Genomic DNA, 60,948 nt, shown 5'->3' on the forward strand with positions numbered 1-60,948 from the left:
ATCCCTGAATATGTAAGAAGAGTATTTACATCCCTGGATTGGTTCATTTTAAGTGCTTTCCGAGAAGCTATAATTTTACAGGGGAAAAAAAGGAAACTTTTTTTTTTTTTTAAGTTAACCACAGCAAGGACCTATTCATAGACAGGCATCCATTACGTTTAACCAGATTGGTCTCTACAAGAAGAAGAAAAAGCTACTTCTGCTACAAAGAATTATTAAGGTTTTAAAATAATACAAAAGAAGGACTTCTAGTCCCTTCAGTCTTTTGCCATAGGTATCGTGTCCCTCAGATTTATGGTAAGGAGGAAAAAAACCTTCTTGAAGAAGTCTCCAGTCTACAGGGGTAATCAGTGTCTGGGAAACTGGCTGAATACGTTACATGTTGTTTTATTATACCAGAGATTTGCCGGGTACACTTTCAGAGGATCACAGATCATGTCAGATGGACTAAACCCACCTGTGATTCTTAGAGTACATGTGACTTTTCAAAATCCATTTGTGTGATCAATGTCTATAGAAGCTGGACCAAAACGAGAAAAGATAATAAACCTTAAAGGATAAAGTAAGGCTAATCTAAAATCCCTTTTCAGCAAGCTTGAGGCTAGATTATAATGGCAGGTCAACTATTTCAATGCCAGCATTTGTTTGCTTTTTTTTTTTTTTTTTTTAACCAGACTGCACTCCTGTGGTCTTAGCATATAGAGTTAAAGGACAGACTTATTCAGTCTTTTACACCTCCACATTATGTGTCCATACGCCTGTTTTCTCACGGACTCGCATGGATAGCTCGTGATTCATCTGCTGTAGTAGCAGACCTTGCATTTCACTATGGTGCCATTTTCCTTTTTGCACCTACTCTGTGCTGTCGCCATCGCTAGAGTTCACTAGCTGAGAACAACCTGATGTGCCTTGCTTTAGTCCAATCTGTTATGTTACTTATTCCACTGATCTTATGCTGAGTTTGCCCTGCTCGAAACTAACGTGGAAGCCACACAGCCGCTCCTGCTCTGTACACTATATATGCATCTATTGTTGTCTGAAAAAACTGAATGTTTCCTTAATGTAAATTAATAATTGTACTTCGAGTTTACCAGTTTAATTTCTTGTAGATTTAAATGACAAAAACAGTTACGTTTCTCTTCGTTAAGCCCACTCAGTTAGCTCTACAAGAAACCACTCGAAATACACAAGGCCCTCACATCCCTCTACCAGTGCGTAATTTAAAAGCAGATTTGTGCATTTCCACTACAAAACATTGGTAGTACCAAAAAACTGACCCTGGGAAAGTGCCATATCATTGCTAGGACCTAAGTTGAAAGCACTGATGGTGGCTGTAGAAAAGGCTAGTGTACCAGATTCACAAATTTGCAACCCACACATTCGGTCCTATTAAACCCACGTGCAGTGGACTGGTTCTCAAAAAGTAGCCTGGCAGCTATAGTTCTTTGAATGGGTAGCATAAACACACAGTACAGTGTATAAACTGCCTTACAGTAATAGTATGCAGGTTGTAGAGAATATCACTGCGAAGGTGAAGTCTTAGTACTCACATGTCACACTGTTACTAATTCAGTTGCGCTGGCTCCCCATTAACTTCAGATTTCACTTTAAGATTCTGATTTTGACTTTCAGAGCTCTGCATGGAGAAGCACCAGCATACACGAGTGAACTCTTACATGCATACATCTCCAGATCATCCCAGAGGCCATGTAATCAGGGGCTGCTGGCTATGCATCATATAAGCCTGAGAACTAAAGCAAAGAGTTTTGCAACAGTGGCCCAGACTCTGCAACTCTCTCCCCCACAGAGCCCCGAGCTCTGTGGACTGATCTCTTAGATATCAGCTAAAACCTCATCTTTTTAAACGTGCTTTTGCAGAACTTTCTAGCATTTTTGTCATGAAGCGCTTTGTGCTGCTGATCTTAAAGACCCTAAATGAAATTTGACTTACTCAAATATGCTTATTTACATTTAAATTAATCAATGGGTTTTATATTTTTAGTGGTGACTGAGTTTTCAAACTGAGTTTAAGGGTTTTAGATCAATACTCAGCAATGGCAATATAACAATTTAAAAGCAAAAAGCTGAACAGTATGATTACTTTCTAGAAAGGACACTGTTTATTCTGGATGAGCCGCTGATCACACTCTCAAACCTGCCTTATAAAGTTAGTATAAATGAATCGAAGGAGGACATCACGTCTGGATAGAAACATCAGTTAATCCATAAGGGCAGTGACAGGCTACAATGTAATCAGCCTTACATTTACACTGAAAATCATTACTCTCTCCTCTCATTTACTGGCCCATTACAAATCCAACGTGCAGAAACAGAGTGCAAACAGATCATGTGTAACTGTCCAAATACTTAGACTGCACTGTAAATGTACTTATTTAAGCCACACGGCTAAGTTGAAAAACTGCAAATACAACCCATTTCATCATCCCTGTTCTCTCTCCCTCTCGCTTTTCAACTTAAACCAGGCAATTTGAGCAGCTGCATCATACTCAAAATGAGAACGAGGATGAGGATTAACCTGAATCTGTTATACTCAGGCAGGAGTGCTGAAGAAGTCTGGATCTGAGGAGGAGATGTCGGGAAAGCCACCATATTAGCCTGTTAGTCACAGTACGACTCCACCCTGATGCACTGCACAGTTGGGTAAACACTGCTTAGGTCAGGAAACCACATGGGACTCAGACTACCTCTCGCAATCCCAAGCCAAAAACCTCTGATACACCTCTTAATGCACCGTAAACAAGCAGCGTAAAAAAAATCATCCAGTCCACTTCGAAACTGAAAACTAACTGGAAAACAGCCGCAGCCTCACCTTGGTTTCATTTTGCATAATTAGTAAATCAATGCTGTGTAGATTAGTCTTCCATTTCAAGGTCAGTGGAGCAGGTACAATGAATAAGAATGAAACAAAAAGGGAAACATCTCTAATACGCACATAGAAGAGGCTCAAAGTCGCTACAAGAACACAGGATGTGTAGATGAAATCAAAAGAGGCAGATTTTTGGAACTAACGAGCAACTTATCAATTATCGGTGATACAAAGCATCGGCACACTTACAACAAATTAATTCAAGACTATTCTCTGTTTGTATTTATAAACAGATCTGAAACAGTTTTGAGTAAACAACATGTACATCGTTTCACCAGTATTTCGGTGTTTAGAAGGTGACTCAAAAGGAAAATGAGGGTAGAAGTGCAAGGTGAGTCAGTCATAATGCAAGTCCTGGGAGACAGTCTGTAAAGTTTCATGTGAAGTTTCCATCATAGGCTGCAGGCATCCTCGGGCAATTCTCCCAGCAGTTCATCCAGGTCATCATCTGTGCAACAAACACACAGGTCAGCACATGAGACAGTATTTTAATGCCTCAGACATTTGATTAAACAAAAACAAAACAGCAATGATTGCAATTTTTCAACTACAATCATCAGGGGTTAGTTATTAAGTAAAAAACACACATGGTACTGGTTTCATCTTGTAATGCTCTAATACTCAGTTGGATGAAAAACAAAGCAATGCATTTTTTATTAGGTGCTGCTGCAAATGCAAAATGCAAAGAGTGATTTGATGGTGATGCCAGATCAAAGGCCATGACGGCATCATAACGGATTTGTAGAATAAACAGTTTGAATATAGCATTTTAATCCAGTTTTCCTGCTCGCATGCATCGAGGCAGTGAGCTGCTGTGACCACTGGAAGCAATTCAGTTTGTTCTTTCAACACGTGGGCGGGAGGAGCTGGAGCTCAAACAGCACCCCCTGTGACCACTGGATGTCATTGCTATTATTGGTTTTTAGACTGCGCTCCAGAATTTTAGACCATAGCTAGATGTTGATCAGCCTAAGATGCTAACATTTCACATTTCTGCATGGAAATTCTCAGCTGTGGATTTCTTAGGATTTGTCCTCCAAAGACAGTCACTGTGTTTGTCATTTAGGCAAATTGAGGTAAAATTCTGGGACTAAGAATCCTAAACATGGCTTGCCTTTTTGCATCATATCATTTTTAGATATGAGATAAATATTTGCTCATCAGACAAAAAAACAAACAAAAACAGTTTAAAAACAAATCAGGCTATGACTGATAGGGTTTCAGAATTGCAGTCAAATGCCAATGACCAAACATCATTAATGTTTTATTCGGAAAATAACTCCTTATATTTCAGAGCGACAGCAGGCGAGCTCACGATGTGAGAAGAATTAATCTCTCTTCTGCTTCTCTACAAGTGTTGTTTGTACTAAGCTCTTTTCTCCCTGTCTGCAAGTGTTACTGCATGTGCCCCACCTGCACCCCAGCTTGGCTCCTGTGGTGCTGTGCTCCCACCACGCTCCAGGGAGCCTCTGCCACTGTCTACAGGGGCTCGAGGGTCTCCCTCTCGCTCTGTGTGTCTTTCCCAATCTTTTCCCTCGTCATCCTCTTCATCAAACATCAGCTGCATGCAGGAAACTGGCTCCTGAAGGACACCGGGAGACTGAGTGGGTGACAGCAACATCGGCTCCTAGAAAAGAATGAATATGTTTCAAAGGGACTGATGACAGGTTGACAGGACATATATCTAAAAAGAAAAAAAGTAAATATGTTTTTGTATTTCTTGGAATGTAGACGTGCTAATCTTATTTTCAGCAGCAGCCATCCTGCTCACCAGGACCAGAGGGGGAAGCTGAGTGGAGGTCAGACTGACTCCATCAGCAGCGTAGATCCTCAGCAGGTTATTGGAAGTTACATTCAGGTAATGGTTACGATGGGAGGGGGAAAACACACCCACCTGTTCACAGAAGTAAGAAACTGATTTGTAACCACTGTATAACTCAGATACAACACTATAGTTATACGATTGTGGGCGGTATGCCTTACTTGTTTGAGCAGCAGCACAGCCCCGACCTTAAGCTCCTCTGCTCTGTCCTCTAAAAGACGCCGATGAATAGTTCCCTGAATCTCCCCTTCAGTCCAAAGCATTATAAAGAAGTACAAAAAACATTTAAACACACACAGCTACTCATAACTTCTCACAAAAGATACATTTTAGCTGCATAAACACATCCTCACTTTTTCACTTTCCTTCTTGAATACAAATGTTTTTATCCATAATCTGCATTTTATGATCAAAATGTATGAAACGCTTCATTATTTACCTTCTTTTTTTATTAATCTAGCAATAATTTTTTTTATTTTCTGGACAGGCAACCACCAAAAAGTCTGATAATTCAATGAAATGGCATGAAAGCTCTCACTTTAATGTGCATGTGAGTGTGCACATTTGCACAAGATAAGAAGAAAACATGGAGAATTCACAAAAAGATACCAGTCAGAATTTCTTTTCCTTCTATTCACATTTGAGTAGAAGACAAACTGACCCCCAAACAGCATAAAGGTAAAGATGAAAGATTCCTTTTACTCTGCTGCTACCAGATTATATAATACCCAAAGGAGTATTACTCCAAGGGAAGTTCAACACAGCCAGGCTTTCTTTGCTGTAGCTGGCTCAACAAAACCTAAAACCTTTCACTGTTACGCCAGGCTTTCTGCTTCCCGCCCTGTGTGACGCTCTCATAAAACCGGGCATTACATACATCACGACTCTTATCCACAAAACGATCCCTATGAGCGTCCCTACTACAATCAGAGAGCTTATCAGGTGATGATAAATAGATAAAGAACATTAAAAAAAAATAACAGTAAAATGCAACACTGTTGCAGTTAAGATGATACTGAAGACCAGAGATTTAGCACCAGGTAAAAATAAATATAATTCTAATAGTGGCCGTTCCAGCAGTGTTAAAGAAACTCGACAGCAGATTAACGAATACAGTCTTGTGAGAATTTAATGCACAATTAGCGTTTCATTCAATGGTTTTACTAAGGTGCAACTTAACAATGTGCACATATAAAACATCTTTGGAAAGCAGAGAATCTATAATGCGCTTAAAACAGGCTGTAAATAAAACAATCAGTGAAAACACTGCACTTGTACTCAATTTTAAAGTGAAACTTGGAACATAACCGCCTCCTGAGCAGTTTGTGTGTTCAGCAGTAATTCAGACAGGTAAAAAGTATCTTGAGCCACAGGAAACTCCGTAAACCCCTCAAGTGATCCAAATTTGCAGGATTTATGAATACTCTGCTTGCCAACTCGACCAGCTCTGCCAACTCTGAAACCTTGACCCAGCAATCATTAGCTACGAGCTCCAGCTGCCTAGCACTGAAAGTTAAAATAATTCATGCCGACAAAGCAGGAGAAGGCTCCAAAATGACAGCAAAGTGTATTCATTTAGCCGTTTCTTCAGTTCATAAAGAGCCAGCAGTTAATAGATCAAGGTCAAGTTGATGTTAATTACAAGAAATTCATATCAAAATCACCATGTGACACCAAAAGACCTTGGGGAAGACACAGCAGACTCCTTTGTCTGAAAAATAGTTGAAATAAAAGCATTTTAGATGTTCATTTGGTTCATTTAGGAACCAAAAATTTGACTAATGAAGTTGAAACGAGGCGTAGAAAGGGTGGGTGCAGCAGCGAGTAGCACTTGGAAAAGTTTCCTTAGCAAAAGCAAGACTGGATTATACTCATTACCAGCAAAATCTGAAGACAAAAAATATCATAATCTCTGTAAAAAACAAACAAAACTCAGGACAAAAACAGACAATCATAAGCACAGATGCCTTCTGCAGTAGCAACAGAGAGAAAGGTCTCTACCAAAAGTCTCTCCATGCCGTGATGCACACCAAAGGACATTATTAAGAGTCGACCATCTAGGATGCCCCATAATTTGCTTTGGGCCTTTTTTTGGCCATTTTGAAACTAAAACAGGAAACTGAGTGTGAAATTTAAAAAAATAAATGTAAATAAATAAATGGAAGAATCAGGTCACATTTTACATGCCTAGCTATTCACAGTAACCCAAAGTTTTGCAAGCCAATCCACATTTCTAACAATGTAGGAAAGCTTTTTCCACACTTTGTGATGTGATTATTCCGGGTAAATATTCAAACCCAAGAGGATTCAAATATTCACGTTTGACGGAAATTTCCAAAAGAAACCAGAGACAGCAGCATTTTGCACACATTTCCATAAACTTTCTGACATATTTAGTGTAACGGTTTGGGCAAAAAAACAAAATCAAAAACACAACAGGAAAGCCAAAAAAAAAGAAAGAAAAAAAGAATATGAACAGTGTGTCACTCTGAATAAATCCGAGATTGTATTGAGAGCTTCAGAACAAGCCTGGAATAAAAACCTTTTAACACCACAGCTTCCTTCTTCAAACTCATAAGAATAAAACTGCATGTTTATTAGACAGCTAAGCTGCATCTAAAGATCCTCATCAGCATCTCCCAGATATGGTTCTTCTGTTTTCATACAAATATAAAAATATCAGAAAATAGTGAAAAACTTTCCTGAAGCTCAGAATGACACCTAAATCCACAGCAGACTCTGCTGTCAAGAACGTGATCTAAAGATCCGTGTTTCCGTTTTTTTCCACCACCAGACTGCTGTCATACGCACCGAGTCGTGTTTATGTACACATTAGGAATATTTTACCCATTTTAAACTGCAAAAAGTCCACAAATGGAGGCTCGAGGGATCGGCAGCGACATGAAAGAGTTCATCACTCACCAGAAGCAAGTGTTTGAATCCCCATTTTTCATACTTATACATACACACACATTATGATGAAAGCCCAATATTTTTTGTTAATGATAAATGATTAAGATACTAATATGTTGATTAATTTCTCCTCAGCTTGTTTTTTTTCCCCCAGCACTAGTGGATGTTAAGCGTGCGCTGTTAGCAGCTTCTCAGATAACACTGTCTGCTGGGTAAAAAGCAAAGAACCTTCCAGCAGGTCAGGGTCACATGACTAAGCAAACAGTTTCTTGTGGTGTCAGAAGCACTTAATACCTGCCCACTACTGATGCCAATCTGTGGCAATTGAATCACTAATAAGCACTTAAGTCCGGTGTTGAGAGCAACATCCACTCCTGAGTGATGATAATCAGTTCACCTCATGTGGCTGCTCTCTGGGGGCCATGGCAACCGACTCAGCTTAGAGGTGCAGCAGACAAAAGTGGGGGGAAAGGTTTAAGAAAGAGCGGGAGAGGAAACGAGCGGTGGGAAGAAAGAGGCGTCCTGCTGTTTGGGCAAGACGGGGTGTGTGTACATGTGTGTATGTGTGCACGCAATCAAGCGTGTTACAATAGCTGAACTCTGCTCTCGTACCTCGTGGAGCTCAATCAGGCGAGCTCCCAGTGAGCAAATGTCAAATGTGCAGGAAAAAGCTCGCAGCTCCTCTGCTCCCATGGTTCAGCACTAGTTAACACGCTTTCCTGTTTCTTTTCCCTACCGAAGTTTGCTTTGAGGCTCAAGTGCTCTACTAGAGTCGAGCATTGTAATTGATTCACAATGAATCATCATACAGGGAGTGCAGGATTATTAGGCAAGTTGTATTTTTGAGGAATAATTTTATTATTGAACAACAACCATGTTCTCAATGAACCCAAAAAACTCATTAATATCAAAGCTGAATGTTTTTGGAAGTAGTTTTTAGTTTTAGCCATTTTAGGGGGATATCTGTGTGTGCAGGTGACTATTACTGTGCATAATTATTAGGCAACTTAACAAAAAACAAATATATACCCATTTCAATTATTATTATTATTTTTTTTTTTACCAGTGACACCAATATAACATCTCCACATTCACAAATATACATTTCTGACATTCAAAAACAAAACAAAAACAAATCAGCGACCAATATAGCCACCTTTCTTTGCAAGGACACTCAAAAGCCTGCCATCCATGGATTCTGTCAGTGTTTTGATCTGTTCACCATCAACATTGCGTGCAGCAGCAACCACAGCCTCCCAGACACTGTTCAGAGAGGTGTACTGTTTTCCCTCCTTGTAAATCTCACATTTGATGATGGACCACAGGTTCTCAATGGGGTTCAGATCAGGTGAACAAGGTGGCCATGTCATTAGTTTTTCCTTCTTTTATACCCTTTCTTGCCAGCCACGCTGTGGAGTACTTGGATGCGTGTGATGGAGCATTGTCCTGCATGAAAATCATGTTTTTCTTGAAGGATGCAGACTTCTTCCTGTACCACTGCTTGAAGAAGGTGTCTTCCAGAAACTGGCAGTAGGACTGGGAGTTGAGCTTGACTCCATCCTCAACCCGAAAAGGCCCCACAAGCTCATCTTTGATGATACCAGCCCAAACCAGTACTCCACCTCCACCTTGCTGGCGTCTGAGTCGGACTGGAGCTCTCTGCCCTTTACCAATCCAGCCACGGGCCCATCCATCTGGCCCATCAAGACTCACTCTCATTTCATCAGTCCATAAAACCTTAGAAAAACCAGTCTTGAGATATTTCTTGGCCCAGTCTTGACGTTTCAGCTTGTGTCTTGTTCAGTGGTGGTCGTCTTTCAGCCTTTCTTACCTTGGCCATGTCTCTGAGTATTGCACACCTTGTGCTTTTGGGCACTCCAGTGATGTTGCAGCTCTGAAATATGGCCAAACTGGTGGCAAGTGGCATCTTGGCAGCTGCACGCTTGACTTTTCTCAGTTCATGGGCAGTTATTTTGCAACTTGGTTTTTCCACACGCTTCTTGCGACCCTGTTGACTATTTTGAATGAAACGCTTGATTGTTCGATGATCACGCTTCAGAAGCTTTGCAATTTTGAGACTGCTGCATCCCTCTGCAAGATATCTCACTATTTTTGACTTTTCTGAGCCTGTCAAGTCCTTCTTTTGACCCATTTTGCCAAAGGAAAGGACATTGCCTAATAATTATGCACACCTGATATAGGGTGTTGATGTCATTAGACCACACCCCTTCTCATTACAGAGATGCACATCACCTAATATGCTTAATTGGTAGTAGGCTTTCGGGCCTATACAGCTTGGAGTAAGACAACATGCATGAAGAGGATGATGTGGACAAAATACTCATTTGCCTAATAATTCTGCACTCCCTGTATTTATTTTAAGACTGAGTGTGTCTGGGTTTGTCTGTTACCTGTCGGGTCCTTAAACACTGCCTTGGCATCAGTATGCGTGTGGACGATGCTCTTCAGAAGCACAGCCATGTTTGGAACTTTATTTCTGACCAGCTGTTTCAGTGCAGCCTAACAAGAAGAGGGAAAATACACACACAGACACACACACACGATAACTTTTGCTAACAATATTGCTAAATAATTAATGGATTAACAGATTAAATATAAAAAGTTGATCATTCATCTTTTTAGTAATGGTTCAAGCAAAAATATCTAATTCTTTCTTATAAAATGGGTCTGAAGCATTTCTATGTTGAATACAGTAGAAAACAGAACACAATTAAGTGTTAAGAAAAACATGGAAGCTAAATAATTCAGCTGAGGATTGTGTGATGACAGTCTGATTTCATGGCACACATTTTACTCACATATATATTTAATGTTAGTATTATAAGAAAATAACCGAATCAACTGTTTGCTTGTTTTTAATTGTGTAAACACATGTTCTGTGCTCCAATTGGATACTGAATTTTAAGAACTCTTGTGTGCAATTTCAGATTCTTTTTCTAAATCTTCAAATTTAAGCTCTAAATCTATCAGCACATCAGGGATAATGGGCTTTTCACATAAGAGCCTACCACCTGCACTATTTATTACATTTTCGATGGGAAGAGTCGGAGGACCGGAGGTCTAGCTGGGCTGATTGGCTGGTAGTACAGTGGGCAAGTGCAAGCCCAGACAACTGCTGGCTGTGCACACAAATCAAGAACACGCTCGTCTCCCACAAAGATAAAAAAAACCCATAAATGAATAAAAAAAAAAAATCATCTTTTGAGGTTCTGGGGCAGAATTACGCTTGTTTATCCAACAAAATGCTTCTGCAATATAACAGCATGGAGGAAATTTTATTTTGGCAGTGGACTACCTGCAGCTGTAGGATGTGCAATTTAAAATTTACAGGGACATAAACATGAAGGTTGGTTTCTGGGAGGCGGCTGGGGACTTGGCACCGTAAACGGCCAGCCAGGATGCCTCGCAAATGGACAGAATTATTGCTTTTTACCTTGTTTGAGTGTGGCCTCTGATGTTTTGGTGGCTGTGAGCACAAAGCAAGAGAAAGCCCGAGTATATTTGCAGCCTTCCTTCTCTCAGTGACGGCCAGTTTAAAAACTTCAGTGTTGCTGATGCAGCGTGGTGTTGAATTTAAACCACATTCGCTTTAATTCACAGCACTGCCGTAAAGAGAGTGCAAAGTGCACTGTGACTGGGTGAAAATATGGCATCATATTGTCCAGGAGGGGTTTGACTTCTGTGCAAAGCCACATGTTGTCTTTTACGCAAGTGCTGAAGGTACAGGGTTTGGAGTTGCTTAAAAGTGCCTCATGTGGGTGTAATACTTTTGACATCAACTAGAATGCGAGGGTCTGTTTGAATCTCTTCATGTGGACATCCATGTGCCCTCCAATGTGCCAAAACTGCAAGGTCGCCAGCTGTGCAAGCGTCCCTCAAGTGGAATAGGAACAATCTGTGATGTCCACAGCTGTCTGCAAGTGTTTGCACGGGATTAAAAACCCAGCCTTATTTACTTTAGATAAACTGTAAGTGTTCAGTCATTCCGATAATCTATGATAACCTGATGCTTTGAAAGAAACTTTACAAATGATATCAAATCTTCTCCAGTGTACCAACCTACTGATTAACCTCAGTTTTTAAATTAACCCTCGACACAAATCTGGTGTTACGAAGATATACTGATGGAAGTAAATACACAGCAGTGAGCAGGATTTCCTCTTGAGATCAACCTTTCTTTACACTGCATTTGTTAGAACACATTGAGGCAGTGTGGTCATTTGTTTATTCACGAAAAACAAGGATTTGGGGAAGCTGACATTCACGTCAACGGCTTAACCTGAGCGAGCTTATCCAGCGTCCTGCCACCGACTCTGCTCCTGTTAAATGGAGCCAGTGACAAGCAAACACAGCAGAAACCACCGTGTAAGGTTTCAAAATGACTGCCACTCAAAGCTACTTCACACTGGCGGCCCTTCACACACAGCTACAGGAGAGCGACAGCAGAGTCCCCATTAGTGTGACTGATAAGCGATCGTACTGTTTATAATTACACAACACCTCCAGGACAGCGCCGTCATTTGTCCTGATTATGCCAATAGACCTCCAACGGCGGCAAACGGGCCGTTGTGGTGTGAAGACACATAACTTGTAAAGAGGCTTGACCTAAATATTAGACAGCGCTTGAATAAACAGTACGAGTGGGACTTCTTCTCCATTTGTGTAACGACGTTGTCAGCTCACCTTGCGAAGCACCATGACCACACTGTAGGAGTGCAGGAAACATGATGGATGCCTCTCATCCAATCCCATCTCCATCTTCATCGCTGCCCAGGCACCGCCACTGAACTCTTCTTCCTCAGTCTGGGAGCTGGAAGCCTTTAACATAAAGTTTTTACACCCACAAACATACAGCGACACTATAAATGGAATTCTTAACCTTTGCTGGTTCTTCCAAGTGGCTCTAATTAATATTTCACACAAATAACTGTAAATAGTGTTATGTAGAGTACTGCATCCTGTACAAACAATGCACAAATTGGCAGGCAGCTACTCGTCCTACGTAGACTAGCTGTTGAACAGAGTGGAGCATTAAGCAGCTGATGTGCCAGATGTTTCCTTCAGGAGAGCAAAAGTAAGAGAATACTGCACTTGACATCAGGGGACTATTAACAAGCTGGATGTGTAAATAGGCAGCTCTTTTCCATGTCAGCTCATAAGGTGGTGTCAGTGCTGTTTTAGTCATTCATTTCCGCTGCCTCCATGTGGCCAATACAAAATCTGTTCATGATTTACTGGCCTCACACCGTGTGGACACCTGGCATTTTCAAGCCTTTTCTGTAATCTCGTCTGCTTTTGAAGGTGCAACAGTGATAGAAAAGATGGGAAAAAAAAAACCTGCTTTATTTACCTGACTTGGTAGTCGAGCCACAGCCCCATGGGCAGGAGTCTGAGGAACAGAAACCACAATCTCATCCAGGTTCTGACCCTGAGGCTGAGAGAGGAAATTTAAATCACTATATGCCAGCAAGGTGGGAAATAAAAACAAAAAAACCCCAAAACAGAACACATAACTAATTCATTTTCTTTCTGAGTTCTACTCAGGCATCTTTGCCTTGGCTTGACCGTGCTTGTGCTTTCATTTGCAGAAAGCCAGATTAGGAGAGAGTGCATCAGCATCACATGAGACCAACCTGCTGTGGCAGAAGCCCAGCTGGACCAGGGAAGCGCCGGGTCCTGGGCTGGCGTGGCTCTGAGCGAGGCCTCTTCTTGGGAAGCTTATTGGAGGCAGAGACTAGCTGGACCAGGCGATTGGTGAGTACTGGCGTGTGAAGAGGATGAGAGTTCACAGAGGGAGAGGGGGAGGAAGGAGGTGCCGGGGAGACTGTATCAAAGAGGTTGCGGGGCTGAGAGGAGGGTCTTGGAGTTGTACATGTTTTCTGTGGCTGCTGAGGTTTGTTAACCGTCCTGGAAAAAGAGCTCAGGGCTGGAGAAGTTGCAGTGAAGCCACGGAAAACGTCAGACTTCTGTGGAGGGGCTAATGGGAAAGCAGGACATGGATTTGGATGTTGGACAGGTGGAAAAGGAGCCAAATTGTGACCAGTGGAGCTAGAAGTCTTGGATGCGGCGCTAAGCTCCCTCACTGTCCGAACAGGTAGTGTCTGAGTCTGTCCACAGGTCGAGGGTCGCAGCATTTTGGCTGGAGGCTCTACTGTGGGTGCACGTGGAGCAGGAGGTTCAGGCATCCGTCCCATTTGGCCATCACATTCCTCCAGGTCTGCTAGGTCAACATCCCAGTCATCAAAGTCATCCTGAGCCACACAGGGCTTCGGCAGCCCCTTAGCGTGAGCGTGACTCTGTTGTGTTGCCCGATTTGGCTCAGAGTTATTCAACGTGGGAGAAGGAGTAGGGAGAGGAGAGCGGGAATGAGAGGAAGATGAGAGCCGTCTCAACCCCAAAGCAACAGTTTGTCCCGTAGCAGTAGTGTGCGTGCTGCTCTCTGATGCTGTGCCATTGCACGGGGCAGCTGATTTCTCTCCAGTTTGCTGGAGGCAAATTTTCTCCGGCTCTCTGTGAGTAACAGAGGAGGCACGCAGAGCACAGGATGACACAGCAGCTGCCACATTGGCTGGTCCAGACACGGAGCAGGAAGCCCAGTCTGTCTCGAGCAGGTCCTGGGAAACACACGCGCGCGCGCGCGCACACACACACACACACACACACACACACACACACAGTGGGATTACGAGGGAACAGGAGGACCATTATGTGACAGAAAGCAGCCTGAAACGACAGTTAAATAAAATCAGGTGTTATTATATTTACTGATTATTACCTCATCTTCAAAGTCCTCGCCAATGCTGAAAAGGCCACTTAATTTACAGGTCTGTAACACAAAAACAACAATAAAACACAGCACGAGTACCAATAAATGTCAATAATAATAATAATAGTAATAATATGTCCTGGTAAACTCGAAAACATGCCACACATTTGAGCTACTTAACGTGTATTAGCTTAGTTAGCCTCAGCTGCGTTCAGTTTGCTGGACTTACCATTGCAGTCATGGGCTATCGCGATAAAAAACCGTTGTTGATCACTTTGAACAAATATACCAGACTTTGTAAGACATTAATTGCCATTTAATGCCGGCTTACAAATATGATCTCTGCTATTTCTTTTCCTTTTTAACTACAGTTAAGTGAGACTAGCTTGCTAGCTACAGGTAAAGTTTATCTGGGCTGTACTGCTTCGTATCGCGCCGCCACGTTCAAACACGACGTGATGACGTAAGGAATGTTTTTACAAAGGAGGTTGAAGTGAAGCGAGATGATTCAATCCCCATTCCCATTAGATGTAGCTCCGTTTTTGTTCCAAGTTTAGCGACGCCACGGCGTGGTTAATAACAAACCTATCTTACTAATAAAAATAACCGATTCACGCAAATACTCTTTTTTCTTAAAAGACAAAATTCTTTAGCAATTTTGTAATGTCTCCCAGACGAGCTAGTATCATCTCTGAGAGAGCAAAACATTTTCTTTTTTTTTACTCGTGAGCAGTAGATGTTCAGGTAGACAGCTGTCGTAGTTGTGAAAGCTATCAAGTTTATTCGTAATAAACTCCAAATTGGCTTTTCTTCTTACCACCTTTCCCTTACGTGAATTTCGGGACGCTATGAATTTACTCACTTTTTAAAGTTGTGATCACGTGGCCTTCCTCGTTGATTTCTATAGATTATCTTGATACTTCTATGCTCTTTGGCGTTCATGACCGCAATAGAGCTAAATGCTGGGTCGATACTGTCATCTAGTGGTCGCTGTGGAAACACTTAGTATCAGCTTACGTTCTGATCTATTAATATTCAGTGCTGAACTTGTGCAACAATCTTGTGACTGTAGCCACCACGGAAGGGCATTTAATTTGGAAATCGCTTCATAATAGTTAATTTCAAAGGGAAATGAACCTGATTCTAGCTGTGAAAGTATTTAGTTGACCTCTGCTTGGACTCCTGTCACTCACAGCTGTTCCATTAAAGGGTGAGTAAACGCTGCATGTTGCTATTTTCAGTAAACAGTACTTCCCAGTGCTTCAGAGGCTGGCTTTAGCGGGGTGAATGTGTTAATGTTCTGCTGTGATAAAACTGGAAAATGGCATGAAATCAGTACTTTTAAACCTGTGTTTTGACTTTAAGGCCCCATGTCAAAGGACACATTCCCATTTACCTCTACTTCACTGCGCTCTCTGAGACTGGAGCAGGCGTTTCAGGAATGGGAGGATGCACGGCGGGCACTGGCTCACAGGAGAGCCATGACTAGAGCGCCTTTGCCTCGGGCCCCAAGGCCTCCTCCCCGTCAGCAGCGGCTCCAGGAAGTCAGGGCCCCTCCGCCCCAGGTGAAGTGCAGAGACACTGCCGTCCACAACACCTTCATGTGCGGGGACATGAAAGGAGTGTATGCAGTGCTGAAGGACCCTGCTATGGTCAATGCCTTGATGGAGACGGTGCATGAGGAGATGGTGTGGGCTCCAGAGATGGGTATGACTTTACAGATCTCTATCTTTTAATCTTCTATAAACGCTTTAATTGAATGAACTCCCTTTTCCTTCTTCCGCCAGGCATGTGGACCATGAGCTCCACAGTGAAACAGACCTCAGCCTTACGTCTGGCTGCCAGCAGAGGACACACAGCATGTGTGGAGGAGCTGCTGTTTCGTGAGGCGGAGGTGAACGCTGACCCTGGAGGCAACACAGCCCTCCACGATGCCTGCATAGGTGGCCATTCTATTTGTGTCCAGCTGCTGCTCTCTCATGGAGCAGAGCCTGATCTGTTGGTTGCAGATGGCAGTGCCCCTCTTCACCTCTGTACCTCTGCCCAGTCATTCCAGTAAGTGCTAAAAAAGCTGACGACTTTATTCTTATTGTGCTTAAGCAGAAATATTCAGCAGAGGGTATTGTTGCCAAGGAGTAGCTGAAGCAAAGCTTTATATTAATCTTGTCTTATATGAAAAATGTCCTTTAAAGGCTATTTTCTCAACTGCGGTAAAAAAACAACAACAAAAAAAACCAACGTAGTTTAATAGAATGTAATGTAATAATACAAATCTAGTGAGCCAGGAAAAAAAACATTTCTGAGATATTATGAAAAATATCTGAGGGAGATGGATTTCTTATGGACTGAATGTAGATATTGTGCATGTCGTGACCAGTAAATGTACTATTCTTTAAAGCTGCGCTGAGCTGCTTTTAGAAGGAGGTGCAGAGGTCAATGTGAGGACCAGGGAGTCGAGACTCACACCTCTGCATGTGGCTGCTCGGCGAGGCCTCGAAGAGCACGTCCAGCTCTTTCTTAGCCACGGAGCTGATGTGTTAGCCACAAATCGAGAGGGCGAGACCCCTCTGAACGCTGCATGCTCCGGAGCCGAGAGACCATCTGAGGCCGGACGCTATCTTCGTGTGGTTCAGAAGCTTCTGGACGCAGGAGCCGATGCTCGAACTGCAGGCAGGAAGCAGCACACTCCACTGCACAACGCCTGTGCAAACTGCTGCCCCAGGATTGTAGACCTCCTCCTGCAGCATGGGGCCAAGGCTGATGTCACCAACTGTGCAGGATACACAGCCATGGACTGTTTGCTGCAGGTAGCAGATGCTATGTATAAGAGCAACAAAGTACTATTTAGCATTGCAAACACAGAAACACATTTTTAAGTTTGAGCATTCGGATAAGAACTTTTCTGTTTGGTTTTTAAGGTGGTAGAAGATTTCCCGGACCAGCAACCTGAAGCAATTGCACGATCACTTCTGAACCACGGAGCTAAGCCTGTTTCACCAAAGGTTTGATCAAACAGCCACGCTGTGAGGGAATGTGAGAACTGCTGCATGTAAATTGTAGTGTTATCTAATGCGCGCACACTGACAACACTGACTCCATGCCAGTGCTGTCAGTGTGGTGATGAAACTTCATGAGGCAACAATTTCAAAATACGTAAGGCTTAGATAAATACTACATCAGGGATTGTAAAAAACAAAACAATCTTTAAATGAAATATTAATACATGTCAAAGTCTGAAGAGTAGAAACAAACAAGAAAAAAACATTATGAAATATTAGATGGGGGGGGGGTGTCTATCTACATTTTTGTAAATCTGCAACAAAATATGTAAATAAAAAAATGTAAACACTTTAAAATTAGACAAAACCAACAAAGTTAGTGAGAACGTAAAAAGCAAAAAGTGAACATGGAAAAAAGGAATAATGTCAATATGTCCTTTTTATTCAAATTAAGTCTTTCTCTCCATTTCAAGAAATCCTGACTTTTATAAAGCTGCAAGTTGGGTTTATAATACTTGTTTTAAACAGCATATAAGTAAGCTAGTGTGCTGGCTGAAAGAAGACGGCTGAGACGCTGTAGTCTGCAGTTTGCTTCCTGTTTCGGCCTTTCTTTAGTTTCGTTTTTACTACCTCTTTCATTTAGGGAAAGATCATGGTTTATGTTCAAATATGAGAAGTCAGGAGTGAAACCAGGCTCTCTATTGCTGCTAAAGAAAGTTATGCACATCTCTGACTTTCATTATGTTTGACATGCCTGAGCTGAGAATAGACTCAGTGATTAGTGATGAAACCTTCACAAGATCAAATATTTGATATAGTGTGAACAATTATATAAATACACCTGCCACTTTATTAGGTATACCTGTTTAAGAATGCAAATGTCTAATCATCAGCAACTTAGTGCATTTACGCATGAAGACATGGTAAAAATGCTAGAGTTCAAACAGAATGGGGAAGAGAGGTGATTTAAATTACTTTGAAGGTGGCGTGATTGTTGGTGCCAGTGTGGTCTGATGCTTCCAAAACCGTTCATCTCACACAACCATTTCTAGTGTTTACAGAAAATGATCTGAAAAAGAGAAAATATCCAGTGAGCATCAGTTTTGTGGGAGAAAATATCTCATTTATGTCATAGCTCAGAAGAGCTGATGGAAACCAGGTAATCGAGAAACTCAAATAACCACCTGTTACAACCAAGGTGTGCAGACGAGTATCTGTAAATGCATAACAGATCAAACCATGAAGCAGATGGGCTCGAGTAGGGGTGTCCAGCTCCAGGCTCAAGGTCCTGGTTTTAAATATTACCCTAAGTCAACACACCTGAATCAAATGATTAGTTCATTACCAGCCCTCTGGACAACTTCAAGACATGTTGAGGAGGCAATTTAGCCATTTAAATCAGCTGTGTTGGATCAAGGACACATCTAAAACCTGCAGGAGACTGGCCCTTGAGGCCTGGAGTTGGACACCCATGGGCTCCAGCAGCAGAAACCACGCCGGTTGCCACTCATCAACTCCTTAAACGTGACAGTGATGTTACTGTACTCAAATGGCCTTTAAAGTCACCAGATCTCAATCCAATAGAGAACTTCTGGGACGTGGTGGATGTGAAGGTGACATATCTGCAGCAACTGCATCGTGTCATCATTTCTACATGGACCAAATTCTCCACTGAATGTATTCAGTGCTTTGTTGAATCTGTGAGATGAAGAATTAAGGCACTTCTGAAGGCAAAACGGAGTTCAACACATGAGAAGCAAAGTGTACCTAATAAAGTGGGTGGGGCCCTTATGTGTCAGTTGTAGATGGGACCTAAATGTGCTCAGCAGAAGCAGGTGAAATAGAGAAGAGGTGAATCTTTAATAGAGTGTCTCTCAGCTGTCATAGGATGCGAGGCCGGGCATGGCCCAGGGCTGGAACAGATTAGGAAGACAAGGAAACTAAAGCACAGACAAAACAGAGGAAGTCAAAGAAACACAGGAGACTCTGGAAAAATGTGCAGAATGAGAAAAACGTCATTTAAATCAAAACAGGAAACAAAAACTTAACAAATACACAGCAAAAAACATGGACTGTGACACCAGTGTCATCAGCATGTAATAGTTATTGGTACCATATGACATAAAATTCATAAAGTAACATGTTTTATTACCAAAATAACATCACTTAAATGTAATAAGCTATTGAATGATTAATTAGTTACTGTCAAATTTTACAAGCAGTGTTTTATTTGCAGATGCTGAAGCAGTGTGTGCTCTCCCTGGCCACTGTCGAGGTGCTGCTGAACTCGTACCCCCACCTCCCGCCCTGTGAATGGATGGATGCTGTGTCTGCTGAGATATATGAGGTGAGCTCTCCGCAGTGTTAAATCTACTCTCCTCTGCTTGTTTACCTTCAGCACTGTAGTGTTTCTGTTTCTACCTCCCTGCCTCAGGAGCATCGGTCTTTCTTCCAGTTGGTGCGTCAGCGAAGTGCTCAGCCTCGCTCTCTGCAGCATCTCTGTCGGTGTGCTTTACGTCAGCATTTAGGAGCCCAGTGTCACTCAGTTGTCAGCAAACTGGACATTCCCAGCTGTGTAAGGGATTATTTGTTGCTCTGTAATGATGGCACGCTCTTCTGACTGTACATATTGTGTATCTTGCCTCATTGGAAACTTATATTATTTTAGATTTCAGGGGTTTTCAGGTGGTGACCCTGAGATACATATGATAGAAATGAGCGTGTTACTTGACCTTACAAAAATAGTTGCACTGAAGAACACAAATGTATGTAAATTAGATTTAAATGACATGTTTGTGATACTATTTTAAACTAACAATTGTTGTTTGTGAAATTCAGACACATTTAATGGTTTTATTTGTTCATGGGGAAGAGAATAACCAAGAAAACGTTCAGATGAAGTTCTAAGAAGTTTCGGGCTATTTACTGTTGATTTGGATTAGTTGGTGCTATATGTGTATACGAAATGTTCATGGAAGTAATGAAGAAGGAGCTGCAGACAGAGAAGTCAATGAAAAGAAGCTCCTGGTGCAGTTTTTCTCCTGATGTTAATGTCAGAGGAAGTTTGAAATGCTCGTTGTCGCCTCTCTCAGCTCTCATGGGGCAGAGACTGGGTACACACTGGACCCACCAGTCGCCAGGCTATTACAGGGCTAACACAGAGTTCACATATTTTTTCATTTAATTAATTGATTTCGTTTTGAATCCTTTGTGAATACTGAACCTACGAACAACTTTGGGCCATACAAATCATAGGATTAGTTTTTTTCTTAGGTGCTGTTATATATAAATTAATAAAATATTTAAATATTTTCAAATAAACAACTAACAACGATGTAACAATAAAACTGTTTTCAAAAAAACTACAGTTATGTATTTATTTACGTTGTATCATAGAAGTGGAGCAATGGGCGCGCAAACAGTTTCCAAAACACGCGCCCACCCCGCTGGCCCGTGATGACGTCACGCCGCCGCTATGTTTATTATGTGGTTTTTAAGCAGCAGCAGCTGCTAGCTAGCATTAAGCCTCGCCTTCAACCATGCGCTGATTTTACAGCTGGCAGGTGAGATCATTTGATGTTTATGCATATCGGTACATACGATAAAGACTTTTATATGTCTGGCCGAAGCAGTTGCTCTGTCGGACAACTATTATGCGACAAAATAAATCGAACTATGAGAGCCGTAAACAACGGAAGGTCGTGTTTTTTTTTTCAGTTAGCTACTTAAGCTAGGTGGGAAGCTAAGTTGGGTCGTAGACAGCAGCGTAAACTACAGTGTTGTAAGTGCAGCAGAATAGCTTTCGTTGTGGCTAGCGTCTAGGTTAAGGCTGTACATCGTGTGGAAAAATCATGACAGGAAGAAAAAGAGGGGAAAACAATAATGACACGGCCCTGAATTAGCCGGATGGCTGGCTGAGACTTCCCTGCTACACGAAACAGCTGTTGACCAACCTTGGTAAATGCTACGTGTATTTCTGTAAAGTAATTCTGACGCCGATGAAACCAGGCCTTGATTTCTGAATTTGTAAATACACCTTGAAAGGTTTATCTCCCCCCTACTACAATTCTTCTTAAAAAAAAATTAAAAAGTACAAATGTAAATATGCAACTGCATGCAGCTACTGAGCTTTGAAGTGCTTTCACTAGAGTTTGTGTCTACAAGAATAGAAGAGTAAATGCACAGAAAAACGGGTTGTAAGCATGAATGAGTGTCCTACACAAAGAAGTAAACTTACACTTCAAGAAGGAGGAAAAAAGATATTACACTTATGTTTTCCCCCGTCATCATACAGCCTATGGGTGGAACATGTGAATCAAATCCTGTGTCATGTCGTTTTCATATGTTTTCAAATGGGCTGAAATTAGAAAATTGATCAGTAAATATTTTGACAGTTGAATAACCCAAACCTCTCCTTTGCCCAGTTCCCTTGTTTATCTGCTTTTCTAGTGTTTCATAGATATGTCAGTAATAAATTAATTGTTTGATGCAGTAAACCTGGAGTGAGAAATTGCTAGTTTGTCACAGTTAAGTAAACCCAGTGCTACCATATGGCTGTCTTGTTCAGTGTACTGTAAGACCTGTAGAGATCTCAGAGTGCAATTGACGTTGTTTAGCTGTAACTGAATAGATGTAGAGGAGCCCTCTTGCTTGTTTCAACAAAAAAAACCCAAAAACGAATAAAAAACAAATTAATATGCTAGAGTATTTCATGGCTTCAACTATGGATGTGTGACTATAGTCTAAGTTTCCATTAAGTAAGGATAATGAGTCTCTGATACATTATATAATAACCCCCCTCTTGCTTTGTTATTTATCAGTTCATAAATAGAAGAAAAATTGGCAAAAAAAACCTTTACAATGCGCACATTGTTTTTGGCTTAGGCTAAAACCTTTCTGTAGAGTGCCAAAAGGTTTGTGCAAGGGGAAAAAAAACAAACGCAACAGTATTACAGCTGGCTTCCTTTGGATAATGTCATGCCTGCCACCTCATTCAGTGTCTTTGCTGTGCTAATTTTGGTTTTCCTTCAAAGAATAAACACCAGATTATAATAGAAATTGTCAATGACCAGAAATAACAGGAAAATTCCCAAACTTATTCCTAACTCAAAATGGATCTTTGAGATCCCCTATTTTATGCTTGAGTATATAGAACCCTGATTAACAGTGGTTTAAAAAAGTAGTTTTGTTATTATGATGATTTTTATTTGAGGGGGAAAAAAAGTAAACTTGTCTGGGGATAACAACAAATCACATATTTGCAGGAGAAAAACCATGTTTTCATGTAGGAAGTTCTGTGTACATCGACAAGGTTATCTTAGAAAGTTTAGATCAGTTTGTTTAGATCATACTATCACATGCAGTATGAGGCAAACTGTTGAGCAGGCTCTACAGCACTTGGAGCCACATTTGAAATTGTATGCTACGAAATGTCTTAAACCTGTGTTTTCTTCAGGATTAGAGGACAGAGATGGCAGTGTGTGCACTGACCATGTTGGATGGGATGGAGGATGAGGTGACAGCAGCAGGTGGTGTATTGCTTCTGTTCTTGGCTCTCATCTTGGCTTGGCTCTCAACCCATGTGGCTGATCGGGGAGACCACATATTGGGCACGATCCTCACTGTGGGTGCTCATGCCTCTCTGATTGGACTGGGAGGCCATGACAACTACGGTGGAGGGTCAGCTAGTGCCGACACCCCTGAGCAGCAGACGCCTCCACCTTCTCAGGAGAACAAGCCGGACGAAGGAGAGCCGGCAGCTGACAGAGGAGAGGGTGAGGGGACTGTAGAGGGAGCCGAGGGGGTTTGGACAGATTTGTTGCTGGACATACAGAGCAAACAACCACAGGCTGGAAGACTGCTTGTCACTTCTGATGGAGAGGATGATGAGGCTGATGAGGAGGATGAGGAGGAGGAGTTGGAGGAGGAAGTGAAAAAGGCTACAAAGCCTATTCCAATTTTGACCAGCACCACCTCTTCTCCTACCATCACCAGTAGTACCACTTCCATCTCTGTCCGTCTGAAGTTTTTGAATGACACAGAGGAGGTGGCTGTTGTAGAGCCACAAGATACAGTTGGGATACTAAAAAGGTTGGTAAAATAACTGTGAAAATCCACCAAACTTCAAGAATATCAGAATAATTCACAGATGATACACCCATTAGGCAGTTAGCTTAGCATAAAGATTGTGCCACCTTGCAATGTTAATTTATCAAGAGCTTATACTTAGTTTGCTGGCTTACACTGGAAGGCTTTACCTTACTGTTGCTTTTCATGTTTTTTGTTTTTTGCAAAGCTTAAACAAGATGCCACATATTACTCAGTCAGCTTATAAATGTTCATTTAAGGCATATTTTATTACCTTTAGACAGAGCCAAAAGTTTCTTTTATTGTCTTTCTGCTAAGTAAGTTAATTGGCTTATGTCTGAAACCTTGGATTGATTGTACAGGAGTGGTATTGATCTTCTTGTCTAACTCTTGGAAAGAAAGCGCCTTATAACTGCTTTAATTTCTCATCTCCCTTCTTTTCCAGCAAATGTTTCTCAGGGCGGGAGCATCAAATTAAATTAATCTTCCAAGGCCAGCTGCTGCAGGATCCCAAGAGGACTCTGTTATCCCTAAACATCACAGACAACAGCGTGATCCACTGCCACATCTCTCAGACCCTGCATGATTCCAGTCCAGAGGAGGGGGCTCAGTCCGGAGCAGGAGCAGGAGCCGGGTCCGGAGTCTCCAGTGGATTCAGGGCGGCAGGTGTAGCCATAAGCACCGGCAGCCTGGTGGTGCCTGTCTTTGTGGTGATTCTTGCTGTCGTGTGGTATTTCCGCCTCAACTACAGGCAGTTCTTCACCGCCCCTGCGACCATCTCCCTTGTGGGAGTCACTGTGTTCTTTAGCTTTTTGATATTTGGGATGCACAGCCGCTGAAACGGCAAAGAAAGGGCACACACTTATAGTTGAATGTTGTGAGGTGAAACAAAAATAACTACAGCAGTGGGTGAGTGTCTGGAGAGATGTACTGACCATAAAGGGCCTCGGTGCAGATTCTGCAGCTGGTTTGAGAGCGTGCATTTGTGCGAGCGTGTGGGTGGTTAAGTGAGCCTGTTTGTGCATGTACAAAGATTAAAAACATGAGTGACTGAGGAGTGTAAGTGCAGTTTAAAAAAACAAAACAAAAAAACAGCAGTGAGTGAGCATTTGCTTTAACTAAAACCTAATTTAGTTCCTATTCAAAGATGTAGTGGTTCAGACCATGTTGTAATACTGGCTTCATCTCATGGCTCTTTATTGCTGTAAAATACTCATTATGCTTTCCTGTGCGCTATTCTTTGAGATGACTTTGTGTTTTAAATGTACAGTAAATACAGTCTACACTTACTACAGGTGAACGGCAGCCACCTTAATTAGCATTATGCACTTGAATTGGGAGGGGTAGCAAAATAGAATTCAGTTGACATCTAGTGGTAAGATTTTACATACTGTACCTTTTAAGAAAACCAACCAAAAAATGGCTTAAAATCATTTGGAACCACTCACTGTTGTGCTGCGTGTGCCAGTTTGAGTCTTTGCCATCATTGTATTATTTGAATGACTCGAGCTCTCTGTATGCAAATATAAATTGTACAACTGCCTCAGTGCAAGACTGTTTCTTTTATGCTACGTAAGAGTAGTTTAATTTAAACATTATGAAAAGATACTGTAAATATATTGTGTATTTTGTGTAAATAAAATTATACAATGAATCAATGTGCATCTGGCACTTGCTGTCAGACTGCTCTGGTTTCAGTTGCATCTCTTATTAAAGCATTTCAAAACAAACCCCTTCTACTAGCTCTTTGTGGTTTAAAGAAGTCAGTCTCATGGTATTGGTGTTTATTTATATACAAACATCAGTATGCATGGCAGTGGAAAAAAAAGAAAAATAATTTATGTATCACATTGTGTTCAGATACAAGTTGTGCACACATGCACTTATTTGTGCTTGTGCATGGAAAAAAAAGGAAAGTCACAACATTGCTTTCTTTTGTCATTGCACTTCTACAGCACAGAAATACACAAAGAGCCACAAATAAACCACAAGCAGTTACCCTTATTCACAAACAGTGCCATGACCATTGGATCATAGTTACCAAATTATCTAAAACAGTTCATTTAACATTAGTGCACATAGCAAGATTTTACTGGACAGATTCAACCGGGCACAGTCAGAAATATAGGGACAAAATCGGGCTTTGGCAGATTGTCACGATTGTGAGAGAAAATTGAAAGCACTTGACTTTAAGGATTGTATTACATGACCCTCAAAACTTGAACAAATGCTTAAAAATAGAGAACCTGGTGAATGTGAACCCTTAATCCACCAAACAGTCTGGTACATGCAGCACCTCTGCGGTTGCAGATGTCGAGATCGCTTTCTGTTCTATTTCTTGGAAATAGCTGGTCCAAAAGCATCAAGAATGCCTTCACAAAGAGACATGATTGTATCTTCAAAACTGCCAATTACGCTGATGTTAAAAAATGTAACAAATGAGTTTGGACAAAAGTGCCAAAATTCTCTCTCCGAAGGCCTTTTAGTGAGACAGAAAGTCACAAAAATGTCCAACCTCATGAAAGGTATATATGAAAATGCAACAAAAAAGTGCAAATAATGAAAGATAAATTAAAATGACTGGTTTAAAACAGGGGTTACTTAAACTATTAAGTAAATCAATAGGTTGGCCTCATTTCAAACTCCACATTCTTATTCTTCGTATGATTAACAGTTGACAGTTAAAGCCCCACATTTCATCCATCTGAAATAAGTATATTTAGCTCCTTTGATTTCTGGTTGGTTGCCTCCTGCAAACAGAAGGTTCTAACTATAGGTGGGTGGGACAGCTGTGTGCTTGAGATGACCTTACTAAGGATATCCCCTCTTGATGAATCGCAGGTGCTTATGCCTGGCACATTGGCAACTTTCCCCATGTTTAATATGAACATTCAATATACATGAAATAAAATAAGAATAAACAGAATAGGTCAACTTTACCTTCCCTCTTTATGAAATCCTGATTAAAATAAAGCATCCTGGATTTGCACTTCAGATTCCACTATAAAAACTGCATAGAGTCTTTGGGTGAGCAATTTCCAATTTAGAAGAAAAACTAATTCTTCTCCAAGACCTGAAAAGTACAGGACTTTGGCATCTACAATATGTAATAAACCTCATAATTTACATCAGACACTGTTGGTTACAAGCTTACAAAATGCAACCTTATCGCTCATGGTCATTAACAACAAGCTGAACTGCTGGGCTGATCTACTTTTACAATGTAATCTACAAGCAAAGTGAGTGAAAGCACACAGGACAAGGCTTTCTAAGAAGGAAACAAATAAACGTTGAATTCATGATTTATGTCAAACATACATGTACTGTACATGTGCCCCAAAAGCCTACTGGCTCATCAAATATCAAAATTCTGCATTTACACACAAGTAATATGCACATCACCACAAAGGCAGTGACAAATACAAACTTAAATATACCGTTAATGTAAACGAGTTAAATATTCCAAATGACACACATACTTTCACAAGAGTCACATTCTAGGATGCATAGTTTTGTGAAAAGAATGATTACACACACATCAACCGCACGTACACTTACCCACAGGCACGCACGCACACAAAATTGACAGTCACGCTAAATGCAAATCATCATACAGACACACAAACACACACACACGCACGACTGTGCAATACAATGCTAGAATTAAAAAGCCACCGATGAGTACTCCAGTATATGTGTGTCAAGTGTTGAACGTGTCCTTACGACCGAGTCTGAACGCAAAGTCCAAGAAGAGGGGCCGGTCACAGGCTCACCAATGACAGAGTATCTGAAGGTTTTAGAATTTAAGGCCTTTCAATTTAAGTAGAACTTAAAGAAGAAAAAAACCTCAACTTTCACTACCAGCTTGTGGTCTGAAAAGTTTTTTTTCAGTTCCAGGACATTGCAGTGCTTTGTATGAATCCAGGTGGTCTTATTATTGATGTCTTTTGTAACTTCAAGGCCCTCCGTAAAATAAAATTTAGAGCACAGGAGATATCATTTACACACAAGTGGCTCATTTTTTTTTCCAAAGATTTATTTCTAAGCTTTTTTTGCCTTTATTGCAAAGGATCGGCTGCAAGAGCGAGGATGACATGCAACATGGGTAGCATGTTCTTTATTTCTATATCTGCATAAAATTATGTTTTGGTTCAAATAATCTACTTTCACTACTTTACAATTTTCTTTAATTGGCTGCAAAGTTTTCTGCAGTGTTGTGTGGAAGCTCCTCATTGAAACAGCCACACAAAGCGTCAACCGAATGCATCAAGTCCTCCTCGATATCAGCTGAAGACAAATATACGTCGTAAATTACGTGTATAGCGGAAGTAAATTCTGTTTTACACTGGAAGTGAGCCAATCCGTTATTGCAGATACTCTGACTGGACTCGGACCGCAATTCTTAAACTCTGTGTTCATAATTTAGGAAGGACAAATCTTTAAATGTAGATGCCTCAGTTATCAAGGCCAAATGATTACTAAGGAACTTCTAAGTCAAGTTTCATCCCATTCAGCTCAGACTTTTAAAGCTTGGTGTGAAAGAAGGGACTTAATAAGAGGAGGCGAGGGCTGGTCTGACAAATTGGCTTATGCTAAATCATCATAGATACTTGAAATAGGAGGTGCTGAGAGTTTGGGCCTCTTTTTTTTGGTCGATATACTGATATTACTCTGAGAGCTGCTGCCGCCGCCGCCTCCAGCCAGGCTTCCACTCCCACTTCCTCCTCCTCCACTGTTCAATGGAAGAGATGGCTTCTTCTTTTTCTTGGGCTTCCGAGAATCTGAATGGTTGGTGCCTGCAACAAGAACAGGAATGTATTTTACTGATAAAACCTACATGTCATAATTACTAAATGAGTGTCCCTTCCTTACTGGCTTTAGATGAAGCAGAATCAGTAGGTGAAATATCAGAGTCCTCCCACTGCAGGCGGCTCATTAAGGGTTGTGCATCTGGAATGTCAAAGCTGTCAGTCTCCACAGCATCTGCATCAGGCAGCGTTGGCCTGTGACATAAAAAACAGACACAGTAACACAGTTTTAGACAAAGCCACACACAGATATACACACAAACAAAATGTCTATATATCTGTCATGTAATTGCACTTTTCAGTTTAAGTTTCTTTTCCATCTCTATGATACCAATAACAACACCACAACTAACAACACCACTATTACTTTTAATAATAACTCTACAACACAAATGCACATTTGCCCAAAATTTTGCTTATAGTTGTTGGACAAATGTATCTTTGTGTGCTTATTAACACATGTCCTTCTTTCTGACCCACACTGGTTTTTTTATACATGACTTCCTCTCACTGGGTTTTTGATTTTAGGTGAATTCTTGGGGAAAAAAGGAAATGTCTCGAGAATCAAAAGAATCAAATTTCAAGCAAAAACAATAACATCAAAAACTGCTTATTATTGCCTCTATCAATAACAAGATAAATAGCTTCATTTTCTGAACCGTGTGCATAAAGACAAGGCCTGGAAAATTATACTCAACCATTTTCACCATTTCTGTCACTTTGTAGATGAAATATTTTATACATGAACTAAGATGATATTTCTCTTTAAGCGCAGTCTACTCATCTCAGCTGTTAAACCATACCTTCAGACTAAGATGTATGGAGTGGGTTTATTATTATTTTTAGTAAGGCCAATAGGCTGTGGTGTTTATGATAACAAATAGTTACAAGTGAGGGTGCTACAACCACAGATTTTGGTGTCATGTTCCGGTTCACAGGACCAGAAAAACTTCCTGTGGTAGTCTATCGATCTTTCCCAGTGTTTAAAACTCATGCAGCGTTCAGTTCTGTTAACAATGGCTTTACAAGTCATTTACAACAGTGCTTTTGCATAAAAGTCGTTCCTGCCAGAGTATTCACAACACCGACCAGCAGCATCGCTCTGTCACTGTCTCCAGCCAAGGCAACCATATCAGCAAACAGTGAACTGTTTGAGCAAACACCTGCACGATGAGGGTAACAACACCAACTCAAACATGACTTTTGTCAAGTGCACTCTAGTTAGTGGTTTTGGTGAGGAACGGGTCAGGGTACACTCACGCGGACGGCCCCAGGAGGAACAACCTGACGGCCCTCCTCTGTTCGTCCGTGTGTTGGGGACATCGCTGAGACCTGGTGGGACACAAGGTGGCATTATACATCCCTGACTGATGGCCCGCCCATACCCACCACATAGTTTTACACATCTCCCTGCCTGCAAGCCAGCAGGGAAGGTGGGGCGGACTGATGGGACACAGTCAGAGACCAACTGATAATGGGCAGTTATGAGTTACAAACTATTAGAGGTTAGTCACTGATGGGTTCCTCATTATTATAAGTCTGTTGTTAAGACCTTTAAAGATTTGGCTCTTCACCTTGGAGAAAAAGAACAGGTCTAAAAGAGATCAATTTTGAGTTGCCACTTGTGTTCCCTTGAGTTAGTTTGATCATACACAATTTTCTTATTTAATTTAAAAAAAACAACTTCCTTATATTTATGTATTTCATTTTCAGCTGTGACTTTCAGTTTCAGACAACAGTTCTAAGCAATTAAGATTTCAAGCTATGAGGACGCTGACCTCAGAATTTAGATTCAATTAGATGGTTAAACCAACATGAATCCAGGTGTTATGTTACCAGAAACTGTGCTGCAGGGAGCTACACAAAAGCAGCTGGCTGTTTTCTCAAAACAGAAAAGGTTTAATTACAAGTTAATCTTTGTGTCAGAGGCTTAGGCAGTAATTACCTGGTACACATCTTCTTTGTGTGCTCAGATATCACCCCACATTGCTGTAGAAACACACAATACTTTAATGATTCACACTTATATAATTAAATCAGTAGTTGGAACAATAAAAAAATGACATGCTTGGGCAGATTCATGAAAATTGCTCACCGTCGTTAGAAGGGATCTGACTTCATCGGGGCCCAAGGTTTCATAACTGATGCCAGTATTATAGTTGTACTGAATTTAAAAACAAAACCTTTATGAGTATAGAATTTACAACACTCTATAGCCTAGCAATCAATTTGATCACAGGAGGATTTGTCACCTTGTAAGATTCGGCACCGACGCCACTTCCAAGCTCACCTGGAATGCATATGCACAAGCACACTGTTCATGTAACAGATTGAGACCACTAAAAGCAAATCAAAATTGAACTATAAATTCCATCTGCATCTAAAAGAAAAATATTTGCATTTCACTTTGAATTGTTTCCTACAACTTTGAGCTATGAACTTGAAAAAACAAAACAACAAAAAACCCAGATAGACTCACCGTTTTTATGTTTCAGGGATTTGGATCTTCTTGGGGAATTTTGACTCTGCACAAACAAAAATGTTAAGATTAAAATAATGTTATGATACACATGAAAAATTCATTTATACTAACAATGTGTAATTTAAAAAACAAACAAAACAAAAACATACCTTATCTGACTTTCTCTTCTTGGCTGTAAAAAGGAAATAAGAAATGTTTATTTTAAGTAACCACCTGGAGATTTCTTTCATCTCTCAGTACAATGCAATCACTCAAGTGCTCACTTTTTTTTTCAGCCCCATACGACCAGTCATTATCATTAAGGTCATCATTGTCTTCCTGATCACTCTCTGATTTGCTCATATTATTACTGCTGGCTAGCCTGTTAAAAGAAGATCAAATAATTAAATTAGAATTTCATGTATAACTTTGGATCACTGCAGGAATTTCTGCTTTATGACCTTCACTGACCGACCTGCGGTTGGCGATGCGGCTGCTGTTGCGTCCCATGCCAAGGCATTTCTCCAAATGTGGAGCAAAGCGAGAAGCTGCTATTAATCTTTTACAGTTGGGACACTCACACTCTTTGTTCTTCCACTGATTGTACACCTGCCCAAATATGTCCACTCCTGGTTGATCCACAATTTCTGGAGGGGAAAAACAAACAAAAAAAAAAAAAAACAGTAAGCAAACACATTGAAGACAGACAGAATAGAAACCAGATCCAATGGCACCAACCAAACTCCTTCATGCTCTCTTGGTCCGTTTCATCCAGGAAGAAATAGCCCTGTTTAACAGCTCGATGCACCTCAAAACACAGGCCCAAACAGGCATCTTCCACCAGCTCAGAGTAGATGTCATGGGCCAGGGCCTACAACAACAAAAACATAGTGTAACACCAAAGACAAACCCAATGTTAGGTAAATGCATGGGTACCTGTATGCACAGGTAATACCTCACCTCCAGCCTGGTGTTGTCTGGGCCTGAGAGGGGCATATCCTCCATTTTCATTTGAAAATCTCTATTGGAAGTCTTGACAGCAAGGTAATAAGATTGATATCTGAGGACTTAAAAGAGATAGGATAAAAGTGAAATCACAGCATGCTTGAAAGGCAACAGATGTAAGGCACACATATTCAAGATACCAGTCGCAAATAACATACTTTAAAAATATGTATTAGCACTTGTTCCAGGTCTATCTTCATCCTGTTGAAAAGAAGAAATAATCGCTGGTCATGTCCAAGATCACCACAGAAGTTTCATGTAAACATATGATAATTAGCGGTACAATCTGACCACTGTAACCCCAAGCCTGAACTGAACATATCAGCACATATCAGCTACAGCAACATCCTGATTTTCACATTACTGGACATCACACACACAGAGAGAAATGTGGTTTTAACTATGTGCTCTAACCAGCTTTAACATTACATGTGTTTGATTGAGATAAACAAGATACCTATGTATCCAACACGAAAGCTCAAAAATAGCTACATTTTACAAAAACACATTCATTTAAACTACCTCACGAACGACTAGCTAACGTTAGTAGAACCTAAACGCAGGTAGTGACAGTTCCTTAGCAAATTAACTCCGGCTAATATCACCTTTCATGGTTTATATCTGCTGGCCCCACTGCTCTACTAATATGAGCTGAAGGAAAGGCCTTTGTGGCATTCAAATACTAAGAAACAGTGTAGCGACGTTAGGTGTGTTTTAATTTCAAACTGTTTCCTCTTACCCTGTCATGCCGAAAACTCAGCCTGAACCGGGCAGTTTCTCTGAAGGAGGCAACATGACCGAGTCCATCCAAATAAAACGCGTTAGCAGGAGGCCCGGTCTTCAGCTACAGCCATTCTAATAACACGGGCAAAACAAAAAGCTCGATAAAAGTGTTTGCTGTCGCAGGTGTCGGTTAGCAAAACTGACGGTACGAGCGAGGAGGCCGACAAAGCATATAAACCAGCTAACTTCCGGTTGTAGCAATAAAAATAAAAGCTTAACCTGCAAACGTGAAGCGAGTTGCTGGAACTCGACAAAAACAAAAAAGAAAAAAAAAAAAAAAAAAAAAATCAAGAATACAGTCCATGTTGAAATCGTTAAAAAGGATAGAGATTAAGCTAATTTAATCATTCAAATGCTTATAAAATATATAAAATAGTGTAATGTAAGGTAATGTAATGTAAAGTAATGTTGCTAAATTCAAAAATACCAATACACATCATGACTCATTTAATTTTTCTGTCACTATTTGCTATATTAATGTGCATTTTTATATTAACAAGCAAGATGAGGAAATGTATCTTAATTTTTTTTAAAATCTAATCTTTTAATTTCTAACTGAAAGAAGAACAACATTTTAAAAACAATTGTTAACATTTTTGTTTAGCCACATATCTTTAACAGCTAGCTACTTGCCAGAATTTTCATATTTACTTTATGAGCTGTCGAGCTCATTTAACATCACAGGGCACGAACAGCCAATTTGAACTAGAAATTGACAATAAATTGTGAAGAAAAACTTTATTGTTCATCTATTATTTAATTATTTTGTCTTAAGGGACAGCTTTATAAGTGGGGAAAACGGTAAAAGCTATGAAAATACAATGTACAGTCTGAAATTTATGCCCTCTATCACATATTCCAAAGCAGTCCAGTGGGCCAGACTGTAATTTTCGTAGGGCCGATTCTGGCCCCTGGGCCAGCAGCAGACAAAATTAGCGCCACCTAGACCAGCTACACTTAAACGCCTTAAACGGATCTAAGAAAACAAACAAAAAATCTAAGGTCCTAATAAATTACATAAAATTATGTTTAAAACTGTGTTTAAAAATTTAGTACAGAAGAAACTTAGTGACCTTCTGGTTATATGGCACCCTGCATAAAAGAAAAATACAAAAAACACAAAACAAAACAAAACAGAAAAAACTGTGGGGAGATTAGTGAGGTATTGAAGAGCGCGTTTATACTTTTACTTTGAAGGTACAGTTCGGGTGTTTCCGCTTTCACAGTGAGGTTTCTTTCAGCTCAGACATCCATAAATGAACGCTAGATTTTCGCTCTTTATCTACAATCTGTTTGTAGAGCCTGGGCGGGCTGAATGAGGTCATCACTTTAACTTTGTTAAATGACAGAAAGTATGTGGACACCTTAACATTACACCAGCATAGGATTATTGGATTCTAGCTCCAGCTACTTTTAAAACCCACAAGATTTTGGATTTTCTCCATCCCAGCTATGCTAGGTGAAGAGTTGGCCCTCCAGTTTATCTTTTATGTGTTGGATTTGGTTAAAGTCAGGGATTCACTAGAGGCCATTTTTCCATTTTGTGGAACTTGATATACACCACCAGAGCAACATCTGACATGAGTTCCTTGTGGGGGATCCTGCTTTACAACATCACATCAAGGTTTGAGTATTGCTTCAGTTTAGTCATGTGTAGCAGAACTACATTTGGGAATCACTGGACACCCCATGATATGAAATTATCACAATACGTCACTCTACATCCAATATTTTTTGCCATTTTTGCCATTTTGCAATTTTTCACCTTTTTACAAGTCAGATTGTAACTGTTTGCAGAAATGTTGCCACCTGTCAGATGACCTGTGCAATGTTTGTAAGTGTGCAACACTCTGACATCTGAACAAATTGCAATCAGTTGCAGAATATGAAAAAAATTCAATACAATCAAAAGGCAGCCACACTTTTTTCTTGTAGATGTCCTATTTTACTTATGCGACTGAGCCATTAGCTTTCCTTGAAGTAGGAGGTAGCTTTGTCAAGTCTAAGCGTCCGCTCTTGGATGTTTTTTCGGTTGAGTCGATTTCATGCAAGAGAGATAAGCCCTCTTGTCTGCAGTTTCCAGAATGTTGATATACTGGCATGCAAAATATCATGACGCTATGCTGTATCCATTCCTCCTAATCAAAACTGCTACAGGTAAAAAAATTTAGTGCAACAAAAACTTTTCTTCAGCATTTTTTGCTTCATGTGATCCATGCCCTGGATCCTGTTTGGTTAAAATGTATTCAGGACCATATATAACAATTCTTAAAACTGTAACCAAGTAGTGATTTGTGTGCTGTCAACATATTAAATAAATCCACACTTTTAACTGTTAAAGGTCATTTATTTGCCCAAATACTTGAACTACAAGGACATAAGAACACCCTCAGCTATATAAAACATCAAATTCTGTCAATTTGTCAGCAGTACAAACTTGTAAAGCTTTGCTGTTTTAGATATCTCTATAAACCAACATAAGGGAGAGAAGAAACAACTAAAACAGGCGAATTTAACCAAAAATTCTCCCCCGTGAGTGAAAGACTCACTGGCCTTTGAAACCACAGATGAGGGCTTGCCAAAATAAAAGTACTAACAAAACAATAAGCACTCGATACAAAAACAGTATTTACAGAAAATTACAGTTGCTTTTTTTTTTTTTGTCTTTTTTAACCCCAAGTCCACTGGCAACTCAGTTTCCTAATTCCCTTTTACAAACTTTCATCATTCAAAAAGGAAATGCTTTGCTTTTCCCTCCCCCAGTTATTTAAATAGTCCACGCTGGTTTTATTTCAGTCTGTGATGAGATTCAAAATGGTCAAAATAAACCCATTATTAACAGATTATTAATAGTTGCCATGTACTTAATCTGTCTGGAGACCCAAAAACACAGTCACATAAGCCCATTTTTAGGTTTTCAATGACATGACCGCAAAGACCTTTGGAGAAAAAAAATAAAATAAAAGATTTAACAATATCTACATTCATGGTGTTGGTATGATGTCCCCGCACAGGCACATACATGCACACTGCTGTCACGTCATGGTATGCAACTAAACGGCAAAAACAACACACATTAAAGCAAAGAAACACGCAAACGCCCTCATATATACAAAGTTCTGTGCATGCATGCACACAAACTCACACAGAGGGACAGATTTACAATAAGTGCACGCTTTTTTTGGGATAAGCATCAGAACAGAACCCATGTGGATTACAGTCAATACTATTAAAACTCGGAAATAAAAATGGACGAGTCCATTCAGCTCAACACCCACGACGAGTCCAGATAGATCAAAACACAACTGCTCACAATTAAAAACAAACCTGGTAGCAAATCGCAATTGAACTGTAAATGAAATGGAAAGCAACAGTTCTGAAGAAAAAGAAAAGCATATTTAACGTTGCTTTTAAAAACAGAGTCAGACTGAGCTTTAAATATGGACAAGTGTTGCAATTAATAATTACAACCTGCTCAATGAACTGAGTAAGAACTGTTAAGACTGATCGACAACAACACGTCAGTTTGGATAAATGAGATTTTTCAGTGACAGACACATGGCAATGTGCAATGTCCTGAAAAGTATTCAACCCCCATTGGACCTTTATGTTTTATACTGGAACCATAACGGCTAATCCGGCTTTATAACTCTTTTACGGCCAAGTTAAAACAATCCCTGTAAACCAACCTAAATTAAGTCCCAATATAAAACTAAACTGTTTACACAGTTTGACACTACGTTCTAAATCTGGAAGCCCAAACAGCTAGGTAGACATGAAAAGCACCAGCATGCAATCGCAGTCTTGTGTTTTAGATTCGTGTTTAATCTAGACAGAATCTAGCTGAGGGAATATTCCATCACGCCAAGGCTTAGATGAAGTCGATGTCAGTTCTGTGTTGAAAAGCTTTACAACACACCCCAAAAGATGCAGTCTGTTAACTTCCAATAAATGTTGCTATGCCTCCTTACATCCCGATGTGTGTGAAAAGGTCCAATTGAATCTTTGTTGAAAAGCAATAAAACATGAAAAATCCAAGGATTGAATACTTTATAGGCAGTGTAAATTTCAAATGAAAAAACATGGGTATGTAACAAACTCTCAAATTTTCCAGCGACAAAAAAAAAAAAAGACATTCATAATGGCTTGATTTTTTTTTTGTTTTTCCTGAAAAAAATACCACCTCTTTAAGAACCAAATCATAAAATCTACATCGTAAGTCGAGGACAACACAACAATGTTGTGAAAAAAAAAAAAGAAAAAAAAAGATTAAATGAAAATCTTTTGTAGAGTGCAATTTTCCAGTACCCCGCATACCCTCCCCCCTGCCCACCTTCAGGTGATCCACCGTACTGTGTTCTTTGGCTCAGCCTGTTCACAACTCAAGCCACCTGTCCTTAACTAATCATCGGAATAACAAAAATAAAAGACTGAACGGGTAATCAATTACCCAACACATTAAAACTCTAACCTTAAACCACTGAAGCTGCAAGTCAAGATTGAAACCAGTGCAGAAATGTTCATGACATCACCAAACCAGTGGGATGCTGTTTTTGGCATACTGTCAGTGGCCCGTGCTGTGAGATGACTACTACGCTGGGGATGGAATTGAACTGATTTCCAGATAGGGGCAGGGTCTCTCCTTCTGTACAGATCGCCAGTACAGCAACATAAAGTGGGTGAGTGTGAAATGGATGAGGCAATGCAGAGGCTCCCTCTGGTGGTGGGAGGAGAGCAGGGTTGGCACAGTGGCAGAGCTCCCTGGACTCTTGGCTCAGCTCAGCGCTGCTCAGTTTGTCAGTGATGGCGCGTTTCAGTCTGAATCAGAGTCTGACGACCCCTGTGAGTTCGACTCACTGCTGCTGTCCTCCGACTTGTTCTCCTTGTCGTCTGCTTCGTCGTCCTCTTCGTCGTCTTCATCGTCGTCGTCCTCCTTCTTTAAACAAAAAGAAATATATACACGCATTTTCAGCAAAAACTCAAAACCACTGGTTGCAACTATCTCATGTATCTGAGCAGAGAAAACACTCACGTCATCATCATCCTCATCGTCCTCACTGGAAGAGTCGCCTTCACTGGAAGCTTTCTCCTGCTCATCGTCGTCGTCATCCTCCTCATCGTCGTCATCATCCTCGTCCTCCTCCGTATCCTGCAACAAGTGATCCCCCCCTTTCAGATAATGCTAATAACATGACTATAAAAAATTTAAGTTTCTGCTCAACTCAGCTCCAAGACAGTAAACAAAGAAATAAGTCTGTACTCACAGATTTCTTGGCCTTTGCCTTGGGGCCTCCTGGTTTTGCTGTAGTTCTTCTTTTCTGAATGATTTGCGAAATAATAGATCATTAAAATATATCAAAAACAGATATTGCAATTTCAGCTGTTTGTAAATGCTAGCTGTTACAAATCAAAAACATTCCTCACTTGTGAATTATATTCTTTGTAAGTGTTTCTCTCTTGCGAAGACAAACTCTGTGGAAAGACGGAAATAGATTTTTCCAAATGTCTCAAAAACATCTTGCCTCCCCCCCCCCCCCCATCCATTAAATTCTTCTTACAGCGAGCCACTGTTCCAGTTGGACTTTGTACTGCCTTTGCTTCTCCTCAGCAATCTTCTTGTAGCGGTCCTTGTCCTTCAGTGGTAACCTCTGCCAGCGGCTGCCAATCTCAGCCATCCGCTCTTTCATTGGGAGATGATTCAGCTCTCCATTGGACAGCATCTCCTGAGAGAACTTCTGATATCCATTTCTAGAGTCAAAGTAAAAGGAGAAAAAAAAAAAAAGTCAGGCCTTCGAATCGGCTAAATCAGGCAGCACAGATGAGCTGAATGTCGCAAACTTACGATGGCGGTTTCTTGGGTTCACCCTCAAATTTCATCTTCTTCCCTGAGGCAATGGCAGCAGCAGGCGAGCGCATCTCACTTACTTCTCTCTGTTGAGGACAGGTAAATCAACATTTAGCTCTCACTGGTTTCATATAGAGAAACAGGAGATTTTATTGAGACTGTGTCCTAACCTCATATCTTTTCTGGTCTTCTGCTGCCTTTTTGATCCACATAATCTTCTCTTTTTTCTCCATGGTGCTCCAGGTTCCTTCCATTGCTTTCTGTGCCTTTGGCCGGTCGTTCTGCAAACCACATACAGGCATTAAATCCATTCCCGGGTATGTTATCTGTGTTTCCAGCACTCTGTCATCAACAGCATTACACATCTGTAGCTCATTGTTAACATCAGCATGATTATTAAGTAAATTTCTATTCACAAAAACATCCAAATATTTTAACGATTTGCTATTATACTGAATAATGTGGGCTAAAATACAACAGCTAGTTTGTGGATACCTTAAATCTGGCCAGGTAGTCGCCTATAACACTCTGCTGCCAGATGTCTTGTGCATTTTTGGGCGGATCTGGGAGTCGACTGCGGTCCTCTTTTTCCTTCTTCTCCGATTCTGCCTTCAACACCGATTCTAAGCGCTTAAACTTCTCCTAAATCATTAGAGAAATCCAGCACATCACAAAATAATTGAAAAATCCCACTTTCAGAATAACCTTTGAACTTGAAAGCCTACCGATGCGGCATTTCTGTTCCATAAACTAACACGTTACCTTCTTCTTATCTGGCAGCTCGTTCCACATGCGAGCAAGAAGTCTTGTGATCTCACTGTCAGCGAGGTCTGGCCGCTCCTGCTGCAGTTTGGGACGTTTCTCCTCAGCAAATATGAACATGGCTGAAATGGGTCTTTTGGGTTTTTCTGGATTTGCCTGCAAGTTCCACGTGAGAATATCAGAATAATACATGAAAGCATCTATGTAAATACAAATCTAACTGTAAAGCACACCTGAATTTAAAATTCTTATTAAAATGTTATTGCATTATGCTGCAGTTTTCTCTTTCTGTACCTCTGAAAAACAGACCGATTGGCTCTCTGAACAGTTTCGCACAAATATATTTTCCTTGGCTTCATACCTTTCCGTGTTAGGTGAACATGTAAACAGCTACACTATATATCAGAAAATAACACGGAACAAAATCTGACTCGAGGACATATTGCATTGCTACACTGACAAGTTGTGTTTTTCTTAAATGACTGCATCATTATCAAAAACATAAAAAGTTGCTGTATTCTGGGACATACGTTTGCTTTAGAGTTTTTCTTTTTAGATGCGGGACTATTGGCTCCAGTGCTTTTCTTAAAACCAGTCTTCGCCTCACCCAAGACCCGCTGCTGCTCCTCCTCTGATATACTCTACAGATGCACAGCAAATAAACCACACATAAGAAACACTTCCAGTAAAAACAAAACATGTAAACAATGTTTGAGACTTACACTGAGAAATCTGTTCATCTCAATTTCATACTCTTTTTTCCTCTGAAAGAAAAAAAAGACAAAAAAAAAGTGACAATTTAGATAAACTTGCTTTATTTATTGACTTTTTCCTCTCGGTTATTCATGATTCTCAAGTCACCTGTTCGCAGCGTTTTTGGTAGGCGTCCTTTTCACCCTGCTTTAGCAGCTTCCACCGCTGACTACACATCACCATACGCTCTGTGCTGGGAACGTCCTTCATGCTCGACATTAGCTCCGCACAGAACATCGAGTAACCGTTTCTGAAAGCATTCAAACACCACATGTTAAAACCAAATATCTCGCAAGGGCAGTGACTCCCTCCCTCAGATGTGTCAGGAGAGTATTTGTAGCCGTGACTCACGGAGGTGGTTTGTCAGGACGTCCGTCAGATTTGTCCTTCAGGTGCCTCTCTGCCTTGGTCAGGGTGGACTTTACGATGTCTTCCTGAGTCATATTTAACTCCGGATGCTGTTGGATGTATTCACGCATCGTCTCCTGGAAGATCGCAAAAAATCCTCAGTTAAAAATTATTTTCTTTTGTCATCTTTTGTCATCTAAGGCAACCACACACTGATTCTTGTCTCACCTCATACTGCTTCTGCTGTTCCAGCGACTTGGTGATCCATTTGAGCCTCTTTTTGTCAGAAAGCTGCGTCCACTGTTTGCCAAGACTATCTTTAATGTCTTTGGTGGTCGCCTGGGTGAGACACAGAAAAAGTTAAAATCTCTGAAAGCGGCTAAAAGTTGCATTCTGTTTGTTGCGCAGCTAAACTCACATCAGGGTGCAGCTTGAGGAAGGCCTTCTTTTCGTGGTTGTACCACAACTGTTGGGGCGTCTTGGGCTTTTCTGGTACATTTGAGCCTTTTTTGGCCATGCTCTCCACCAGGTCTGGATGCTCTTCCCTGTTTAGGCATCATAAAAAACGTATTAAACAGGTATTATGCATTTTAGGCTTATGTGTTATGACTAGTTTAAAAAAATAAAGTAGTAAATCATCTCACCTGAACTTCATCATACTTTGAACAAATGTTTCCTTATCTCGTAAGAAGTCGTCAACATATTTTTTCTGTAGTTATGAAAAGAAACGTTATTTTTCCAAGGATATTTTTTTAGGAAAAAAAACAAAAAACATGATGGTCAAAACAGTGGTGTTCGTCTTTGACTGACCTTCTTTTTATCAGGCAGCTCCCGATACTTCTTAGATAGGATTTTAGTGAGGTCCAGGTTGCTCATCTCAGGGTGCAGCTTTGCATACTTGGCCCTCTTCTCCATAAAGAAACGGAAGTATGGAGTCAAAGGCTTCTTGGGGAAATCTGGGTGTTTCTGCATTTGTGGGAGGGAAAGGGGACGGAATTACTTAAGCCTTGAACTCCACTAACACAACTGGCAGGCCATAAAATCATGTGAATGTTGACTTGAATTCACCTTTATTTTCTTGCCCTTGTATGGGTTCTTTATGTAGTCTTGAGCATCAACTATCAATTCTGTCAGGGTCCTGAATTTACGAATCTGTGTTTGGCAGGAAAACAAAACGGAGAAACTCAGAAGACTTGACTTAACAGAACAATCTGACTTGGAGAAAAATCGATACAAATCAACTCACCTCTTTCGACACCACCTGCCATTTCTGCTTGCACATCTCAGCTGTGTAGGAATTGAAAGCAACTTTCTGCCAGTCCAGGTGGGACTCTGATGTTTTGTATTTAGTCAGGTCTTTCTGTGGAAGAGCCACTTTCATGGCCTCCAGCAGTCTTAAAAGGTCATCCTGCGCCCATACTGTGAAAATGTTAAAAGAGAGAGAGAGAAGAAAGACATAAAAATCACAAAGGAAATAAACAGATCTGCCCAAAATGTCTTTCAAATTATACATCCTTTTGTGTATTCTGACAAGAAAATTTTTTAATTACTATTCTATTCTTACTATTGGCTTACTATTGGTAAACCATATATTCTAATCTAATCGGAATCAAACATTCAGTTTTAATTGCTGTAATTCTTAGAAGAACTAGTACATTAATCAAGTTTAATACTAAGGTCTTAATATACAAGGTTATGTAAAGTGCTGCCTTGCCATGATTAATCTACATATCAACTCTGTTCAGAAAAACTTGATTTAGCAAAAAACCCACCTTGGTCTTGTGTCGTTGCCTCCATTTCTCCATTCATTTGCGGATATTCTGTCTTGGATCTGCGAAAAAAAAAAATCCCATAAGATTATTTAAAAGCATATCTTTTATATATCGACTTCAATCAAGAACCAATCAGCAGTTTATAATATACATATTCGTGTATATTACCTTTAACCAGTTCGTGATCTTTAAAAATAGTAATTAATGTTATTTTGTTTTATTTGTATAAATGGGCTTAATTACCAATTAATGTGGCTAATTCTTCATATAAAAGTAATAATGACGAGTCAAAGTCGTTAAATTTAAATTTGGCTCGACATAATGGTTTATGTTCATTACACCGCCCCTTAAACGTTTACGCTACATGGTGAGACATAGGCTATTGCTTGTGACGGCTTCAAATCTCAAATAACACTGCGGAGGGCTTCAACTAGCACATCTAGCTACGACAACAGGAGTCTCCGTCGAGCAAATTTTGCCAACCGGAATTTGGCGTATTAGTACTGTCCTTATTCCACAACAAAAGTATCGTGGACACACAGGAGCGACCATTTTCTCGCCTGGTCCGCTCAGTAATGGAGGATTTTCTGTCGGAGCTGAGGTTGGGGAGGATCCACGGAAGGAGGAAGCGAATGGACGTGGACGGACGGGCAGCTGTAGGCGACCAGCTGACCACGGACGAGGGATCTGCTTTCGGTCTCCGAGAAAGGGGAATGGTAGCTTGGAAGCACTGCAGCCAAATGCGCCACTCGACAGAGGCGCCTCATCACCGTTGGGCGCTGATCTAGCTCCGCCACGCAAAACCTATAATCTTCTCCTCGTAGTGTTAACTGAGACCGGAGCGATGAAATCGAAAATAACATTCGTTTACAGTAAAGAAATGTGTTTTAAGGCTATCTGCAGGCCGTTTTTATTCAAGTTATAGGCGTTTCAGAGTGGGATTTGCTAGCAAAATCCAGAGCATTCTTCAGCGAGGCGTAACCGAGCTGTGTTCCAATGATGGCGGCTGCTCGTTGTTCATCTTGTCCTTGATGGCCCCAGCTCAATGTGGTGTCAACCGTGTGACCTAGCTACATTTAAACGATCGATTTCACCATTTATGTAACTAAATAACCTCCACGTTGTATATAAGAAACTCTTGAAACATAAAATCTACCTTAAATTTAATTATTATGACAATATGCGTGATATAAATTTGAGTGTTGAGGCATTACACGAGCAAGGACGATTTGACACACCGAATGCGGCTAAAATTGGGACATTTTCTTTTAAATATTATTAGCTATGCCTTTTTAAAGGTTATTTAATACAAGGCTTTAGGCTTTTTGGCATCTAAGAACAATTTCGTGTCCTGCAGAGTAGACCTGGACCACATTGACATTAGCTGCTGTTTACAACCAATCATCTAAATCACGTAACGGTTTTTATTTAGCTGCCTTTAATAAAAAGCAACTAATTTAAATGGTGGACAGCGTAGATGGATTAGTAACAAATTGTAGAAATGCCCGTAAATATCGTGGTGGCTGGAAAGTCTTGCGGAGGCGCAGGAAGAAAGAAGAAAACGGAAAATGTTTTTAACGGGCAAATGTTATCGCGTCAAACTGATTTTATTTTTTTTTAAACCACGATTCAGTTTTAACCGTAGCTGCTTACAGTTCCGGTTGCAGTATTGTAGCATTAAACGGCATCTAAAATGGTTAGCTAAAGCTCCGAGGAAACATGTTAACAAACCGCGGCTGAGTAGCTTCTCTGGCGCGACAAACAGCTCCAGGTCCGCCATGCTTCAGCTCTGCTCTACAAGGAAACCTACCGTGACAAGGTCCAATGGCGCACTGCAAACACAGAGAAACGGAGCTTAAAACTAAAGCCAGGGCGTCGCAGACTCCCTTCCCTCGATCCAAAAGCGTTTAAGCGAGGGCAAGAAGGCGGGTTCTCCGAGCTCGGTCGTCGGAGGTTCTGGGCTAGCCAGTGAGAGAGAGGGGGAGAGAGAGGGCGAGTCTCTGCACGGTGAGATATTAAACTGAGATCCCTGATGGCTAACCGAGAGAGGCGGCTGGCTGTTCCGCCAACAGCCGCATGGAGGTCTCGGCGCGGAAACCACCGTTTATTCTCCTACGCAAATACTCCCTGTATAGCAGGAGCAGGCGAGTTTCGATGAAGGGGTTAGCTCAAAATAGTCCTTTTTCGTGTTATTTTGAAAAGAAATTTATCACGTTTACCCCGGGGTCTTACGTCCAGTTCCTTCCCCGCTGTTTGGGACAAGAAATTCGGGTATGGCCGCCGTCGTCTGTACCCTACCACCGTCGGTTTATTTCGCTACTACAAAGAAGCTGCCGACCGAGGCGCTTTACGAGAAAACAAAAACATGCATTAAATGTATATTTATCGCGTATATATATATTTGGTGGCTTTTTCGCGGTTTATCACGTACGCGCATTGTATATTGAAACCGATCGGCTGTTGTGTTGGCTTACCTGTCTCTCAGCGTGAGTCTCGGTGTCGCTGTGGAGGAAGAAGGGGAGGGTTGAACGATAGCCAGCACTGCGCCGTCGGTCCTGGGCTCCAGTCCCCGCAGAGATGGTCCTTCCCCCCCGCCTCCATCTCACTCGCCGTCTCCCTCCACTCAGCGCGCAGCAGCTCTTCTCTCTCCATCCAACCATTTCGCTACGCCGAGACCTCCACATTTTTTCCGATCTCTCAGTTTGAATACAACCGAGGGCGATTATTTTTACTCCCGCAGGCCGACCCCGTCACATCTGCAGCGAAGTTTGAACCCACCGAATACTTTATCGGGTCACCGAGAGTGCAATGAAAGCCAACGTTTTACAGGTGATTGTAAAATTCATGCAACTCAATCAACTCACGTTTTTCCCTCAGATTTTTTTTATATCAACTTAAAACCGGAACTTCACAAATTTTACTTAGAAACGCCAGATTTCCACTTAAAATATAAATATTAAAGTGGTCTATAAAGCAGAAACCGCGCTGTTTCTCGCTGCTCCTAACCTCTTTTTTGTATATTGTAAGCGGCTGTTTGACAGCTTCATTTTGGTACAGCATGTTTTGCTTTTCAACTCCACCTTGTGTGTTTGTGGGCGGAACCCCCGGCCATCCAATCCAGGCAGTCCGATTCAGGGAAAACAAATGACTTTCAGGCCCTCGGCCTTGTTAAACCGTGTTGCGTTCCCATGGTGTAGGAAAAACGGGTATCTTTGCATGTTCAGACAAATGAAGACATGCTTGAATGAATAATTCACATAGAGCTGATCTTAACTTTACGAAATGTCACATTTACCTATAGAAAACAAACAAAACTCATTGTAAAGAGGCAGGGGACTTAGCAGTGTGTAATGAATGTTTTTAAAATGTAAGACTCAGAACCAAGGGCGTAGATTTGGTTTTGGCATTGGTGGGGACGGATGATTCAACCACTGAACCCTGCCCTGTTTCTTTTTTTCCTTTTTGTCTTTGCTTCTTGATTTAAAAAAAAGGAGAAATATACTTGCCTACATATGCTATTCTGCATGCTTTTAAACCATTTAAAATGACAGTTCATAGTTTTATATGTGAATTATATAATGTTAAATTACTATTAAACAAATGACTAAGTATTTTAGGCTTTAGTTTACTTCAGCCATATTCCATATAAATCAGGTATCATACAAACATAAAAATAGCTTCAAATACAGTCATGACAATAAAAGAATATGACTTTAAGAACTTAACAACATTAGTTCAGTTGTAGTACACCAACATCTCTAACACATTAGCACTAAGGGAACACTGAATGACCTGGTGGTTTTTGTCCATAAAACTACTCATCTAAGATTACCACAAAAGATCTCTCAGCAAAATTATGCAACATTTTAGGCACAATATTGCCCCTATCAAATCAGTGAGCTGGGATTTTTTTTTAATTCTAAACATGAACTACTGTTACAGCAACAGACATGGACTACTGGTGCCCCACACAACAACTCAATGTGGACTACGTGAAGGAGCCAAACACATGCCTTCTCCTCTCGTTAACTGAGATAAACTGCTGGCATATTTGTTTTACATCTATACTGTCCAGTCTCTCCTGGTGGACCTTAGCCATCTTTTTAGTCTTCTGAGAGCACTGAAGCTTCTTTCAGCCTCAGTACATGTGTTTTATCCTCAGATTAAAATTATTATTGTGTGCTTGATGTGCCTCACCTTTGGCCCTGGCTCTTCCCCTCTGACTGCACTAGGACATATTGCTACCTGATAAAATAACACATGGATTCGTGCCATATAAAAAGTGAGACATGTCAATTCAGATTCTTTGTCAAATATACACTAATGAATCAATTTACATCAGCAGCCTAACAACTATCATGATAATAAATACTAGTTAATCTATAGCACCAAATCATCAGTCAGTCACCTGTGACCTCGCCTCTTCACCTCTGTCCGAGCTACAACATGGCAGAGCTGCCTCTGTCACCTGATGAATAACAGTGAGACATTCCAAATACATGCAGTCACACGTGCTTCAAATACAGTAATGAACCACCAAGTCATCATCCAATTTCACCTGTGATTCTTGTATCACCATTACTCTATCACCTGACAAATAGGACATACATGACAATAAGAATAAAATGGGGAGCTGCTTCAGTGTTTCTGTCAATTTGTGCAGATCTTGACTCATCAGTAATGTTTGTAGGGTGAGTGCATTTTTAAAACACTTTGTGCAAACTGCACTCCAAGGTGGAATATTTGCAAAATCACGACTACCTCATGATATTTTGTCTCAAAAATTAACCCTATGAATATGTCAGTGCCATTAGGAAGAAATTATTGTGTCACCAACATTTTAATGTTACACATAAAATTTTTACAGCCTCTGTAAACTAGTATCCTGGCTTGCTCGAGGCTGCCGTTTTCTCTGACAGTTTCAATCAAAATTAGAAATGCTACTCTGGGAGACTGAGATAACTAATAGTGCTGCCTGTTGTGCAGTTAGTTTCCGAAATACTTTTTTATATCCAGGTTCTTCCTTTTTGCTGCCATCCTCCTCGCCTCCTTGCAGGTCCTCGCAGCGCAGGCTTGCAGCTGCTAAAACTAAACAGAGCTCCCTGAAAGGCACAGCCAATCACATTGGCCATATTTGTCACATGAGGCAGGACTCCAGTAGAGAACGTAATTTAACTCTTTCTGCACCGCTGGCTGAATGAGACGTTGACGGATCGTTTTTTTTTTTAATCGAGTTTGTTTTTCTTTACTCGAAGAGATCAAATTATTGGTGGGGACAATTGAATAATCGCTGGATATTGGTGGGGACATGTCCCTTCCGTCCATGCCAAATCTACGCCCTTGCTCAGAACAAGAAATTTACCCCTTTCCTGCCGTGATCATTTTCCCCAAAGGATTTTAACTATTTGTGTCGCAGTTCAGTTTGCCTCAAAGCAGTTGCACTATTTAAGGAATAGGAAAATCCAACTATGTTTGTCTTGACTGAATATTAGTAACATTATTAAAAAGTGACATCATGACATAAAAAATACATAACAAAGGGCATATTTTACAACTTCACGGTTTTGTATGTTGTGTATCTATATATTATGTGACATGTCATTCAGCTAAACATGTTTTACTAGTCTGAGAAAGAAAACAGTATTCCGTTTAATGATCCCCTCTGTGTTATTATCATAGTTCAGGCTAATAATAAGTAAGAATAGGCCCCTTGTCTTCCAGAGCAGCAGGACTTTGAAGTTTCCTGATATCATTGAAGGCAGCATGAAGCTGAGTGGCAGACATGCTCCTCACGCCCTCTCCTCTTTCTTGCAGGGTAAAAATAATGACAAACTGTTGACATGTGATGTGACATATTGTGTTACTTAATGCGTTAATGAAAACATGCGTTTTAAGGTTGTCTTTATTTTTTAATAAAATTAAATCCAAAGCATGTACAGTGTTTTGCACACAAATGTGATGGGCAACATAAAATGCACGACAAGGAAAATGTATACAGAGTTTTACCTGATTATGTCATCAGTATAACAATCAATACAAACAATAAGATCTCAGCTTCAACTATCTACCTGCACTGCACATCTCATTTAAAATCACAAAGCATTTAAACACTTACACACAAGCAGTGCATTTATATTCTATATAGGCCAACTGAACAAAAAAAGTCTAAACTGTTGCATAAAGAATACACAAAGTAAATGGGAAAACTTCAGAAACAACTTCACACTTTTCTGAATAATCTGATACACTATGGACAAAAGGCACATTATAGTCTCACAAAATTAATTATTTTGTGCTCATCTGAAGAGCTGACATCAGCTTTCCTTAGCTTAAAGTAAGGTGAAATTACATTATTATAACATAGGCAGAACTACAATTTAACTGCATTGTTGTAATATTAAAGCCATGCTGTAATTGAGCACTAAAAGAAAATAACACTATTATATATAAATGGATCTATCTAACATCTCAGGGGAAAATATCTCTTATTTTCAAAATTCATTCATTCATTTTTCCCTGAGAGAAAATGCCACTCTGTATCTAAGTACATAAACAGCCACTTATACCTTAAAAAACATTTTTGAAATCCTAAAACCTCAAAATATTAATTAGTAATACCTGATAGGTCTCGATGATGAAATTGAATACATTTTGGTTGTCTGTTATGGTTGCAAACACAAATTTAGATGCAGAAGTCATATATTAATAAATGTCAGGTAATGCCCTTTAAAGACAAACAATAATGGAACAGTTTGAATCTGCAAAGAAGTGGCATCACTAAATAAAATGTGACTATGAACGGTATGGTGATGTTTGTGGCAGTATGGATCCATCCTACTCATCCTCCTCAAATGTCACTTTGGCGTCATCAGCGTCCAGCTGCAACACATGCAGATCAGGTTACAACAAAGAAATGTACATATGAAATGACACGAAGAGCTACATCTGAAAAATATAGATAAGCACTTACACATTTCATTTCCATGGCAGAGAAGAGCCTGCCAGTCATGAGCATGCGCAGAGGAACGGTAAGAATGAGAACAAAAGGCAGAGCCAGAGAGAAGCTGCTCATCTTCACCGCCCAAAGTACACCCAGGCACACGAGCTGGATCAGAGTGAACAGATGCATTCGCATGGTACTCACCTGTACAAATGACAAAAATAAGAGTGAGAAATGCACTAATTGACAAGCTATTTGGTAATTATTACACCATTAGACTTGGATATATAAGAAAAAGCAGGATGGGATACATAATCTAATGCAAGGAGCTGTGAACCATTGGCTGTTTTTGAAAGTACCGTTAACAGGTCTGGGAAAGTGAGTAAAAATGAAAGCAAGGTAAAAAATGATCACAAAGATATACAACAAAAGACACAAATGTGAGGCACAAAGCTACAAAGACATGCAAAAAATAGCAAATAGATTAAAAATTGTAAACAATACTAAATACTTTTTGTGCTCTGAGGAAAACTGTCTAACACAGTGAGTTAGCTTCAAAACATGAAGGTGTACGGCATGCAAATTTTTATGATTAGCTGATTAGTGTAAAATAAACTGTATTGTGCTGAATAGATACCCTGGTGGCATAGGCATCAGGGGGATGGTATTTCTTGGGAGTAATGAGCAGAAGGATCCTGTCCCACATCTGGATTCCATTTAGAGAAGTGATACCCATATAGAGGAAGATGCCAAACAAGGCTGTCATTGGAATCATCTTCAGAATAGGCTCCATGTAAATAGAAACTCCTGAAAATTGGCATGAGAGGTAAAATGGTTATTTACTCTGACTCTGAAGTGCCTGCATCATTGCTGTAGATGGCAGCACCTACCAATCATGATGGCCACAATCATGCCGCTGACCCTCTGCTCAATCACTTTCTCTATCTCTGGTTTGGGGCCCTTAGACATGACAGTGAGAGCATTGGCGTGGGTGACAGATCGCACAGTGGCAGCACTCAGCCAAGGGACTCCAAAGATAGATGCGATTCCTCCCATGGTGACCAGGATGAGAAGGTCCCAGTGGAAACCCGACCCTTTTATCATTTTCCTTTCCGCTTTGCTCACAATCAGCCTGGGATTCCCAGAGAACATTGAAAACAGAGATTTCTTAAATATTTTCTTTTTAAGTAGTTGAAATCACAAAAACTAATACTGTATTCGTTTAAAGTGTCACTCACGTAGTAATTTGGGACTCAAGGAAGATGAGGATGAAGACAAGCACTGCAGGTATACAGCTGGCACCTATCATCCAGCCGGGGAAAGGCTTCTTTTCTCCCATGGGATTGATAAACCATCCCCTCACCGTGGGGTTAGTCACTTCAATACCTTTTGGCACAACCAGTTTCTATGAGAAGACAGAGTGATGATGCTAATTAGAAAGACAGTTAAAGGTAGATTCTTTGGACTTCCATCATACATTTTGAGAACTGTTTGGATTCATAAAATTCATGCTAATGGGACAGACGTGGAGGGGGCAAGTTATCTTGCTTTCTCTCTAAGGGTTAGTTTAAAAAAGATAAGTTTAAGAATGCTAAACATGTGACATTAGAAAGGGTTTTGATTTGTCTTTGAATGTAGACACAGCTCTAACTGATCTCAAGAAAGGCACATTTCCATCTAATTTAGGGAATGTTTAAAAGCTCTGCACCTGATCACCATATAGGTGTAACTGGGTTAGAAACACTGAGCGTGTCAGATATGTATTTGGCTTGTGATTATTTGCACACAAAGACATGGATACTTTTTAAATAAATATTTTTTATATGCTCATTTCCACAACACTCACCTGAGTGTAAGCATCTTCAATGCTGATATCTACTGCAATCATGAAGAAAATAGCAATGGGGACTCCGAAATCTCCAATCAAACGACGAAGCTAGTAAGAAAGAGAGCAAAGGACACAAAAAGGTCAGATTCTCAGCATCTAAATAAAGTGTTGAGTTGGAAAACTTCTCCGTTCAAGACTTGATCTTACCCAGCCAGGAAAGAAATGGCCATTCTTAAATTGACGGAAGAAGTATGCAATGAAGAAGCAGCCAAACATCAGGCACATAGAGAGCAGGGCAGTGTTGGGGTATGCCCTTTCAATTTCAACACTCTTAACTGTTACATTTCCATCTGGATGAATCTCAACACGCTCCGTCATGACTGGGTGGAAAGGATTGTCCAGTGTATCATTCAGATATTCATAGTTCAGGATCAAAGGATGGGTTTTGAAGATCTGAAAAAGAGAAGGAATAGAATAGAATAGACCTTTGTAGTCATTGTACATGTACAACGAAATTATGAGAAAGTACAAGAAGATAAAGCAAATAAGACAGTTAGAGAAATCAAATTAAACCTTGAAGAGCTTATTGAAGGTCTCGTAGATGAAGATGAGAGAGATGAGGATGGAGAAGATTTCTTGGGTGAAGCGGGAAATGTATCGGACCAGGAAACTGCCCTCCATTGCCACGATGAGAACCACGATCACTATCAGCCACATACCCACCCATATGCGGCCTACGATGTACTCAATACCCTGCATCTTGCAGAACTGTTAAAAAAGGAAAAAAGGAAAGGAAGTTTTAAAAGTAGCCTTTAAGAAACTTGAGTTTTTGAGTTCTAACATGCAACGACTTTTACATACAACGAAAAAAGCTTCCTCAAACACCAGCAATGGTCCGGAAAAGCCGACGACAAGGACTGGCTGGGCGGCAATTAAACAGAAGAAGACACCCTGGGCGGCAGTGGAGATCATAAGCTCTGACACGCCCATCATTTTTTCCGTTTTGTCAGCTGGGTGCACACAATAAGGATGAATATTAATGAAACAAAGCAAATTTCTAAAACGAGTTAAGAATGCAAAATCACACATTTCTCTCTATGTCGCTCTCTTTTACCTAGAAGCCCTCCGAAGGTGATGGCTGGAGAAAGGGCAGCGAAGTAAATAAAGATGACGGCAGCAAGAACCTGAGGGTTCACAGCATCTGTGAAGTCGCTGATGTAGTGGCGGTAACGGCGCTTGATATCCTTCACCATGCCACCAAAAGGATAGCCCGTTCGGGCCAGAGGATCCTCCTTCGGCCCCGGTGGAGGTTGCAGAGCTAGAGAAACAAACAAATCAAATACATTTTATTTACTGCCAAAATCCTTCAGTTCTTCCTTATGCACGAGATTCTTTTAGTTTTTTTGTGTCCATTTTTTCTTTTTCTGTTACTGTGTACAATAAATTTAATCTAAAGGATCTATTACTCCCCAAACCTCATTGGCTCATTTTGCTGTTGTAGGTGTTGTAGATATCTCTTTTTAAACGCCAAATAGGAGCTTCTTATTTTAGTTGTACCTTTCACCCTTTCCCCAAAGGTAAGACGGGGGTCAGTGGAACGGAGTCTGTCACTCAAGAGTTTTTTCTGGAAGTCAATCACCGGCTCCAGCATTGCCTTATCTTGGATCTGAGTGGGTGGAATCACAATGCTGCAGTCCATGAAGTCAGCGATGGCATCTGTGATCTCTTTTGAAGTCTGAGCCAAGTGAGCTTCCAGGCAGAACACCTGACATAGAGACAGATATAAGTTTTTATTCACCTGAAACCAAACAAATGAGGTGTCCTTTATTTTGATTAAACTGCGCAATTTCTACAGAGGCATGTTTCCTCTTCTTGCTCACCCAGTCGGCCAGCAGAGCACCCATGGCACGACCGCTTTCACTGTAGTTGATTCCACTGTGGCCGGGGCCCACCAACAGAAATATGAAGCGAACAGGGATAGAAGACTCCAGGACAGACTCCATCACTACAGAGTCACTCAGCCTGGCGAAGGCCACCGCTGGTTTCTGCAGGAAGTCCAGTTCACCTGTGAGAAACACGCACATTTTGATATATCTGTTCCAGAACTAGGTACAAAAACTGAAGATAAATGAATGGGAAATCAGGAAAAGTTAGGCATACCCGAGAGGACAATTGAAGCCTCTACATTGTCAGAGCTGTCTCTCTGCAGAGAGAACAAGTAAAGTAGTAAAACATGTAAACTCTGCTTCACTGACAATAAATAAATAAATACACATATAATAATCTGCATAACCTCCCCCCAAATTTGTACCTTTTTCGTGACAGAAAAGGTCTGCATCTGAATATCACCAAAGGGAGTGACCACAGGTCCCTCAGTTTGACTGGAAGGACAAATCAAATGAGCAGTCATGTTTAAGAATTTGGCATCTTGCAAAAGAAATATGTTGTATGGGTTACCTGCGTTTCATCAGGAGAACTCTCATCAGGTCACTGTGATCACTGGAACGGATCACATCCTTGTTCAGCATTTCATCAACCATTTTCTCAACCACAGCAGACAGATTGCTGGCATTCATGTCAAGGATAATAGCACCTGGGGAAATGTAACACAGGTTTTAAAGTTTGATTTTATTCAGATATAAACAGTGATTTGTGTACACGTTAAGCTCCATACTCACCTGTACTCATGGCCTTGCGGACGTGGAGCAGGCTGGTAAAAGTGAGATAGGAGACATGAGAAGGACCCCATTTTCCTGTGGCCTGGTTAAAGTTTTCCTCGTAGCCCACCCAGCGGCCAGTCTCCTGCCAGATGTTTTCCTCGAGCTCATTCAGCTCCACATAGGCCTATGATAATTCAGTGTGATTAGTTCATTTCATTGGTGAATTTTAATAATGGATTTGAAACACTAAAAACTGTAAACTAACTTGGGCATCCCCTCTTGTTGTGGCATTGGTATTCAGGTTCAGAAACGCTGAAATAAAAAGACAGAGGTGTGATTTGTACGTAGGTATATAAAATCAAACCACAACACAGAGAAAACACAGACTTTAAGAAGACTTTACCCTCTGAATTGGTGGGAATGACGATGGGCTTCGGAGATGGCTCATCCTCTTCCACCTCCTCCCTCCCCCTTTCAAGGTCAAAGTCATCACTCTGACCTGGTATGGTCCTAGTGATAGCACCAAAGGAAAACACTATTTAAGATCAGGGATCATCATGAATTCTGCTCAAAAACACCTTCTGACATCACATCAAGTCTTACAGGCAAGTCGTAAAGACAAGCAAGCAGTTGATCTGTGATTAGATATAAATTAAAAAAATTACATTGCCTTATCTGTGTTTTTAGAGAGATTAACTTTGAAGTCAGTGATTGCATTTAGCAAAGTAAATATCTTTCCTTGATTAAATCAGTCAAACCACTCACACAGTTAGTCTGTCATTAGTGTCATTCTGAAAATGGCCACAAGATGGCAGGCTTGCTCAACTAATTTGTTAGCTGCTTTGTAGCGTAACGATGATTGGCTGTGTATCTCATTGCTGACCTATAAACTTAAACTACCTCTGCTACCCGGAATTCATGATAATTAAACATTTGTCAGTGTGCGAGCTTTTGTAAGAGGCATCCAGACCTCTCTTTCCTACATGACTTAAATCAAACATAATTGTAAGCTGTGGCTATTGAGAGCAGCCCAACACGCTGTTAGGCAGGCACTATAATTGTAAGCAGCTGCCCATGTATTACACCCAGAAGGTATCTCGCAATATACAAATGTCTCTTTTTGATATTTTTCTGACCATCTGATAAGCATCATTAAGTTTATGTGCTATTCTGTTGCTAAACTGCGATCAAGTAAATGTGGATGTTTTCACTTAATGCAGCTGACTACTGCTATTGCTGTATCTGAAAACCTAAACAATTAGCCAAAAGAGCCTAAAAGCCTCATAGCCTAACTTTGTGATGGAAACTTAACAGACAAAATAGTTTGATTAGAACTTAACCTAAATACAGTCATGGAGGAAGTTGTTGGGGCAAGAGTATGCTCATTCTCATTTGAGGGCAGGGAAGGACCCACTTATCTTATCAGAGACACCACAATTTCAACATAAACATGGACTGCAGTTTTGCTTAACGACGCCAGGAGGAACTCACAGCATCACTGGAGAAGGGAAGGCTGAGCCATTGTCTTCATACGACATGTCACTGCCCTAGATATGAGCAAAGTTGTAAAAGAAGTCATTGAAACAGCTGGATGAAAATGGATCAAAAAAAGTGACATAGATTTTAGATGGATGAATGGATGGATGTAAAATCACAAAACAAACAACCTCCTCAAAAGTTAAGTTGTTTTCCATGGATGTTGGCTTATCTGTCCTCCCAGTTTTCAGATACTTTCATGCATTCCCTAAGGCAGAGGATGAATGAACATATAATTAAAAACACATGGGATAACTAATAAGAAATAACAACACCTCACTATGGACTAAGTGCAAGACAGGTGTTTTATCTGTTGGGATTTCTGGCATACTTTGATTCCCTAAATGATCACAGTAAAACCTGCTTTGATCTTTTTTAGGGAGTTTCAATGAGGAATCCATCATATATCATCCTCGTTCGTCAGCAGAGTTGCAGCTGAGGGCAGATAATCAACCAGCCGTTAAGAATATGAACTACGTTACAGCTGAAAAAAAGGCCCTACAGTCTTATCTCTGGGTTACACCCTTCAACAAGACACATCTCTTATCCTCAACAGCACTACAGTAATAATTTTCAAATTTTGGACTATTTGGTATTGAACCATAAGTTATAGAAAAATATTATAAATCTAACTGAAATTTTTTTGAGTGTAGTGTATTTCAAGTTTTCAAACAAACGAACAAGTCTTGCACTTTTGGTATAAATGGCAACCGAAAATATTTGTTGTTGGACACCTAAAAGGTAGAAAAATAAAGGTTTCACATTGCAAATCTACTCTATACCAGATTCGAATAATGCTTTTGCAATTCTTGGAACAAATGACATTAGTTAGTTTAAGTCTTAAGAAGGCATTGTCATTTGCTGATAAAGATATTTTTCCCGGCACTGAAAATATGCAGATTATTAAACATATAGTCAGAATAAGCAGTAATATATATTTTAAACAATAATAAAAATCTAAACATTTCATGCATGTTCTATCATGCATTCAAATTAACAACAAAAAGCGGAAAATAAAGCAACAAATATAAACAACAAATTTTTTCTTTAACAAGATTACCAGAAAATTACTCAAGCAAATGAATTAATTTCACTCTAAACTTCTTACAAACATGTCAGAAACATAAAAAGCTTGACTCTATGTTCCTACTGGAGTACATTCCGATATCCATCCTGTTTGACCCCTTCCCTGTGGATCATTAATGCTAAAAAGTGTGAACCCTACAACAGGAGGTAACACCCCTACCTGTACACAGGTACTCCTACCAGGTTTCCAGCACAGGAAATAGGCCGATCACAGGCCGAGCCGTTCTGTCAGCTTCAACAAGCCCGGCGACAAAATGAGCCAGAACAAGCGAAAAGACAAATACAGCAAGAAAACTAGAGTAGCGGGAACACCCATATGAAACTACGTCGACCGTAAGAGGTGCAGTACCCTCCTGGTCCTCTGGTTGGCTGTTGGGGCAACCTGGCAAGGAATGGGTGGGGGGTGATAGAGACAAACATGGCTATCAGCCTTAGACACCTTGACATAGGGATATCCCAACCCTAATTTGGACGATCCGCCCTCTCAGCATGAACCAAGTCTGGACAGGGACAGCATGAAACAGCAAGCTGTACTTCAGCTTGTCGAAGGAGCACACATGGGCCAAAGAGGGTAAAGAAGGGGGCAATGTACAGTATCAAGAGCAGAGCATCCTACTACGTCAGTTTGTTTACGTACTGGGGATTCCCTCAAATTAGGGGTTGGGTGAGTGATGTGATGGGAACACATTAAACTCAACTTTTTTTTCGGTTACAGCCTTCAAGCTCACCTGGTTTGTCCCTCGAACATGTCATGTGGTATCAACAGGGTGAGACATCCTCAGCAGTTGCCTGGCGGTGGAGGCTGGTAGCTGGTGATAGATAAGCCACACATGGATGTGGCTAGACTGAGAAAAAGTGTAAAACAGATGAATAAAGACACAAAAACAATAAGAGCAACATAATTTTTTTCAAAACATGTGATAACAGCTTGTGGAAGAGCACTGCTAATGAGAATTTACTGCAGTGCAAGTCCAAAAACAAGTGCAGTTATCAGTCAACACACAAAGTAAACTGACCGTTTTCCTGTTCACAAGTCTTCTGGGGGTAAAACCAACCATACAGGCAATCTGAAAAGCACTCCTGTTGGCATTCACTTAAAGCCACAGAACACATGATTGTCATCACTGATAAACTAAATGCATTTTTGAAGGCTTCAGTATCAGTTCTGTATTAAGATATGTGACCTGGGCCCAAGCCAGCATCCCTGCCAGCATCTGCCAACGCCAGCCCCCCTGAGCCTGCGTTCAGTGTGAGTAAAACTGATTAATCCCGTGTGTTTTCCCTGAGACAGCAAATTCCAATCATAAGGCTCTTTCCAGTTTCTTAGCAGGCCAATAATAAAGTGGTGTTTTCTCTTTCTGAGTCTGCAGATTTACAAATTAGGTGTTCTGTTTCTGAGAGGGAGAGCAATATAACTATGTGTTCTTTTTCTGCATTGAGACTGAATGCTGTAGTGTAAGAAAGACTTGTGCTATTTTGTGCTCTTCAGTCTGTACAAGCTGCGTTAGCATCTGAGGGAGACAGTCTCAGAGATTGCTTTATGAAGGGCCATCCAAGACACTGAATCCCAGCTGCCATGCCCCCAGTCATCCCATGTGTCCTGTGCGTCTTTCATTGGGTCCTGCACAGCTCAAGTCTTAACTCAAGACTGTGTGTCTGAAATTCAACAGCGTCTGAGTTCTGGACTTTGTTTATGGCCCGAACTATTAGCATTAAAGCTAGCCTTGGTGTCATTCCTGTCTCCTGTGTCCAATATTTGGGTCTGAAATTCATCCGCCCATCACACAGCCTTAAATATGACAGATCTTGGATCAAGATCACAGTCTTTAAAACTGCAAAGTTTGGCATTGACACTGTGGTTGGTGGAGAATGTGCTGTTAGCGACTAATCTTGCAGATGTTGGTGTATGATGTTATGCCGTTAGCCAGAGATTTCCAAACTTTTTGAGGTGACGGGCCTTTTGTATGACCTCTGATCAAAATAATAATGTGAATGTGTGTTTCAGAGAAATTTACCAGCTTGTGTAAAGTAAAATGAAAAAAATGAAAAATGAAAAAAATTCTGAAAACATGTATAACACATAATGTGCTTTATGTAGCTTTGTTTAAATGTTGTATTACTCACAAATACTTGTATATTAACTATCTGGCGGCCTGGTATCTGGCCGATAGTGGTGTCCATTGATATCACTATGAAACTATGAATGAACACTTTTGGAATTAAATAGTAAATAAAAAAGTGTGAAATGATTCAAAACATGTTTTATATTTTAGAAGTAGCCATTCTTTGCTTGGAGTACTGCTTTGCACACTCTTGGCATTCTCTCGATGAGCTTCATGAGGTAGTCATTGTTTTCCGACAGTCTTGAAGGAGTTCCCTGAGATGTTGAGCACTCTTTTTCCCTTTGCCATCTCAACAGGGTTTAGGTCAGGTGACCATGGAGGCGAGACCATCTGGCGCAGCGCTCCATGACTCTCCTTCTTGGTCAAATAGCCCTTACGCAGCCTGAAGATGTGTTTGGGGTCATTGTCCTGTTGAAAAATAAATGATGGTCCAATTAAATGCAAACCGGATGGGATGGCATGTCGGCAGAGGACGCTGTGATAGCCATAATGTTTAAGTGTGTTTTCAATTTTCAATAAATCCCCAACAGTGTCACCAGCAAAACACCCCCAAATCATCACATCACCTCCTTCATGCTTCATGGTGGGAACCATGCATGTAGAGACCATCCGTTCACCTTTTCTGACAGGGCAGGTGGAACCCAAGATCTCATATTTGGATTCATAAGACCAAAGCACAGATTTCTACTGGTCTAATGTCCATTCCTTCTGTTTCTTGGCCCAAACAAATCTCTTTGCTTGTTGCTTTTCCTTAGACCATAAAGCCCTGATTCACGCAGTCTCCTCTGAACAGTTGACGTAGAGATGTGTCTGCTGCTGGAACTCTGTGAGGCATTTATCTGGGCTCTAATCTGGGTTCTTAAAGTAATGATGGACTGTCATTTCTCTTTAGTTAGCTGATTGGTTCTTGCCATAATATGAATTCTAACAGTTGTTAAATAGGCTGTCAGCTGTGTACCAACCTGACGACACAACTGATGGTCCCAACCCCATTAAGAAGGCAAGAAATTCCACAAACGAACCCTGACAAAGCCCACCTGTGAAGTGAAAACCATTTCAGGTGACTACATCACGAAGCTCATTGAAAGAAGGCCAAGGGTTTGCAGCGCTGTAAACAAAGTAAAGGGATGGTGACTTTCAGGAATATAAAATGTAAAACATGTTTAGAGTTATTTAGCAATTTTTTTCTTTGCTACGTAATTCCATATATCTTGCGTCGTATATTTGATGTCTTCAGTACATTTACAATGTAAAAATATAAGATAGTAAAAAGTAGTCAAAATAAAGAAAAACCATTAAATGAGACGATGTGTCCAAACTTTTGACTGGTAGTATACATACAAAAAAGCTATAAATAATAAACAGCCTGTACCAATAGCGGGGTCTGAAGTTCTGAGACTACCGCTGAAAATATATGTAAATTCATATATACGTGTATATATATGAATTTACAGATACATGAGGAAGTCAGGAGTGGCAGAGAAGTATGTGAGGGTTACGCAGGACATGTAAGAGGACAGAGAGATAGTGGTGAGGTGTGCAGTGGGAGTGACGGATGGGCTGGGATTAAATCAGTGATCAACTCTGAGCCCCTTGTTCTTTGGTGATGAATAGGCTGACAGAGGAGGTCCGGCAAGTCTCAGTGCACTGTGATGGTTGCAGACAACATTATGATCTGTAGTAAGAGTTGGGAGCAGGTGGAAGAGAGGCTGAAGAGTTGGAGGTATGGTCTGGAAAGAAAAGGAATGAAATTCAGTAAAAGCAAGACAGAAAATGTGTGTGAATGAGAGGGACACTGGTATCACAGTGAAGATGCAAAGAGCAGAGTTGGTGAAACTAGATGAGTCTAAATGCTTGGGGTCAACAATCGTAGACAATGTACAGTTGACAAAAGAAGAAGAGAGTTCATGCAGGGTGGAGTGGGTGGAGAAGAGTGTCGGGGTGATTTGTGAATGAAGCATAGCACCAAGAGTAAAAGGGAGAGTTTACACAATGGTAGTGAGACCTTCTATGACAAATAGTTTGGAGATGATGGAACTAATAAAAAGACAGGAGACTGAGATGGTTTAGACATGTGAAGAGGTGGGATATATTGGACAAAGGATGATGAATTTGGAGCTGCCAGGCAGGAGGGAAATGTTTATTAGAATAATCAGCTTAAACATTTGAATGAAAAGTTTATTCTGTGAATTTAAAAAACTCTTAGCATTGGTCTGCTCCCTTTGGCTTCAATGGCAGCACCATTTGAGCTGCACAGGACTCCAAGTCAGAAAGATGTGAAAATAGTAAAATGCACTCATAAAGAAATCACTGTAACATATCTAAACAGTAGAAACAGAAAAACCGTGTTTGTCATTTGTGACTGTACTTGGATGCAGTCCTTTAAGATAGACACATGTCAGTGTGCTAACAGGGGCACAGTGGCAATGCTAACATACTGAAACTACCAAGACAATCTAATTAGAACTAAAGTCAAAGTCATCTGAGGAGGCATCAAAGTCAGGGGCTCAAAATAATCATATGTCTAATAAGTGTATCTATCTGCTCTACTTTGATTTTTTAAAAATCAGACTTGTGGTGTACATTAGAGGTTTTTTTTCAAGTTTTCAAGGACTCCCCTTAAGCTGACAGTGTGAGCTCGTCAAATATGTCTTCATACCCACCAGCTAGCTAGCCAGACAGTAAACAGTAGCTGGAACATTTTTTGAAGTGACTGATTTCAGAGTTTAGAAACACTGGCAGA

General features: G+C 40.6%; 6 protein-coding genes across 9 annotated transcripts; 2 read left to right on the forward strand and 4 right to left on the reverse strand.

Annotated features, from left to right (window-relative positions):
- Positions 1–3,279: 3,279 nt before the first annotated feature.
- Positions 3,280–14,650, reverse strand: hrob (homologous recombination factor with OB-fold). The gene is made up of 10 exons (XM_085352785.1): positions 14,639–14,650; positions 14,419–14,469; positions 13,277–14,257; positions 12,994–13,077; positions 12,327–12,461; positions 10,034–10,142; positions 4,871–4,956; positions 4,659–4,781; positions 4,301–4,514; positions 3,280–3,335 (listed from the first exon to the last, which is right to left on the reverse strand). The coding sequence occupies exons 1-10, from the start codon at positions 14,648–14,650 to the stop codon at positions 3,280–3,282; spliced, it is 1,851 nt and encodes a 616-aa protein (XP_085208911.1).
- An 811-nt stretch (positions 14,651–15,461) lies between these two features.
- On the forward strand, positions 15,462–20,737 carry asb16 (ankyrin repeat and SOCS box containing 16). Its single transcript, XM_085352786.1, has 7 exons — positions 15,462–15,619; positions 15,775–16,116; positions 16,197–16,464; positions 16,808–17,216; positions 17,328–17,411; positions 19,645–19,755; positions 19,843–20,737. The coding sequence occupies exons 2-7, from the start codon at positions 15,780–15,782 to the stop codon at positions 20,026–20,028; spliced, it is 1,395 nt and encodes a 464-aa protein (XP_085208912.1). The 5' UTR covers positions 15,462–15,619; positions 15,775–15,779; the 3' UTR covers positions 20,029–20,737.
- Positions 20,738–20,907: 170 nt separating this feature from the next.
- tmub2 (transmembrane and ubiquitin-like domain containing 2) lies at positions 20,908–25,078 on the forward strand. Of its 2 annotated transcripts, none has more exons than XM_085352787.1 (3): positions 20,908–20,971; positions 22,864–23,498; positions 23,941–25,077. In XM_085352787.1, exons 2-3 carry the CDS (start codon positions 22,879–22,881, stop codon positions 24,332–24,334), a joined length of 1,014 nt encoding a protein of 337 aa, XP_085208913.1. In that variant the 5' UTR covers positions 20,908–20,971; positions 22,864–22,878; the 3' UTR covers positions 24,335–25,077. The 2 variants fall into 2 exon arrangements, with proteins under 2 accessions (XP_085208913.1, XP_085208914.1); XM_085352788.1 differs by lacking the exon at positions 20,908–20,971 and adding an exon at positions 20,988–21,365 and having other exon boundaries at positions 23,941–25,078.
- Positions 25,079–27,535: 2,457 nt separating this feature from the next.
- Positions 27,536–31,816, reverse strand: atxn7l3a (ataxin 7 like 3a). Of its 2 annotated transcripts, XM_085352789.1 has the most exons (12): positions 31,725–31,816; positions 31,503–31,635; positions 31,240–31,411; positions 31,049–31,146; positions 30,935–30,957; positions 30,783–30,828; positions 30,556–30,593; positions 30,399–30,467; positions 30,249–30,292; positions 29,564–29,635; positions 28,368–28,498; positions 27,536–28,291 (listed from the first exon to the last, which is right to left on the reverse strand). In XM_085352789.1, exons 1-12 carry the CDS (start codon positions 31,773–31,775, stop codon positions 28,083–28,085), a joined length of 1,086 nt encoding a protein of 361 aa, XP_085208915.1. In that variant the 5' UTR covers positions 31,776–31,816; the 3' UTR covers positions 27,536–28,082. The 2 variants fall into 2 exon arrangements, with proteins under 2 accessions (XP_085208915.1, XP_085208916.1); XM_085352790.1 differs by lacking the exon at positions 29,564–29,635.
- A 3,086-nt stretch (positions 31,817–34,902) lies between these two features.
- On the reverse strand, positions 34,903–44,563 carry ubtf (upstream binding transcription factor). 2 transcript variants are annotated; one of them, XM_085351814.1, is made up of 21 exons: positions 44,507–44,563; positions 42,033–42,091; positions 41,507–41,679; positions 41,329–41,412; positions 41,071–41,226; positions 40,905–40,969; positions 40,679–40,805; positions 40,489–40,599; positions 40,264–40,397; positions 40,021–40,162; positions 39,882–39,923; positions 39,690–39,800; positions 39,160–39,315; positions 38,893–39,039; positions 38,568–38,678; positions 38,395–38,483; positions 38,111–38,300; positions 37,977–38,024; positions 37,817–37,870; positions 37,585–37,701; positions 34,903–37,488 (listed from the first exon to the last, which is right to left on the reverse strand). In XM_085351814.1, exons 2-21 carry the CDS (start codon positions 42,067–42,069, stop codon positions 37,366–37,368), a joined length of 2,217 nt encoding a protein of 738 aa, XP_085207940.1. In that variant the 5' UTR covers positions 42,070–42,091; positions 44,507–44,563; the 3' UTR covers positions 34,903–37,365. The 2 variants fall into 2 exon arrangements, with proteins under 2 accessions (XP_085207940.1, XP_085207941.1); XM_085351815.1 differs by lacking the exon at positions 44,507–44,563 and adding an exon at positions 43,843–44,136.
- Positions 44,564–48,549: 3,986 nt separating this feature from the next.
- Positions 48,550–56,345, reverse strand: slc4a1a (solute carrier family 4 member 1a (Diego blood group)). The gene is made up of 21 exons (XM_085351816.1): positions 56,243–56,345; positions 55,128–55,204; positions 54,952–55,007; positions 53,864–53,970; positions 53,726–53,772; positions 53,479–53,644; positions 53,258–53,393; positions 53,112–53,181; positions 52,961–53,003; positions 52,681–52,865; positions 52,358–52,565; positions 51,915–52,118; positions 51,662–51,810; positions 51,374–51,568; positions 51,008–51,253; positions 50,819–50,908; positions 50,211–50,377; positions 49,863–50,104; positions 49,610–49,779; positions 49,003–49,176; positions 48,550–48,911 (listed from the first exon to the last, which is right to left on the reverse strand). Exons 2-21 carry the CDS (start codon positions 55,152–55,154, stop codon positions 48,867–48,869), a joined length of 2,727 nt encoding a protein of 908 aa, XP_085207942.1. The 5' UTR covers positions 55,155–55,204; positions 56,243–56,345; the 3' UTR covers positions 48,550–48,866.
- Positions 56,346–60,948: the final 4,603 nt, after the last annotated feature.

The sequence above is a fragment of the Diplotaxodon limnothrissa genome, linkage group LG4, assembly GCF_057381915.1.
Source record: "Diplotaxodon limnothrissa isolate DT_005_m linkage group LG4, D_limnothrissa_male_GT1.1, whole genome shotgun sequence".
Taxonomy (NCBI): domain Eukaryota; kingdom Metazoa; phylum Chordata; class Actinopteri; order Cichliformes; family Cichlidae; genus Diplotaxodon; species Diplotaxodon limnothrissa.

What these genes read in the sequence shown, in the direction of transcription:
- hrob (XM_085352785.1), bottom strand. An exon ending in CTGTGCTGCTGCTCAAACAA is followed by an intron (nt 4,782 to 4,870) that starts GTAAGGCATACC and finishes TTCTGTGAACAG; the next exon opens with GTGGGTGTGTTTTCCCCCTC. An exon ending in AGCTTCCCCCTCTGGTCCTG is followed by an intron (nt 4,515 to 4,658) that starts GTGAGCAGGATG and finishes ATTCTTTTCTAG; the next exon opens with GAGCCGATGTTGCTGTCACC.
- asb16 (XM_085352786.1), top strand. Translation starts at nt 15,780, where the DNA reads ATGTCAAAGGACACATTCCCATTTACCTCTACTTCACTGCGCTCTCTG. An exon ending in ACCTCTGCCCAGTCATTCCA is followed by an intron (nt 16,465 to 16,807) that starts GTAAGTGCTAAA and finishes TATTCTTTAAAG; the next exon opens with CTGCGCTGAGCTGCTTTTAG. An exon ending in CTAAGCCTGTTTCACCAAAG is followed by an intron (nt 17,412 to 19,644) that starts GTTTGATCAAAC and finishes TTTTATTTGCAG; the next exon opens with ATGCTGAAGCAGTGTGTGCT.
- tmub2 (XM_085352787.1), top strand. Translation starts at nt 22,879, where the DNA reads ATGGCAGTGTGTGCACTGACCATGTTGGATGGGATGGAGGATGAGGTG. An exon ending in ACAGTTGGGATACTAAAAAG is followed by an intron (nt 23,499 to 23,940) that starts GTTGGTAAAATA and finishes CTTCTTTTCCAG; the next exon opens with CAAATGTTTCTCAGGGCGGG.
- atxn7l3a (XM_085352789.1), bottom strand. Translation starts at nt 31,775, where the DNA reads ATGAAAATGGAGGATATGCCCCTCTCAGGCCCAGACAACACCAGGCTG. An exon ending in AGAGAGCATGAAGGAGTTTG is followed by an intron (nt 31,412 to 31,502) that starts GTTGGTGCCATT and finishes TTTCCCCTCCAG; the next exon opens with AAATTGTGGATCAACCAGGA. An exon ending in TTCCTCCTGGGGCCGTCCGC is followed by an intron (nt 28,499 to 29,563) that starts GTGAGTGTACCC and finishes TTTATGTCACAG; the next exon opens with GCCAACGCTGCCTGATGCAG.
- ubtf (XM_085351814.1), bottom strand. Translation starts at nt 42,069, where the DNA reads ATGAATGGAGAAATGGAGGCAACGACACAAGACCAAG. An exon ending in GGCAACGACACAAGACCAAG is followed by an intron (nt 41,680 to 42,032) that starts GTGGGTTTTTTG and finishes ACATTTTCACAG; the next exon opens with TATGGGCGCAGGATGACCTT. An exon ending in TCCTCAAGCTGCACCCTGAT is followed by an intron (nt 40,600 to 40,678) that starts GTGAGTTTAGCT and finishes TGTCTCACCCAG; the next exon opens with GCGACCACCAAAGACATTAA.
- slc4a1a (XM_085351816.1), bottom strand. Translation starts at nt 55,154, where the DNA reads ATGGAAAACAACTTAACTTTTGAGGAG. An exon ending in CATTCCCACCAATTCAGAGG is followed by an intron (nt 53,773 to 53,863) that starts GTAAAGTCTTCT and finishes TTTTTATTTCAG; the next exon opens with CGTTTCTGAACCTGAATACC. An exon ending in CTGATGCCTATGCCACCAGG is followed by an intron (nt 49,177 to 49,609) that starts GTATCTATTCAG and finishes TCATTTGTACAG; the next exon opens with GTGAGTACCATGCGAATGCA.